General features: G+C 49.6%; 1 protein-coding gene across 1 annotated transcript; it reads right to left on the bottom strand.

The window, feature by feature from the left end:
* Nucleotides 1–15,847: 15,847 nt before the first annotated feature.
* Nucleotides 15,848–60,564, bottom strand: Pik3c2b (phosphatidylinositol-4-phosphate 3-kinase catalytic subunit type 2 beta). Its single transcript, XM_059280630.1, is given in 33 exon segments — nt 15,848–16,580; nt 18,312–18,440; nt 20,600–20,706; nt 21,058–21,139; nt 21,925–22,042; nt 22,979–23,103; nt 23,522–23,723; nt 24,812–24,830; nt 24,833–24,920; nt 25,274–25,430; nt 25,812–25,981; nt 29,907–30,043; nt 31,101–31,230; nt 32,490–32,582; nt 33,140–33,247; nt 34,020–34,200; nt 34,587–34,681; nt 34,816–34,909; nt 36,871–37,059; nt 38,259–38,401; nt 39,638–39,749; nt 40,603–40,770; nt 44,952–45,074; nt 46,173–46,368; nt 48,080–48,113; nt 48,939–49,085; nt 50,561–50,624; nt 51,238–51,317; nt 51,494–51,605; nt 54,699–54,819; nt 55,144–55,298; nt 56,269–56,369; nt 59,560–60,564. Coding segments are annotated over 33 exon segments (4,899 nt in total). The 5' UTR covers nt 60,490–60,564; the 3' UTR covers nt 15,848–16,391.
* Between the last annotated feature and the right edge of the window lie 1,554 nt (nt 60,565–62,118).

Below are 62,118 nucleotides of genomic sequence, written 5' to 3' on the forward strand. Positions count from 1 at the left end.
CAGATGGCTGCTGCCCCAGCTCCTTTTATTACCACAGCCTTACACATGAGCAAACCTCAAATTCCAGCTGCAGCTTTTTCTCTTAAATAAACCACATGGTCCTGAAATCAATTTTCTTAATTTTTTTTAAAATGAGGCTTGCAGATGTAGCTCAGTGGTAGAGCACTGGCCTAGAGCTTGACGCCCAGCATGGCAAAAGGAAATAATTAAAAACAAACACAGCTTCCTTGAGTGGGCTTGCTAGTCCTTGTGCAGGGTTTTTTGTGTATTTTTTGTTCTGTTTTTTTTTGGGGGGGGGAGGGGAGGCGCGCGTGCACGCACGCGCGCACGGGGAATGAGAGGAGTTTTGAGATAGGGTTTCTCTGTATAACAGCCCTGGGTGTCCTTGTTTTGTAGACCACACCGGCCTTGAACTTACAGAGATCTGCCTGCCTCTGCCTGCCTAGCACTGGGATTAAAGGCATGCACCACCATGCCCAGCTCCTTGTGTAGTTTTAATTGTGATTTATTATTATTATTATTCTTGTCTTCGAAGTTGTTATCTGAGAACATGCAACCAGGAAGCATTTAAAGCTATGAGACTCTGTGGTTTTGCCTTGCATCTCAACTGGAAGAGAACGGTGAGTCAACCTTTCAGCCAGAGGGCAGAGGGCGGGCGGTTCTGTACACAGAGATAAGAACCTGCTAGCTGCTGAAGACAAGAAGTCCTTGGACTGGCAGGCTGACTGGCATTTTTGGCAGAAGACAACAAAACTCTAGTTCATTATATTTACCTTTAAAGATGTTGCCAGGCCTCTCAGCTCAAAAGGTACACAGCTTTTGATTGTTTTTCCACTTGTTCTTATTCCTCGCGCCCCTCACTGTTCTGGCTTCACACCCTGCCTTCCCAACTCATGTGTCCCTGATTTAGCTCTTTTAGTTGTTTTGTTGATGTTTGTTTGTTTGTTTTGAGACAGTCTTGCTGGGTAGCCTAGGCTAGCTTTGGACTCATCAATCTCCCTGCTTCAGCCTCCCGAGTGCTGGGATTACAGATATATGCCCCCATGTCAGGTGCTATTCGCCTGCTTACCCTCTCAGAGACGGCAGCCACTGTCGTCATCCCTTATCCTATGGTGACCCATCACCCCCAGTCGTGAAGCCACCTTCTTCTAGTCAGACATGGCGCTCAGGCCTGTAATCCCAGCACTTGAAAGGCTAAACCTGGAGGATTGCCCTGAGTCTGAGGCCATCCTAGGCTACATAGAGAGTTTCAAGTTTCCCCAGAGTAAAAGAAACTCGGTCTCAACTGAACAGAACAAACAAGTCCTTTCCTTCCCTTGCCTCTCTCTCACACCAACATTCTCCTCTGGAAAAACCCCAACCTCATTACACCCAACTACCCGCTTATCCTGTGCCTGCGATCTGCAGTGCAGCCTAGCCCGGGAAGTCAGTCCAGCATGCTGACTGCTTCCATTCACACTTGACCACTAATCTCATCGAGGCTGGGTGCCCTACCCTCATCCCCTAGTAGTTCAGTTTTCCCCAGGCCTTGAGACTATTTCACAATGCTCCCCCTTCAAATTCCCAGCCTTCCCATAAATACACACTCTTAGCTTAAAATCCCACCTCATGCTGTGAGAGCCAAAGTTACATTTTAAGTTTTAATTACTATGCCTAAGATAAACAAAACCCACCTCTGATCTGCAAGCCCCTTGCCCAAGGACAGATGGTTCCTAAAATGCTGGAGGCTATTGTCTATGGGAGATAACAAACCACATGTTTTCACTCCCCCCAAACAAGTTTGTTTGACCCATCTGTACCAGATGTGCTTGATCACATGTGGGCGGGAAGTTCACAGGCAGGAAATACGTCAGGATGTGTGCTTGCCCCTGATTGGACCTGATGGGAAATACTTAAGCCTCTGCAAACAACACACAACACACAACTTGGGGCCATTTTCTGGAAACACATTGATGAGCCTGGCTGGAGTCCATCCACCTGGACAGTATTTAATTAAAGCTCGCTTCAAATTTGGCTTTGAATTGTGCTAGTGGTCTTATTTTCCACCAGTGGGCTTAACCATACTTCACTGAGAAAACAAAAACTCACTTCATTTTGTCTCCTGCCCAATCCACCTGTAGCTGGACTCATGTTCAGAACCTTTAATCTCATTACACAGCCAAGAAGCCTCCAAGACCCTAGCCCTTGGCTTCTCTTAAGGACCCTGGGCCTTGTTATCACTTCTCTGTAACACACAAGGTTGTCTTGAAAGACCCTAACCCTTCAGGCTTATACCCCCCCAAGCCCCAGGAGAATAAGAAACTAAAAAGAAAACTAGTTCCAAGGGCAACCTGACTCAATCATTACTCAACTACCCACCTGCAACAATGTAACAATGTAAAAAGATTTCTGTTAAGAGATGTGCTCAACAGTGACTGGGATAGTTGCAGGTGTTCCAGGAAGGACCACTGTGACCTTTGTGTAAACTCCATTCCCGCCCTGGTACCCCCCTTGAGGTTTCAGAAAGAATGTACATGCGGATGTGACTGTACCCACTCTGTGATCAGACCATGATCTTATGAAATTAGCCTCTAGACATAAATCAATCGAAACAAAATTGTATAGAAATTGTAATCTTATGGCTTTTATGGGTTTTTCCTTTAAAAGTACCTATGTGACTGTGGTGCGATGCGATTTTTGCTCTTTGGAGCAGAGTTTGCCCGACTGTACAGCTGCTTCTTCAATAAACACCTCTTGCTATTGCATCAACTGGACCGGAGTCTGGGTTCTTGGGGCGCCCACTCGAGACCCAAGATTTTGGGGTCCAACAGTCTCTCAGTAATAAATTATTTAGGCTATCGTACTTTAAAACGTAAAATACGTTTTAAAACTCTCCTAGATATATTCTCCTCCAACTTTATTCATTTTATTTTAGGAATATGAATGTTTTGCCCGTGTGTATACCTGTGTACCACATGCATGGAGTGCCTGAGGGGGGCAGAAGGGGGAGCCACATGCCCTGGTAATGAAGTTATAAATGGTAATGAGCTGTCAGGGAAGCTTAGGTGCTGGGATTGGAACCATGGTCCCCTGGAAGAATAGTGAGTGGTCTTAACCACTAAGCCATTTCTCCCCTTCCCTCCAAGTTTTTACCAAAGCCAGATATCCCAAGAGTTGATTATGTTCATTATCTCTGTCCTCTCTCCTCTCTCTCCTCTCTCTCTCTCTCTCTCTCTCTCTCTCTCTCTCTCTCTCTCTCTCTCTCTCTCTCTTCGAGGCAGGGTTTTTCTGTGTAGTTTTGGTGCCTGTCCTGGATCTTGCTCTGTAGACCAGGCTGGCCTCGAACTCACTGAGATCCACCCGGCTCTGCCTTCCAAGTGCTGGGATTAAAGGCATGTGCCATAGCAGCCCAGCTCCCACGCTCTCTTAAAGCTACTCCAAGATGGCCTTCACCCTGTCCCACCTACACTCAGCCTCCAAACTAGTCTCTGAATTCTTAGGGGTTGAATTGTGCCTTCTATAAATAAGATGCTGAACCTCTAACACCCAGTTCTTACAAGTTGATATTATTGGAAATTCCTTCTCTGCAGATGATCATATTAAAAATGAAGTCATAGGATGAGCCCTAATCTAATTAATAGAATACTTATGAAAAGTGGAAATTGGACAGAGACATGTGTGTGCACACAGAGAGAGCGCTGTGAGAGCATAAAGTCAGAGGTTAGAGAAATGTATCTCGCAGTAAATAACCGGACACTGAACAAGAAGCCTAAAACAGATTCCTCCCCACCTTCCTCAGGGGAAATAGATCCGCAGAGCCCTTGATCCTGGACCTGTAGCTGCCTCCTCTGAAGTAAATGGATGACAGTCCTGCCCCCCGGCCCGGCACTCCACAGCTTCTCCTTGTTTCCCATGCCAGCATTCACTTGGCTTTCCTAGAATTTCATTGCTGTTTCTTCCTCCTCCTCTTCCTCTTCCTCCTCCTCTTCCCCTTCCTCCTCCTCTTCCCCCTTCCTCCCCCTTCTTTTCTTCTTCCTCCTCTTCCCCTTCCTCCTCCTCCTCTTCTTCCTCCTCTTCCTTCTGTTACCCTTTGTCCTCCTCATACTGGTTTTTCTAGATTCTGTAACCTAGGTGATTTCATCCAGTGCCAGGAATTTAAATGCCATCCAAATGCTGCAGACCTGGGCCCACTCCAGACTGATTGCCCCTTTGAGCTGCAGATGTCAGTCCTCTGTTCCACTTGGACATCCATCAGACATGTCAAACCTAGTGTGTCTTCATCTGGTTCATACATACTAACCATAAGCATACACTACCTAACTGAGATAGGTCATTCTTGACGCCTCTTTCTCCTTGCGGGAACTGAACCTGGGAAGCAAGCACTCTTCCTCTACACTCATCTCCCCTGTCCCTGTCATTCTGTTGCTGGGTATTGGACTAGGTCGTCACACACACTAGGTAAGTGCTGTACCCCTGAGCTGCATTCCCAGGCCTGGAATGATTTTTTTTTTTTTTTTTTTTTTTTTGGTTTTTCGAGACAGGGTTTCTCTGTGTAGCTTTGTGCCTTTCCTGGAACTCACTTGGTAGCCCAGGCTGGCCTCGAACTCAGAGAGATCCACCTGGCTCTGCCTCCCCCGGAATGATATTTTAAAATGGAAGTCGGAGCACAGCGAGCACCACAAACCTGTAATCCTAATGCTCAGGAGGCCGTGACAGGGTGATAAGGAATTCAAGGATATTCTGGGATACATAGCAAGTTAAAGGTTAACCTGAGCTACATAGTGAGACCTTGTCTTGAGCTGGGGGATGGGGATATGAAGAAAGGAAAGGAAAAAGAGGGAGGAGGGAATGGGGGTCGGGGGAGCTGGCACACTTAAGGTGTCTCCTGTGAAGTCCACTCCACCCATTCTCCCTCCTGTCTTATCCATGCCACACTCTAGTGTTTAGTAACCCCTGGGTTTGGTGGGTATTGGTTCCTGTAACCCCAAAGACATTAAAATCCATGAATGTTCAAATGACTTAGATAAAATGGCATCCTGGAGCTACACGGAACTTGACTAAATACCCATTGCCCTCTTCAAGCCAACTGGGTAGAAAGTTGTTCAGTTTTTCTTACTAGAAGAAATTCCTAAAAATCCAGGCCCCTCTCACCACACGCATGGAGCAACATTCCCTGGATCCAGGCAAAGAGATCTCAGTTGAACCTGCAAGCCCTTGGAGCACAAGCCTCATTACAGGCAGAAATATAACACACCTGTGGAAGTGTAAGTGAGCGATGTCCCCATTGGCTCAGGTATGTAAACACTGGATCCCAGTTGGCAGTGCAGTTTGGGGAGGTAACGGAACCTTCAGGATGCCTGGCCTTCCTGGAGGAAGTGCATCACTGGGGTGGGCTTTGAGAGTGGATCGCCTTGTCCTACTTTCTCTTCTCTCTCTGCTTTGTGTTTGCTGTTGAAGGTGTCACCTCTCAGCTCCCTGCTCGGGCCATCTGCTGCCATGCCTCCACCGTCGTCATGGACTCTCGTTCTGGAGATGGAAGCCCAGACAACCTCCTTCTTCCTTAAGTTGTCTGTGGCGATGGTGTTTTGTCACAGCAGCAGAAGAGTAACTAATACACCACCCCAAGTGTGTACTGCCCACTGCTGCTTTGGCATTGCTGAGGACTCGGCAGCAATGCTTGCTTTTACATTTTCTTTCTGATTTTAGTTTTTTCCAGACAGGGTTTCTCTGTGTAGCCCTGGCTATTCTAGAACTTGCTCTGTAGACCAAGCTAACCTTGATCTCACTAATATCTGCCTGCCTCAACCTCTTGAGTGCTAGGATTAAAGGCGTATGCCACTAAGCCCGGCCTATATTTTTGTTTGTTTTTTTTTTTTTTTTTGAGACAGGGTTTCTCTGTGTATCTCTGGCTGTCCTGGATATTGCTCTGTAGACCAGGCTGGCCTCGAACTCACAGAGATCTGCCTGTGTGTGTCACCATGCCTGGCATAGCAGTTTTTAAATGGGTTTTAGAGCCCTAATGTAGATAAACTCCATACTAGACACAACTTAAACTTTGAGTTTCATTCACATTATTGGAGGAGGTGAAGCAGGATGATCAGAAGTTCAGTGTCATCCTCAGCCATATGGGAAGTTCTGAGGCCAGCCTGGGCTCCTAGAGATCCTGTCTCAAAAATAAGACACTTTTTGCATACATCTATACACAATCACATATATATGTTTGTGGGTTTGGTTTTTTGTTTGTTTGTTTATTTATTTATTTAGAGACTGGATTTTGCCATGTAGCTTACAAACTATTGAGTCTCCTGTGTACTGGTTAGTTTTGTGTGTCAACTTGACACAAGCTAGAGTCATCAGAGAGGAAGGAGCCTCAGTTGAGGAAATGCCACCATGAGATCCAGCTGTAAGACATTTTCTCAATCAACAGGGGAGAACCCAGCCCATGGTAGGCAGTGCCATCTCTGGGCTGTTAGTCTTGAGTTTTATAAGAAAGCAGGCTGAGCAAGCCATGGGAAGCAAGCCAGTAAGCCGCTCCCCTCCATGGCCTCTGCATCAGCTCCTGCCTCCTGGTTCCAGCCCAGCTTGAGTTCTTGTCCTGACTTCCTCCAATGATGGACTATGATGTGGAAGCCTAAGCCAAATAAACCGTCTCCTCTCCAACTTGTTTTTGTTCCTGGTATTTCATCACAGCAGTAGAAACCCTTACTAAGACATTCTGCCTCAGCCTCCTGAGTGCTAGGATTAGCAAGTTTGAATCACCGTGCCTGTCTCCTACATATTTAAACTCATCTCTGGATTACATCTAATGACTGATACAACGAGTCTGTGTAAACAGCTGTCCTGAGGTACTGTTTAGGAAGTGAATGATTATAAGAAAAAGTTTGTATATGTTCAGTACAAATACATTTTCTTAACAAATATTTTCCATCTGGCTGGCTAAATTCCAGAAGACAGAGTCTGAGAGATTCAGAGACAGCTCTGTTTGTTTCCATGGCTGCCTCCCTCTCAATACTGTGACCTCCTCGAAGTCATCTATGAAAGACTCTAGCCCTTCAGGCTTACACCCCCAAGCCTCAGGAAAAGAGAAACTTCAAGCACCAGGAAATGAGAAACTAAAAATCTAGTTCCAAGGGCCACCTGACTCAGCCACTACCCAATCACCCCTGTAACAATATAACAATGTAAAAAGATTTCTGTTAAGAGATGTGCTCAACTGTGACTGGGATAGTTGCAGGTGTTCCAGGAAGGACCACCGTGACCTGTATGCGAACTCCACTCCCACCCTGATACCCCCCTTGAGGTTGCAGGAAGAATGTGCACACTGACGTAACTGTATCCCCCTCTGTGATCACTCTGTAACCAGACAATGATTTTATGAAATTAGCTTCTAGACATACTTCAATTGAAATGAAATTGTATGGGAATTGTAATCTTGTGGGTTTTGTGGGTTTTTCCTTTAAAAGCCCTTATGGGGCTGCAGTAAGTTGTGACTCTTGCTCTTGGGAGCAGAGGAGCCCTTCTATATAGAAGCTTAATAAATCTCGTGCTGTTGCATCAACTGGACTGGAGTCTGGGTTCTTGGGGCGCCCACTTGAGACCCTAAACTTTGGGGTCCAACAATCTACACATTGGTCCTTTGAGTAGCCACAGTGTCTGACATCTCACCTGACCCTGAGAAGGTCACCAGTGTTGTTTGTGGAAGAGATCAATGCCAGAGGAGTCCCAGCCAGCAGGATTTCCTCACAGCTTAGAATGCTATCCAGATTTTCACTCCTCCCTCCCTCCCTCCCTCCCTCCCTCCCTTCCTTCCTTCCTTCCTTCCTTCCTTCCCTTCTTTTTCTTCTTCTTCTTCTTCTTCTTCTTCTTCTTCTTCTTCTTCTTCTTCTTCTTCTTCTTCTTCTTCTTCTTCTTTTCTCTCTCTCTCTCTCTCCTCTCTCTCTCTCTCTCTCTCTCTCTCTCTCTCTCTCTCTCTCTCTCTCTCTCTTTCTCTCTTTTGAGACAGGGTATCTCTGTGTAGCCTTGGTTGTCCTGGAACCAATCTGTAGACCAGGCTGGCCTCAAACTCACGGAGATCCCCCAGAGTGATAGGATTAAAGGTGTTCACCACCACTGTCGCCTGGCTACATTTCTACATTTTCACTTTTCAAATCCACACTAATCTTTGCCCTACCAACCTTGTGTTGGGTAACTTCATTGTTATTGCCTCTTTCAACTTCAAACCAGCCCTGTGGGCTTCTTGTGTTTCTCTTCTCTCTGGTGACCTCTCTTTCCCATCCCAGCTCTCTCGTTCTCACTCCCTCAGGGGGTTCAGACTTCTATCCTACTTGGCTAAGAAACATCCTTAACTAAGACTCACCAGATTCAAGTTCAAACTTTTAAAAGCTCCACAGGGACGTGTCCACAATGGCCACAATGCTGCAAAAGCACTCAGAAACACAGAGAGTAACACTTGTTACTGCTTACTGAAGACAGTTCCCTTGAGAGCTCCACAGAATCCCCTTCTATGAAATCGAAATATCCACTGGCATGATTTAAAGACTTCTGGGTAAAGTCCTTGAAAGGAGCCACAATATCTCCATCCTCCATCTGGGGGCTTACTTCTGGGCCACAATTATGCTCTAAGAGCTGAGAGCTGTCACGTGCCTCAAGAGGCTCCATCTCTGGTATTATAAATTGGGACAGTAAGCTTTCTAAGTGCAAAGAATTGTCTTGATCTATTTTTGGAAACCCACAGTCAGGTGCCTGATACAGAATCCAGGGCACATTTCCAGAAGCATCCCTTAAACTGTATTCTTTACCAATGATGGCAAGCCACTAGGGAGCATCAATATATCAGCATGTGCTTGCTGACAGAATTCATGAGGCATATCCACTTTCCAAGGTTGACATCAAGTATATTAAGACGCTCTGAAGCTATTAACCATCACACTAAAGAGACTGTTGCATGTTGCTTAGGAGAGCTAGCCCGAGATCAAGGGATAAACAAAGCCGTTGGAGTTGTTGTGGTCAGAGTCTGGACCCTGACAACCCTAACAAACTAGATTTGACCACCCTTCCTCAGTAGGCCAGTTGGACAGACAAAGCAGTAGCAAAAACCAGGCAAAGGGCATTTATTCAATGTGAACATATTAGGAAGAGAAACAAAGAGGTCCAGTGACCCCATCTTTAGGGTCTTAACGTGAAATTTGAGTGATTTTATTTTATTTTTTTAATGTGTGTTATTTATTTTAATAATTTTATGGGTATTTTGCCTGCATGTATGTCTTGATGCCCACAGAAGCTAGAGAGGATGTCTGATCCCCTGAAACTGGAGTTATAGAGATAATTGAATCTGCGTCCTTTGGAAGAGGAGCAAGTGTTCTTAACCACTGAGCCATCTCTCCAGCCCACAGGCTTTGGTTCAAATAGAAAGAAAAGGAAGGGCTGGAGATATGCCTAAGTAAATAAGAGCATGCACTGCACGTGCGTGTGTGCGTGTGCGTGTGTGTGTGCGCGTGTGTGTGTGCGTGTGTGTGCGTGCGTGCGTGTGCGCGTGTGTGTGCGTGTGTGCGCGTGTGTGCGTGTGTGCGTGTGCGTGCGTGCGTGTGCGTGCGTGCGTGTGTGTGTGTGTGTGTGTGTGTGTGTGTGCGCGTGCGTGCGTGCGCGCGCGCGCGCGCGCACACGAGACAGGATCTCATTTTGTGTCTCTGGATAACCTGGAGCTCTCTATGTAGACTGAGCTGGCCTTTAACACATAGAGATCCACCTTCCTCTTTGTGGGGGCCCGAATTACTCAAGGTCAGAGAATCTGAGCTTGCTTTACCCAGCAGGGCTGCATAACAAGATGATTTGGCCACAGGCATGTTTCCCAGGTGTTTGGGAGGGTCTACATTTGCCTGTACGTTGTACTTTGATCTTGAGAGGGGGCGGTCTTTTGCTTTGCCCCTTGGCATTCTATAAAAAGCCCTTTGGTGGCCGGGCGGTGGTGGCGCACGCCTTTAATCCCAGCACTCGGGAGGCAGAAGCAGGTGGATCTCTGTGAGTTCGAGGCCAGCCTGGTCTCCAAAGCGAGTTCCAGGAAAGGCGCAAAGCTACACAGAGAAACCCTGTCCCGAATAAACCAAAAAAAAAAAAAAAAAAAAAAAAAAGCCCTTTGGCATAAACCTCACCTCAGGGCAACTGGATATTGGCCCAGGGCCCTCCAGAAGTGATCCTGTGTCTCTGTTTTTCTTATCATCTCTGTCTATCATTCTATCTAATACTTCCTCATCCCCCCCCACCCCAAGAACCTTCCACAGGTTGGAGCTGGACTCTGACAGACTCCCACACCTCTTCCTCCCTAGTGCTGGGATTTAAAATGTGTGCCACCATACCTGGCTGTACTGCTCTTGTAGAAAACTGGATTTAGTTCCCAGCACCCATTGGGTGGCTCACAACTGTAACTCCAGCGCCAGAGGATCTGACAGCTTTCTATGGGTACCTGCACATATCTGCACACAGATATTTAGGCACACAAGTAACTTTTGTTGTTGTTTGTTTTTTGTTTTTTTTGAGACAGGATTTCTCTGTGTTGTTTCTGTTTTGGTACCTGTCCTGGATCTCACTCTGTAGACCAGGCTGGCCTCAAACTTACAGAGTGCTGGGATTAAAGGCGTGCGCCAACACCGCCTGGCACCTAGTTCTGAATCCTTCCTTTAAAAGGATTTTAAATAAAATTATTTTAATAAAAATTTCTTTTAAAAAAAGCCTTTAAAATAACTTTTAAAAATAAGTAGATCTTTAAAAAGAAAGGTATGTATTAGTTCCTGTAATTTTGATGATTTTCTAGTGTTTTCTTAGTTCTCATCACTTAGCAACCGTCTAATATTGTTTATTTTGTTTCCTATAGCTTTTAGAATGTGTTGCTGGGAATTGAACTCAGGACCTCTGCAAGAACAGCCAGTGCTCTTAACCTCTGAGTCATCTCTCCAGCCCTAATAACCTGTTTTATGTCCAAGCTATCTGTGTATTATTTCTCCTGCAGTTGTACATAAAATGTTTTCACATTTTAAAAAGACAAACACTATAGAATTGTATTACATGAAATATATAGAATATACAAATTAATAGAGACAGAAAGATTAGATGTTATTTCAAGATGGAGAAGAAAGGAATATAGAGCAATGATTTCCTAAGTACAAAATCTCTGTTTTGTGTGATGGAAAAGCCCCACAAATGGACAGTAGTATCAGGACATAATATCATGAATGCAATAAATCAATACAATTAATGTAACTAATGAATATCATAAATATTATTGAATGAATACTGCGAATGTAATCAGTGAATACCACAAATGTAGTTAATATCATGAGTGTGATTAATGAATATCATGAATGTAATTTAAAAAAAGATTTATTTATTATATAGAGTGTTCTGCCTACATGTATGCCTGCATGCCAGAAAAGGGAGCCAGATCTCATTATAGATAGTTGTGAGCCACAATGTGATTGCTGAGAATTGAACTCAGATCCTCTGCAGAAGCAGCCAGTGCTCTTAACCTCAGAGCCGTGTCTCCAGTCCCCAAAGAGAGTGTTATCTTTTTTTTCCAATTATTTGTTTATTTTTCCATTATCAGCTCGATACAGTATAAATTCTTATCCTAATAGTGAAATTTTTCATTGAGGCTTACCCAGTAATTGAGTAAAACCAAAACTTATTATGAGCCATAGTCATCCTAGGGTCCCCCCTGCTATATAGCCTTCCTGGTTCTATGGGTTGCAGTCTGATTTTTCTTTGCTTTATATCTAGAATCCACTTATGAGTGAGTACCTACCATGTTTGTCCTTCCGGGTTTGGGTTACCTCACTCAGGATGATATTTTCTAGTTCCATCCATTTGCCTGCAAATTTCACGCTGCCATTGTTTTTCTCTGCTGAGTAGTACTCCATTGTGTATATGTACCACATTTTCTTAATCCATTCTTCAGTTGATGGGCATCTAGGTTGTTTCCAGGTTCTGGCTATTACAAATAGTGCTGCTATGAACATAGTTGAACATGTATCTTTGTGGTATGATTGAGCATTCCTTGGGTATATGCCCAAGAGTGGTATGGCTGGGTTTTGAGATAGATCGATTCCCAATTTTCTGAGAAACCTCCATACTGATTTCCACAGTGGTTGTACAAGTTTGCACTCCCACCAACAGTGGAGGAGTGTTCCCCTTGCTCTGCATCCTCTCCAACATTGACTGTCATTAGTGGTTTTGATCTTAGCCATTCTGACAGGTGTAAGGTGGTATCTTAGAGTAGTTTTGATTTGCATTTCTCTGATGATTAAGGATGTTGAACATTTCTTTAAATGTCTTTCAGCCATTTGTGATTCTTCTTTTGGGAATTCTCTGTTTAGCTCTTTAGCCCATTTTTTTAATTGGATTGTTCAGTATTTTGATGTCTAGTTTCTTGAGTTCTTTATATACTTTGGAGATCAGTCCTCTGTCAGATGTGAGGTTGGTGAAGGTCTTTTCCCATTCTGTAGGCTGTCTTTTGGTCTTATTAACCATGTCTTTTGCCCTACAAAAGCTTCTCAGTTTCAAGAGGTCCCATTTATTAATTGTTGTGCTCAGTGTCTGTGCTGCTGGTGTTATATTTAGGAAGTGATCTCCTGTGCCAATGTGTTCAAGAGTACTTCCTACTTTCTCTTCTATTAAGTTTAGTGTAACTGGATTTATGTTGAGGTCTTTGATCCACTTGGACTTGAGTTTTGTGCATGGTGAAAAAAAAAAAGATTTATATCCCTAACATCAAGCTCTACTATAGAGCTATAGTAATAAAAACAGCTTGGTACTGGTATAAAAACCAACACACAGACCAATGGAATTGAATTGAAGACCCTGACATTAATCCATGCACATATGAACATCTGATTTTTTACAAAGAAGCCAAAACTATACAATGGAAAAAAGAAAGGTTCTTCAACAAATAGTGCTGGCAGAACTGGATGTCAATATGTAAAAGATTACAAATAGATCCATATCTGTCACCATGCAATATCTTTTTTTGTTTGTTTTGGTTTTTTGAGACAGGGTTTCTCTGTGTAGCCCAGGCTGTCCTGGAAATCAGAGATCTGCCTGCCTCTGCTGGGATTAAAGTCATATGACACCACTGCCCTGCCATGTTTTAAAACAAACAAAACATGTAAATAAATGTATTTTTTTAAATAAATGTATTCTTGAGAAGAAAGGACAGCTTGATGATCCTGACATGCTGTCAATCATAATCATTAACCTAAAATGTATATGCAATGGAAATTTACACTGCATGGTCAGATTTTCTGCCAACTTCTGTGGCTGTTCTAAGTCTTTTGTTATTTAGTTTTGATCCCTCTCTAACGAATTCACAAACTCATAGAGAATGACTCAAACAAGCAATTTCAAAGTAGTTTTTCTTTAACTATTTACTCTTGTTGAGTTTTTTTAATTTTCCTTTCAGAACTTGCAGTTAAGGCTAGCCTGGAACTCCCCAAGATGATGGAAATTGTCAATGATGATGTCCATTGTCAATGATGGAAACACTGTACCAGGAGCATCTTGGAGGAATCATGTCTGGACAGTAGGAGCAATATATAACAACGATTTATTGGAGTGCCTTAAAGACTCCAGCTGAGACCCTAAGAGGTGGGATCACACCTTGACTGGGACAGCCTAACTATGCCTACCTCCTGCACTGCCCCCCCCCCAGTTCCTCCTTTATTTTGACCTAGAGGTCATATCAGTACCCTGAAAATAAACTTTGTGGGGTGTATCACAGGACCCCTTTATACTCTTCCCAATGTGGCCACACTGAATATATCTCTCTGCTTTCCATCACTACTGTCTATCCCTTTAATTGGCATGCTGGAACAGTGGCTGAGCCTAACCCGTTAGGCCTGCTGAAGCAGGGCTTCTGCCCTCAAACTTTGATTGCAAGCAGCTGACAACTGTAAAGATGTCCATGTCGGGCACCAGGACATAAACACGCATCTGATGCTTATCCAAACACTCACATCAACCGATCTTTAATAATGGTAGCTTTGTTTTCTCAAATGTCATTTATTAGAAAATACAACTCCAGAGAAAGTAGAAGATACAAGGGACGTGGGAAGTGGGTACAGTACATAGGCCTCTTTAAGTCAGGGGCACAAAGGGTCGAAATAAAATGAGCTACAGTAGCTCATTTATGGTCCAAACATCTGGAAGGTTCCACTGCTTTCCCTCTCCAGTCTCTGGCCTTTAGCAGTCCGCTTTATCCTTGGCATTTTAAAATTATATTTATGTGTGTGTGTGTGTGTGTGTGTGTGTGTGTGTGCGCGCGCGCGCACATATGATGTGTAATGTATGTGGAAGCCAAAGAACAACGTGTGGAAGTTGGTTTGCTCCGGCCATCTTGAAGGTCTCAGTGATCAAACTCGAGCTGACAGGGCAAGTGCCCTTACCCACTCTGCCATCTCACTGGCCTGGCATTTTTAATAAAGAAAAAAGTGAATAGATGTGGCGGCTCATGCCTGTAATCTTAGCACCTGGGTGGTTGAAGGCAAGTAGATCAAGGTTATCCTCGTCTACATAGGAGTATGAGGCCAACCTGGGCAATATGATATCCTCACCCATAAACAAAAACACAAGCAAAATGAAACCTTCCTTGCTTCCATTTGGCTTCAATGAACAGAGCTTTTCTCTCTCCAGTAGTGGGGTCACAGAGAAACTGTTTATGGTGTCCTTGCTAACCCTTTTCCCTCATCAGCTAACTCCTGCTTTAAAAAGTTAATTGCCTGCCGGTGGCGGCACACGCCTTTAATCCCAGCACTCGGGAGGCAGAGGCAGGTGGATCTCTGTGAGTTCTAGGCCAGCCTGGTCTACAGAGCGAGTTCCAGAATAGGTTCCAAAGCTACACAAAGAAACCGCCTGTCTCGAAAAAAACAAAAGTTAATTGCCTTTAATTCCAGCCCTACAGAGGCAGAGGTAGGCAGATCTCTATGAGTTCGAGGCCAGCATAGTCTACATAGCGAGACCCTGTCTCAAGAAACAACAAAGTTAAATGGAGTCCCTATCCCTCACTTTTTAAATAAGACAGCTCTTTGGAGAGAAACTCGAGTGGATTTTAAATTCATCTGGTGAGGAACAGGGAGTATGAGGTGGGCTGGGTGGTAGAGTGCTTGCCTAGCACTCAGAGGACCCTGGGTTGACCCCTAGCACCACAGAAGAAAGACATGTGTTGAAAGAATCTTTTGTTTGTTTTCTAAAGAGTATGTGCTGCAGTGCAGCCTCCTTCTGGCCAGGAAGATAACCGGAAGAAACAATTGCCTTGACCGATCTTCACTCTCTCCAGCCTCCTTGGCTACGGCCTGGGCACCCTTTGTCTACACACTAAACAGCTTTGTGGCCCTACAGAATGAAATTCCTTTGGAAGTGTGACAGAAGCAGGGTTTGGGAGAGAAAGTAGTAGAGGGTCTCAGGGAACGTATTCCAGAAACTGTGCAGCAAGTGGCCCAGAGCTAAGGGTTGGCAGCATTTTGTCCCATCAAACAAGATGGGGCATAGAAGCACCCCAGTGTATTCACCAGGACCCACAGAGGGCTGAGAGATCGGAGCGGGGAGGGGGAGAAGAAAGCGTTAAGAGTCAAATCCGACCAGCAGGGGGAGAAGAGAGGAAAAACTTGGCCCTAAAAGAGCGTGGGTCCCTGAATATAGGTCCTTGGTGGACCCCTGACATGGAAGGCCTTTCCTTACACACATAGGTATCACGTTGCTCTCCTTTGGAGGCAGAATCGGACGGCCCCGTAGAGGGCCTCAGCCCAGCAGCCAGTGAGTCCTCCCCACCCTTCCCCAGTGCGCCTGAGAGGGGGAGGGCTTCACTGAGGACCTACGGGGGGGGGGGGGCCTTCCCCAACATTTCCTATAGCTAGAAAACAAAACCCAAAAAATCCTGGGGAAAAGTCCAATAAGAACTTTCATCATACAAAAAACCCCAAATAGTCCTCATTTGCCCTCTGAGGCACAGTATGCCTCTCTCTCACCAAGCTTCCTGTCCCAGTTAGGACAACGTTACTATTTCATTTTTTAAAAATAAAAATAAAAATGTCCACCCACCCTCCCCCAAGTGCTACTTCAAACGGCCTGCACTCCACACACCCCGAAGCAGGCATTGCTCCCTTGACACAAGGTAAACTTAAAACTCTGCTGCAACCCCACAGCTTCCAAGGGGGCTGCTCCCCACGATCAACCCGAGCGCAGTCTGCTGAGGAAGGGGCAGCGGAGAGCGCTGGACTCCTCCAGCCCCTCCCCGAGGTCAGGTCCACCTGGACCGTGGGAAAGGCCGCCGCCGCCGAGGGCTCCGCCTCTTCCTAGCAAAGGAGTCAGGCAGGGGAGAGACTTCTCCTCCAGCTCTGGGCAGCAGCTGCAGGTCTGGGCCGTGACTGGGCTCATGAGGTTCCGGGCCCTCGAGATCCCAGTGCAAACCAGCCGGTCTTCTCCTGGGCCAGGTCCAGCTCCCGAAGGCGGATGTGTACCTCCCCAAGGAGCACGTTCTCCCAAAATCCTTGTTCACTCAGCACACTCAGCTGGAGCTCCCGCTGCTGCAGGTCTCCCTTGGGGATCCCGTCATACACCAACTGCAAACGTGGGCATTGGGAAGAGAGAGGAGCTGTGAGACAGGGCAGGGCCAAGTCCACGGGGAGCTCAGAAGAGATGACCAGCCCCTGGGGTGGTTTCTTTAAGATAGGGTAGCCCAGGCTGGCCTGGTGCTCACAGCAATCCTGCCTCTGCCTCTGCCTCCCGAAGGCTGGGATTATGTTTATGGGAGCCTCTGGTCATCCTCCACACAGGGCCAGCAGGCTCCTCCCCTCAAGGGGGCCCAAGTCCCATCTTGAGAATCACAGCCCTCAGGGTTTGAAAGCTTTCACTCCGGGGGTGGGGGGTGGCGGGTGGGGGGGGGCAGGTGGCACAGTGTGTTAAGCTTTATAAGAAGGTGGGGGCTCAAAAAACAGCTCGCTGGTTGAGGGTGCTTGCTGTCAGGCTGGAGAGAGAGACGGCTCAGCGGTTAAGAGCAGTGGTTGTTGCCCGACATGGTGGCGCACACCTTTAACTCTAGCACTTGGGAGGCAGAGGCAGGCGGATCTCTGTGAGTTTGAGGCCAGCTTGGTCTATGAAGCAAGTTTCAGGACAGCCGGAGCTGTTATGTAGAGAAACTCTGTCTCAACAAAAAACAACCCAGCACCATGGGCTGGAGAGATGGCTAAGAGGTTAAGAGCACTGGCTGTTCTTCGAGAGCTCCTGAGTTCATTTCCCAGCAACCACATCATGGCTCACAACCATCTGTAATGAGATCTGGTGCCCTCTTCTGGCAGGCAAGGGTACATGCAGATAAAACACAGTATACATAATAAATATATCTTTAAAAAAAAAAAAAAAAATCCAGCACCCACTTGGCAGCTCACAACTGTCTAGAACTCAAGTTCCAGAGGATCCAATACCAATACCCTCATGCAGACATACATGCAGGCCAAACACCAATGCACACTTTAAAAAAAGAAAAAAAAGTGTTTGCTGTCTGGAAGCTCAAAACTACCTGTAACTCTAGCTCTACCTGTAACTGGATCTTCTGTCAGCCATTGGCACATTTCCACATAAATAAAACCAATATTAAAAAAGTATAGTCCATACCAAAATGCTCAAGGCCACCACTGAACAGAAAAGCAGTCATGGCACCTAAATCAGCAAGTGTGACTTGCTCCAATACAAATAACTTATAAGAAAAGACAGCTGGAGAGATGACTCAGAGGTTAAGAGCACCGACTGCTCTTCCAGAGGTCCTGAGTTCAATTTCCAGCACCCACATGGTGGCTCACAACCATCTGTAATGAGATCTGGTGCCCTCTTCTGGCGTGCAGGCAGAACACTGTATACATAATAAATAAATCTTTTTTTTTTTTTTTTTAAAGAACGGACAGTTTGTTGCCAGGTGTTGTGTGGCTCATGCCTAGAATCCCAGCCCTCAGGAGGCAGTGGCAGAAGAATCAGGAATTTAAGGCCAGCCTCAGTTACATATGGAATTTGAGTCCCAAAAAAACCAAAATAAATAATTAAAGAAGTAGTTTGCCACCCAGTAGTGGTGGCGCACGCCTTTAATCCCAGCATTCGGGAGGTAGAGCCAGGTGGATCTCTGTGAGTTTGAGGCCAGCCTGGCCTACAGAGTGAGATCCAGGACAGGCTCCAAAACTACACAGAGAAACCCTGTCTCGAAAAAACAAAAAAAAACCCAAACAAACAAGCAAGAAGTGGTTTGCCAACCCCTGCACTGCCCTGCACCCCCACCCCCCACCCCCCACCCCGTTTCCACACACCATCTCATTGTAGGTAGGATTGCAGGTTTTCCGGGCCACTTTGGTTTTCCTCTTTGTGGTCTTCTGAGGGTCAGGAAGGAGGTAAATCTTTACATAGGGGTCAGGGTCGTTCCCATCCTGGAGCGGCTGCTATAATGGAATGAAACAGAAGATGAAGATCCCACAGTCTCTTCCACTTTCTAGTCATCCCTGAAGCCACACTCTGATCTAGAGTCTCTCTCATTCACCCGCTGGCTTTTTGTAGTGCATACTTAATCTTTTTGTCTGCTTTCCAGCTCATTACATGCTGATAAAAAGATCTACCATGATTACATTAAAAATATATACATATATGCATACATATATATGCTCATAAAAAGATCTACCATGATTATGTTAAAATATATATAAATGAGCTGGGCAGTAGTGGCGCACACCTTTAATCCCAGCACTCGGGAGACAGAGGCAGGTGGATCTCTGTGAGTTCGAGGCCAGCCTGGTCTACAGAATGATTTCCAGAACAGACTTAAAAGCTACACAGAGAAACCCTGTCTCAAAAAGCAAAAAAACAAACAAACAAAAATGCGTGCACGCGTGTGTGTGTGTGTGTGTGTGTGTGTGTGTGTGTGTGTAATTTTTCAGTTTTAGTTTTCTGAGACAGGATCTCTCTACATAGCCCTGGCTGTCCTGGAGCTCACTATATAGACCAGGCTGAACTCACAGAGATCCATCTACCTGTCTCTGCCTCCTGAGTGCTGAGATCAAAGGAATGCATCACTAGGCCTGGCTTGTAATAGAGTTTAAGTGAACCATCAACTCTCCCCGGGCATCTCCTCTCCATGCTATTTTGTCATTTGGTCCCTTTTAAGCCCTAACAGGTAGAGGTGTGTATGAGTCAGTGAGAAGAGGTTGCTTGCTCAAGGTCCGCGGACTACTGATTCACTCAGGTTGACTCTGTTCTAGTTTTTGTTTGTTTTTAGAGCCTGGGTCCAACCCACAGTCTCCAGACTCATCCTTAAGTCAAAGCTGAGAGTAACATTTCATGACTGAAACCCTAGTACTTGGAAGGCTGAGTCAGGAGGACTGCCTTGTGGTCAAGGCCAGATGGGCTACATGGAGTTCCAGTTCCAGGCTAGTCTGGACTAGATTGAAAGCCTGTCTCACAAAAATTAATAAGTAAATTAAAAAACCTGACACTTAAGTCAGAACACAGCACATTTACCCAAAGACCTGTAAGGATTTCTATCAGGAGTGAAGCCAGAGCCTTACTATGCGCCCACTGGTTTCTTTGCCGTTCACCCTGGGCTGTAGCCAATGGGAACTAGCACACACACAGGTTTTCTCCTGAGTCTGGGCTTTTAGACCTAACTGCGCCACAGGTCTGAAGCAATCAATCCTCTCTCAGATTTACACAGGGGGCTTCCTCCCTCCCTTCCTTAGGTCTTTGTATAGATCTTATCACTGAGGCCTCCTCTTCCCCCCGGGACTCCTGGTCTGCTTTATTTCTTGTACAGTTCTCAACCCACTGACACACCATTTATTCTCCATATCTATTCTATAGTCTGCCCTTTCTAAGTGGACTGTAAGTACCCTGTGGCACAGCGGTGTTCTGACTTCTCCTGCATCAAGGGCTAATGTATTAGTAGGCACCAGATAACATTTGTTGAACGAATGAGTGAGTGATAGCCCAATGTGAACACAAAACCAACATTTCTTTGACTCCAAAGTACACTCTTCTGCTATGACTTGGTGTTCCAGTCTTCAAAAAAAGCAACATTGGATGCTGGGCATTGTAAATGTTCAACAAAAGTTCCTTCCCCATTCATGATGTCCTTAGAACCTGTGCCAAAATTAATTATATACTGCCTTGAATATGCCTGAAGGAAGTCCAGTGGCTGCCCTGTCTAGACTCACCTATCTATATTTATCTATTACTATAACCAGGTAGCAAGCCCCCTGGGCCTCTCTTTTATAAAAACCATAATTACCATAACAACAGTACTACTCAGAAAGGCAAGTGCATCCCATGGATTATCTCACTTCATCCCCACAGCAAGCCCTGAAGAGAGGCACCAACATCACTTTATAAAGAGGCTCACAGTGCTCAGGATACAGCCGCATAGACCACAGCAAGCAAGCAGCTGTGTCTTGAATCGCCTGGTCAACCGCAGGCCTGGCATGGGCAGCCTGTGGCGGAGGCTCAGTAAACATCTGTGGTTACTCTCATTATCCGGGAGCAGAGAACTGACTCACCCAAAAACTACCAGCAGAAAGATGAAGGACCCGGTGAGGGCTGTGCCTGCACTTACCAAGCCCCGAATATGCATCACCATGATGAAGAGCTTGTTGTTCTTGTAGGAAATCGACAGTTTCACCTCCCCACCGACCTTCCCAACAGGCCGGGCCCACGTCCCATCTGTAGGGAAAAAGGAAGCTGAGAAAGATCCGTAGGCCAGAAGTGCCCCTGACTGGTGCCAGGCAGACATTTCTACTTTCTTCCTGAAGTTCTGCCCCAGCCTGTCTGGTTTCTGATACTCACATGGGTCTGGAATGCGATGCAGAGTTGGGTTGGGATGAGTGTACCCAATCTGAGAGGGGTTATCACTGAATAAATATCCATCCCTAGGGAACTGAGCCATAGAGCTGTGGACACCACAGCCCTAAACGTAAACCAGAGTCCCCAGAAAGTAAGCAACTGAACAGAAAAGAAAGTTGACAAAGAGTGGGGATGTGTTTTGTGGGGACTGCCACCAGGAAGGTACCGTACCTGAGGACTTCGGAGCTGGGCTCGTGCCTGAAGCCTTCTCATCCCGGGGAAGGGGGTGGAAGAAGGTATATACCAGATCACACTGGAACAGACCAGAAAACAGGGCCACTCCAGTAAGACATGACCCAGGAAGGGCTATTTTTATTTAGACATAGACACAGACAGACAGACAGACAGATAGACATACACACACACTTTGTTTGTTTTTTAAGAAAAAAAAGTCAATAGTTGGGTGGGTTGGGAAACAAATTCCTGTAATCTCAGCAATCAAGAAACAAAAGGAAGAAGACTGTTACAAGTTCAAGGCTAACCTGGTCTGCAAAGTGAGTTCTATGTGAGAGTGAGACCACATCTCAAAAATCAAAATGGACAAAAATAAGTAAAAAACAAAACAACAAAACAAGCCACTTCAGGTCGAAAGCAGTCTATGCTACTCCTGTCCTCTTTTCTTTCTTTTGTTTTTCGAGACAGGGTTTCTCTGTGTATCTCTGGCTGTCCTGGATCTCGCTCTGTAGACCAGGCTGGCCTCGAACTCACAGAGATCCGCCTGCCTCTGTCTCCCTGAGTGCTGGGATTAAAGGCGGGCACCACCACCTGTCTACCCCGTCTTCTCTATTCCCCTATCAACACACCAGCTTGGGGAGATCTGACGGAGTTAGCCTGGGGCTGAAACAGAAGCCTTTGTCTGGAGAGTGTTTCTAATAAACACAGGAAATGAAAAGACCTGGGCCGGAGGCTCGATCCACCACGGACCTGTGCTCTCTAATCCTCAGCAGAGCCGGCACTGGTCATTCACCAGGTAGACAGACCAGATGACCTCCCCATGACTCAGGCCCCTCCTCTCACACCCGACACCCACGCACTCACCTCGGCCACCTCCGGAGCTGCGTGGATCAAGTGCCAGGCGTAACCGTTTAGGTCCTCCCTCCGCCGCTCAGCCACCGCCTCCCCCCGGGAGCGGCCAATCACAAATCGGCTGGGGAAGCTGGACGGACAGGAAGACGAGGGACACGGGGATGGGGAGTGAGTATGAAGATTTTAGATATTTCCTTTGCATTTCTATTTACCTGATCCTCAATTCCAAGCTGCTTCTCTTCTGGGGGACCCTTGCCTCCCTGACTCCTACCGGACTCCCCAGTCTGTGCTCACGTCTGTGGGTTAGTCTGTTTCTATCTCTCTCTTACTCTCTGTCTCTCTTACTCTCTGTCTCTGTCTCTGTCTCTCTTCCCGGGACCCCAGACAATTCCAGCATTTTAATCATCAAGCATTATTAAAGACTTGTGGGTTCGGTTCTGTGGCACTGAGGACATTCACAATGCTGCATGAATGTCCCCAGAAGCCAGGTCCAGAACCTCCTTTCATCTTGCCGAACTAAAGCATCACACCTGTTAGATCTCAACCACCGATTCTGCATTCAGTCCCCAGGGCTCTGACTGCTCTAGGGGGCTCCGATGAGTAGGGCCACATGGCTTTTTATCTTCTCCTGACTGGCCCGTTTCGTTTAGGCTCATCTGTGACGTAGGTGTCAAAGGTCCCTTTCAAGGCTGAATGTGTGTGTGTCACACTTTATCCATTAGGAAAAACGGGGTAATTCTTTGATAAGTTATAAACTTTGAGTCATGTTCAGATTCACCCAGTGCCCCTGCTTTCAGCTCAGCTGGCTTGCTTTCTGGCTGGTGCGTCTGTGTTTTGTTTTGTTTTGTTTTTCCGCAAAGCTGTTGGGCTGGCTGGCACTAACAGCCAGCAGGGGGCGCACTTGTCACCAACCCCACTACCTGGCAGTGTAAAGCAGGTAGAGATCCTCCGTTTCAAGGAGTCCTTTCTGAAACAGTCTGCCTGCTAGCTCCATCCTTCCTCCCTCCCCCGTATCTTTGAGCTCAAGAGGATGGGGGCATGCGCAGGGGGGTGGGGTGGGGGCTACCTGGGCAGGAAGGAAGAAGGGAAGAGCAGGCGCAGCTTATTGTGCAGTTCCTGGAACTCCTCGAACGTCCTCTGGATGTAAGATGCCTCATGAGCGTTCTCTCTCATCACCTTCACCACATATATCTGCAAAGGCCAGAACTCAGAGTCCACCTGCCTGACCACCTGCCTCCTAGAGGGGACAGGGGACAGACGTGCACATGTGCCTGTGTGAGTGTGTGTGCGTGGTGCTTTCCAGAAGGAAAAGGGTCTCAGAAGAGCCTCCAGGGGAGAAAAGAGGGTGGGCCGCATACAGGCAGGAACTTGAAAGCAGAGACCTCCTGCCTGTGTCTCACAGGACACGTGTCTCACAGAATTACAAACCAGTTCAGCTGCCTGAACCTATGCAGATCACTTAATGGAGGGAACTGGTCTGTCTGGGATCATTCCCAGTGCAAGAGCCTTGGTAAACTCCAGGGCCCACTGCGCAGGTGTGAAGAAAGAGTTAACCCCAAGAAGATGAGTGGACAAGAAGCAACAGAGCGTCAGAGGGGCGAACACTCACATAGCCCTTGCTGGGGTGGAAGACCTTCTCATGCCGGCAGAGAAAAACATCACTGATGCGGCCAGAGCTCTTGAGCGTGTGTGTTCGGGGCGCAAAGGAAAGGGTCAGCCGGTCATCTGAGCCCGTGAACTTCATCTGAGCCAGGTTATGGATGAAAAAGTTGAGTTTCGTGGCTACGCTGCCCAGGCTGGACTCTATCAACCTGTTTGTGCAGGATGGGAAACAAAGGATGTAACCATGGACCCAACCTCCCTCTGCCTTGATAGCTATCCAAACAGATATTCCTGAGATTTGGGGGTGAAGGGGTGGGGGGTGGGGGTAGACAGGATCTCACTATGTAGCCCAGGCTGCCCTCAAATTCATGGTGATCCTCCTGTCTCAGCTTCCCAAGTACTAGGATTACAGGTGTGGGCTACCATGCCCAGCCCTGAGTCCTGAAATTAACCACCAGATCAAATTATGTTCCCAATGTAATAGTCTCATGGAGCACATGATTGACACAATTATGTCATGCAGTTTGCGTTTGTGAATCCTGAGTTCTTATTCCTCCTGCCAAAGACACTCAAAACAAGGTAGGAGGGAACTTGGGACAGCAACTGTCTAAATAGTAACTATCAAATGGAATCCCAGTGCCACACTAGACCCTGCTCAAAAAGACTAACTTCTAAGTGAGGTCTCCTGAAAGGGGAAGGGTCTGACCGAAAGAGCTAAAAAATATCATAAACTGGGTGCGATTCCAGCAGAGGCAGGTGGATCTTTGAGCTCCTTCAAGGCTAGCCTGATCTACAAAAGAAATTCTAAGACAGCCAGGGCTACACAGAAAGACGCTGTCTTGAAAAACAATAAATGAATAAATAAAACCTATTATGAAATCCAGCTTCTACACTGCCTCCTAGACAAAAGTCTCTGATTGGGATCTGTAGGAACCCAGATAAGAGCCAGGCAGTGGTGGCGCACACCTTTAATATCAGCAGTTGGGAGGCAGAAGTAGGCAGAAGGAAGAGAAGGAGGAGGAGGAAGGAGGAGGAGGGGGAGGAGGGGAAGGAGGAGGAAAGGAAGGAGGGAAGGAGGAGGAGGAAGAGGAGGAAGAGGAGGAGAGAGATGCTAATAGCCCTACTTATACATATTAGCCCCAGAATGTAAACAGGAACAAAATGATTACCAAGGCAAAACCAGGACAGGAGAACCAAGTCCTGGCCCTGCCATTTGGACTAAGCCTTTCCCACTGCCCAGCCTGCTCCTGCCAACTCAGCAGCCTGCGAACCACTTGGGTGGGCAGCACTGTGTTACCTTGTGAAGTAGGTGGTGCATTGGCCTCTGTGTCCTGAGGCCTCAGGGCATCATACACATACTTGAGGTCCTCCAGGTCAGAGAGCTCAGGGATGCCACAGGACAACATCTAGAAGAAGAAAGGAGGGCTTGCTCTCTACCCTGAGGCAAGGTTTCCTGTACTAGGCTCCATGATCGTCTGGGGTTATAGGCAGATGCTGTGGGCAGGGGTTAGAGGGCCACAGGAACTGAGAGGCTAAGTGCGGGGGGGGGGGGGGGGGGGGGTGTGTGTGTGTGTGTGTGTGTGTGTGTGTGTGTGTGTCAGGCATCACTGTTCCTAGTAGTTTGGGTCCCTGCCTTTAGGGAAGACGGGGGAGCACAACTGAGAGACGTGGGTCTCCAGGAACCCTCTGGAAAAATCCCGGGCAGTGTTAAAGATGGAGCCAGGTAATAAGGAGGGTCATAAAGAGACGAGCTCCTCACCAGGCCCAGAAGGTTGAGGAAGAGGTGGGTGTGCTTGCGAATGAGGTTGTAGGCCTGGCAGCAAAGGTCAACAAAATCATGGAAGCGGCTGGAAGGCTTGTCACCCCCGTTGATGACATACGCCATGTCCGAGGTGAAGACAAAGGGGGCGCGGTCCCTGAGCCAAGGGAACATACAGGGAGAAGGTCAATATGGAGAAGGGGGGGGGTCACCTTGTAAGCATCACCAGGGTCTGCTTTCCTTCACCCCTCATCGTGTGTTCTAACCAGGGAACTAGTGATGCTTTCTCCCAGCTACCCAACTGGGGTCCTTGCTGAAGCTCAAGTACCTGTCCCTTTGCTCAGTCCTCAGCCCCTCATCATGGATCAGCTGATCCTCACCTTCCACAAGGCTCTGCATGAACTTGAGCTCCTTATCAGTCTTCTCTTCTTCAGAGCGGCTTGCCCAGGGTCAGTGCTCTGAGGCCCAGTTGCTTTCGATCACAGTATTTCGCCCCAGCTCTGAACCACTCTAGCCTTTCACACAGGGGGCCACTTACCTCTTGATATTGCCAAACATCTGCGCATGGCCCAGGAAGCGGCCGAAATCTATATGGAACATGTGCCCGGTGGTCTTCAGCATGATGTTGTCATTGTGTCTGTCACAGATGCCCAAGATGTAGGTAGCCACACAGCAGCCAGCACAGGAGTAGATGAAGTTCTCCACAGCCTGTGCAGAGTGGAGGCAGGAGGTGGGACCACGGCCAGCTCTGACCTTTCTCATGTGAACTCCAGCAGCACCCAGCACCTGCCTGCTCATCCTCATCCTATACCAAAGCACAGGCTTATGTAAAAAGAAACACCTTCCATCGTCCACGTATTTGAAGTAGGACATGGAAGGTTTATATGTCTATATATACCCTTCATCTGAATTTGGTTTTTGGGGCTGGAAAGACAGTGGACATGTGCAGTTCAGACTGGAGACCTTAGTAGACAGAAAGGCTGATGCTTAAAACTTTTCCAGCAGGTCGTGATAACCCCGACTCAAGAGTGGATGCTGAGTATCAGAACTCAGGGCACCTGACCCTGTTGTAGAATCTTGTTTTAACTAGGCAAAGATGTGTTACATTTGTTTAACGATGTAAGGATGTGTGTTCAGTGATGTAAAGATGTGTTGCATGTCTTTCACCTTGCCTGCTTAAGGCACCTGATTGGTCTATTAAAGAGCTGAACAACCAATAGCTAGGCAGGGCTGCCAGGCAGAGAGAATACATAGGAGGAGAAATCTAGGCTCAAGGAGAAAGAGAAGGAAATGACATGCCCAGGGCAAGATGCCAGGCAGATGCCAGCTGGACACAGAAAAGCAGTGAAATAAGATATACAGAAGGAAGAAAGGTAATGAGCCCTGAGGCAAAAGGTAGATAACGAGAAACAGGTTACTTTAAGTTAAAAGAGCTAGCCAGAAACATGCTTAAGCTAGGCTAGGCATTCAAAACTAAGTCTCTGTGTCATGATTTGGGAGCTGGCTGGTGGCCCAAAAGAAAAAGCCTGGTACATGACCCTTCTTCCTGCCCCAAATAACACTCCATTCCCTTAGTGTTTGGGACCAGCTAGATGCTTCCCTAATTAAAACCCTGCGCTCCAAAGAAGAGCTGAGACAGCTTCACACTTCCTGCACTGTTTTGCACTTGAAAATCAGACATCTCTATTTGGTAAAATGTGTTGGAGATATTTTGGGGCTCAAGGGGTGGGAGGGGCTCAGGTAGGAGCACTTGTGCTGTAAGCATGAGGACCTGAGTTGGAATCCCCAGGACCAATGTAAAGAGCTAGGTATGGCAGTGCGTGCCTGTAACCCCAATGTGATGGGACACAGACAGGCTGAGCACTCACTAGCCAACCTCCCCAAAACAGCAAGCTTCCAGTTCCTTCCTCAACAGACCCTACCTAAAGACAGTAAAGTACGGAGTGACAGAGAAAGACACTTGGTGTCTTGCTTTGGCCTTAGCATGCACACCCATGGGTGTGTGCACTTACCCCACTCATGTTCACGCACAAAAAAAAAAAAAAAGGAGGAGGGGCCCAGGTGTGATGGCACTTGGGAGGCAGAGGTAGGTCTCTGTGAGTTTTAGGCTGACTTGGTCTACATAATGAGTTCCAGGCCAGCCAGAGCTACATGGTGACTCTCAAAACAGATATCACAGAATTCAGCTTCTGTAATGGAAAGACCATTTCTTAGAAAGCAAAAATCTATGAATGAAAAGAAACCACTTGGTAAGGAGCATAGCCTATCCAATCCCAGTTTGGGCTTAACATCTCCATTAACCTGCCCCTCCCTGTCATAGGTATTCTTTCTATCTTCGATGAGGCCTCTGGAGGATCACAAAAAGCTGTACTGGTGCCCACCAGTAATGACTACACTCCCCTACCTCCTCCCTGAGTTGGGCAGGTATGAACCTCAATTTATATGGGGTCCCCCTCCTAACTTGAGGGTCTCACTGATGAAATATGGGTGTCGTTTCCTGAGTATAGTCACGTTCTTTTCCAGGCATTACCATAAGAAACTACTAGCACCGTGCCTCATCCCTACAATCCTAGCACTCAGGAAGCTGAGGCAGGAGGATTGTGAGTTTCAGGCCAGCCTGAGCTATGCTACAGAGTGAGGTCCTGCTGAAAAACCAAAAAAAAGAAAAAAAAAAAAAAAAGAGAGTCAGCTTCTAGGTATGCGCCTGCTTGTAGACACTTCCACATTTATTATGATTTGCTAGCACATTGGCATGGAGTGATTACAATCTAGCACCTAGCCCAGCACTTGTTATGCGGGCCTTCGACACCTGAAAAACCACATTAGCATAGATAGCACATGGGTCTGGAGGAGGGAGAGAAGAAGCAACGGTCCTCCCCAAGGTGGAGTCGCATGATGTAGAAGGAGCAGCGTTCGAGGCTGAGGAAGAGGGAATGAGTTTCTAGGCCAAAGGTATCATCGTCTAAAGGCGCTAAACACGAGCACGTATCCCCTACACTGGAGCCTAAGTGATCGGGGCAGGAGACTGGGGTGGGCCACGCTGGATGACAAAGGCAGGGATGGAGATGTGGGATCTCCATCCACATCTGGGAGGAGCCTCTGAAAAACCCGGAGCACAGCAGTGACATGAATGGTTCTGGACTTAAATCCCTGAAACCAGGCAGAGGGACCATGAAGAAGCTGGTGGCTCTGGTGTGGGTGACTACAGCATCCTACATTTTCTGACGGGAAACACAAAACATGCAGGCCTCAAGATGGGAGTAGGGATGGGGCAGTGGGGGGGGGGGTTCTAAGCTTTGCCTCCACGGAGTTTGATGACATCAGAGATGCAGCAGAGGACTCCAGCAGGCCAGGCTGCATGGAAAAGAGGGCTACAAGAAGGGCTTTGGAGTCATCAGTACATGAGTAGGGATAGAGGGCGTAACAGAGGGCATGTCAGTAAAGAGTGTGTTAGAGAGCACAGGGGGGCTAAGGGATTAAACCCTGGGAACTGCTGGGCGGTGGTGGCACACGCCTTTAATCCCAGCACTTGGGAGGCAGGGCCAGGTGGATCTCTGTGAGTTCGAGGCCAGCCTGGTCTACACAGCGAGATCCAGGACAGGTACCAAAACTACACAGAGAAACCCTGTCTCAAAAAACCAACCAACCAACCAACCAACCAACCACACAAACAAACAAAGAAACAAACCCTGGGGAACCACACACTTACTAGGGCCATTTAAGACCACCTGATCGCAGCCGGGCGGTGGTGGCGCACGCCTTTAATCCCAGCACTCGGGAGGCAGAGCCAGGCGGATCTCTGTGAGTTCGAGGCCAGCCTGGGCTACCAAGTGAGTTCTAGGAAAGGCACAAAGCTACACAGAGAAACCCTGTCTCGAAAAACCAAAAAAAAAAAAAAAAAAAAAAAAAAAAGACCACCTGATCGCACACCCATCAGACGTATTCTGGTTATAATTTGGATGCCTGCACGTCTTCCTTCCGAATAAAAACTCATTGATCAACATAAATTACTATTTATATTCCCTAGAAGCAAGCCTTATAGGAATTAACATTCTGGCATTTTTGTTTGTTTTTGAGACAGAGTCTTACTATGTAGCCCTGGCTGGCTTGGAACTTGGAGGTATCGACCTGCCTCTGCCTCCTGAGTGCTGGGATTAAAAGAATGTGCCACAGTCTGGTATTTTTATTGTAACCTGCCCCTTTCCACTCTCACCCCAAACTTCATTTACCCAAAGACTACAGTCATGAAGCTGTGGACTGGCCGTGGGTAACAGCAGACCACCAAGGCTCTGCGTTCCCTGGAAGCTCACCTTCTTCCCTGTAGTCAGGGGCCAGCCAGGCCTCTTTGCTCACATCACTAACTTCAATCTTGGCTTCAAGTTACAGTCTTGCATACCAGCCCCACTGCTTGGAGCAAGGGGGGCACCTGACTCATGCCCACAAAAAAAGGGGCTTGGGTTAGTTAAAACGATATCTGACCAATACTAAAAGATGCTGTTAATTTACAACCGTCATCTGACCCATCTCTAGCTACATCGGTCCACAAAGAGCATATCCTTCAGCAAAGCTGAGCTGGCTAATCTGTGTGCGTGCGGGTCTGGTGGTAGCGGAGCCATAAGCCACAGTCACCTACCTTTTCGTACTCATCCTCCCCAGGGTTGTGTTTCTGTAGCCAGTCGGCCAGGGGACGGTCCTTGAAGGAGCCAGTCACCCCATGCTCCACCTGGATCTTGCGCAGGGTCTCAGCGTTGGGTATCATCTCCACCATCCCTGAGAGAGAAGGGATCAGACTCAGGCTTCAGAACAGAGTGAGGACGTCTATCTTCGCTGGACTAGACGCAAAGCCCACGAGCAAAGCCCCGGAGCCTTTGGACAAAGTCTGCCAGTAGGAGGATTCCATGATGGAGGATGGTAAGAAGACCACGCCCACACCACATAGTCTAGACTGGCTCTAGGCTTCCCCAGGTCGTGAGGTTGCTTCTTGTTGTTCTTTTCAGATTTTACTATGAAACTCTTAAAATATATACAGGGCTTTTAATCAGTTCTCATGTAGCCATCACCCAGCTTCAGTAATCATCAACACTTTGGCTAATTTCATTTCATCTTCCATTACCCAGTTAGCTTCCTACTTCCTGCTGTTCCAGCTGGAGGGTCTCCCTCTGTAGCCCAAGCTGGCCTGGGACTTCTGATCCTCCTGCCTCATCTGAGAGCTGGGATTATAGATGTGTTGTTACCACACTCTGCTTTAGACACGCCACTTCATGTAATAGATACTTCTTTTATTTATTTACTTATTTATTTATTTTTGGGGACAGGGTTTCTCTGTGTAACAGTCCTAGCTGTTCTGGAACTTGCTTTGTAGACCAAGCTGGCCTCGAACTCAACAGAGATCCACCTGTCTCTGCTTCCCAAGTGCTGGGATTATAGGCGTGCGCCGCCGCCGCCGCCGCCGCCGCCGCCGCCGCCGCCGCCACCACCACCACCACCCAGCACAATAGTCTCTTTTAAATATAATGAACAAGGACATAATAACCACGTACCTGTCACATCCAAAAAAACTTAACTGTGGCCCTTGAAGCCAGCCTATTTTCAAATTTTCCTACAGCCATCTCAAAACTACAATTGGCTTGCTCGATCAAGATCCAAAGTCCACAGAGGTTGCTATGCCTCCAGGTCTGTTTTATTTCCCAACAATCTCTCCCTTGCTTTCTTTTTCAAGTCACCCCACATCTTCTCATAGAACAGTCCTGCCCTTCTGTTCTCCATTGTTCATGCTGGGAAAGCAGGCAGTGAGGGAAGGGGGTGCCCTGCCCGACTCCCCACTGACCTCTCCCTCGGCCAGTGGAGAAGCATCGGAAAATGACCATGCGCATATCCAGCCCCTCCTGCACCCAGATCTTGCTCATGATTCGAATCATCTGCAGGGTGAGCATGTCCTGGCGAAGGTCATCCCCACACTGCAGAGGGAAGAGGGGTGATTAAAATCCATTTCCACTCCCTCCTCCAGGCTCCCAGACCCCACAGCATTCCAAACTGCAGCAGCAGGGAGAGAGGGCAGTTCCCCGGTTCTCTGTCACTCACCTGTTGATCTGGCCCTCAGGAGGTTGAGGAACAGGAGCGGTGAGGCTGACCTCTGCAGTCTGCCCCCTGCTGTACCCCCCCCCCCCCATGGCTGCATCCCCATCTGAACTGAATTATGGTTTCTTTTCTGCAAGAAACCCTCCTGATCACTAGACCTGTTTGTTTGAGACAAGTTCTCTCTGGGCAGCCCAGGTTGGTTTTGACCAGCAATCTTCCTGCCTCTGCCTGTGAGTACTGGATTACAGATACACACCACCGTGTCTGGTTCACCAGGCCTTTTAAAACCTTGAACATTTCTACCAGATCAGAAACTAACTACAAACTTGTGCTATAAGGTTCTAGAATGCTGAGCACACATTCTATTCCTGAGCCCCGGGTAGGTACGTGCTGCCTGCCCCTCTGCAGAACATCCTCTGAGACTCTCATTTGTTTCCTTGTCAGCACCACGGAGGAGCCAGTCAGAGGGAAAACAGGAGATTCATCTAGTGTCACCAGCACCTCATAGAAACTCTCCAGCAGCCAGCCACATCCTCTGCCAGAATCCGAGCATCGCCTTGCCCATGGCATGTTGTGGGAGTAGCCCTGCCTCCCAGAAAGGGTTCCCATATTCTGAGCTATCCAGTGCCTCTGTTTCTCCCAACACTGCTCTTAGCCTTCTGGGGCCATGCAGCATTTATCAGAATCCCTTTTTACCCCATGGTCTTTCCAATAATAAAAGGCGGCATGAGAACTAGAGATATGGGTCAGTGGTTAGAGTCATTGCCTGGGATGCTCACGGCCCTGAGTTCAATCCCCAGCAACGGGGAGGGAGGGAGGATGGAGGAGGAGGCAGCGGAGGAGAGGACAGGAGAATGGAACAGTGCAGACCTTTCCTGCCAGTCTGGAACATTCTCTTCTTCTCCTCATGGCTTTCACCCCTACTAGGCATGACTAAAGTACTGGTTTTGCCGCCTTTTTTTTTTTTTTTTTTGATTGATTTTGGTTTTTCGAGACAGGGTTTTTGCCTTGTTATGTTTTTTGAAACAGTGTCTCGATATCTAGCCCAGACTGGCCTGGAAGTCACTACATAGCCCAGGCTTGCCCCAGGGTCATCCCCTCCTGTGCCCTCACACCCTGCTGGGCGAAGCATCCTCACCTTGAAGATGACCCGGATGTTCTCACCTAGGGGATCCACATTTTGGAAGGCGAGCTTCAGGGGGACCGCATTGGAATTGAAGTAGGAACAGTCCTATACAGTGGAGAGGGCGGTGACTCATGTCAGAGTGGTCCACACCCAGGACATGTGCATGACATCTTCCATATTTCCCAGGAACCCAAAGTCCACATCCCTCTCCTTGCTTCCCTCTTCCTGGCTTCAGTTGCTAGAACCCTGGCTCTAACATCTGATTGCCCACCCTCCTCCCTTCGCTCTGTACACAGCTTACTAGTTTGTGACTTCTGGTAAATCCCACGTCCTACACTTCCACAAGAGCACCACATGCCTAAGAGTTGTGAGGATGGATCGAAACAACCAACCAACAGACCCGTGCTGAACAGTGAGGATAAGAGCGGCCATCCTCCCCACCTTCCCCAGCTCCACCCTCAGCATCACCAGGGAGACCCAGCCTCTGACCCAGTTCTTCTGCCCTGCACAGTTACAGTAGTCGGCCGAGTCCACACACAGTCAAGCTGGGAAGAGGCCACATGTTTGCCTTCCACCCTCCTCTCCTAAGACAGAGTAAGGAGGCCCTCACCTCCCCCAAGTGGTCCCCATTCTTTGAAGTTCTTCATCTAGCAGAGACTCACCCTGGGCACAATGCCCTTCACCAGCAGGCTGGGGCTAAGCGGCAGACGGCATGAACCGTTGAGGGCAAAGAACTGCTTCACCTCCTCCAAGCCCGTGCGAAGGATGCCCTTCAGAGGGAGTGGGGGAGAGCGGGGATGAGGTGAGAGGCCCAGAGGCCCCACTGAGGGCCAAGCATCTATCCCCCAGAGGAAGGAGCCTAGTCCTGTGCCTAAGTAACAGGGACAACTTCTGAGAAACTCTTGGGAAGAAGGACCACCCCTGCTTGGGTCCCAGACTTGCTCAGTGCTCAGGAAGCACAGCTGAGTTTCTACAGAGGCAAGGCAGCCAGGAGAAGGGAAGAAGCAGGCATCGAACGAGGGCAAGTGGTATCACAAGGGCTAAGTCCTTCCGGGCTTTGCTAAGAGAAGCCTAAGATCCAGACTTACAGACAATGATCTCATAAGTTTTAAATGTCAGAAACCGGAGGCACCACTGGTGTGGCATAGTGCCTTCACACAAACAGATAAAGGTGCCCCTTTCTGTCACCCGTCTCAGCCCCGAGCCATGGCTCCCCACGGCAAAAGGTGAGCGGACCTTAGCCCTCACCTACTGACTGAGCTTGTGCAGAGGACAACATACGCAAGCATGCCTTGCCTTTAAGGCAGACAGCTAAGTCAAAATCCTAATGATATTTTGCAAGCCAAGCAAAACACATTCATGAGCTGTGTGGCCAGCTTGGGGACTATCTGCTTACGGCCTGCAGGTAACAGCCACCTCCTTCTAATTTCTAAATCGGAGACAGTCCCTTTCCATCCTGCCTCTCAGGATGCCTGGGAAGTAAAGTCCTAGTCACACAAGCCTCGGCTAGAAACAGGGACAGGGAGAGGCAGCCTTACTTACCTGGCGTGCAGATGGGGTGGCCTCTCGGACCTGCTGGGCCAGTTTGGCCAGGGTATTGACAAGCCAGCACTGGCGATTAAACTCCTCCCTCAGCCCCTTGCCACAGCAGCACAGCAAGGCCGCCAGCAGGTACTGGTAGCGGATGCTGAACTGAGAGTCCTTGAGACTATCCTTCAGTAACCTGCAAGGCAGGGCCAGCGGGGAGTCAGGCCACTCAGGAGCCACAGCATCGAGCCAGGGAGGCCAGGGTCACACTCGGCCTCAACTCACAAAGCCCACCCCACACCTCGGAGGGAAAGAGACTTCGAATGTCTTCCCTGTCTTTGAGCTACAGCCCTTCTACAGCTCATCTTGACTTTATACTTCTGTCATGGGTGGGTAGGAAAGGGGGATATAAACTCCCTGAGTTACATGGAGGTGAATGAAGACCTCCTTGAGGAAGATGCATGCTCTAGACCAAAGCCACCGGGTCCATCAGCAAACATGCCTCAGGCCCACCTGCCACAGGGGAACTGGGCTTGCACTAAAGACCCTGCCTACCTCCCTTCTTTCTGCACGTGAGTTTACCAGAAGAAGTAGTGGGTCACTCTCAGGTCAGAGATGGCTCGCTTCAGGAGAAAGCGCACCAAGGGGCTATCCAGGTAGCACTCATACTTCAGGGCCTGTTCAGAAGAAAGCAAACAGGAGACTTCATTAACCACCCGAGATCTACCCTGACTCCCGGCCCTGGGCCGGTGGCTTCCGAGGGCAGACGTAGAAAGACGAGTCGGGGCATGGGAACTCCGAGTCCCCGCACCTGTACGAGCTGGGGCAGGTAGTCCAGCAGCTCTGCGTCCGAGAGAGAGCCGATCCACTGCACGGCCATCCGACGCACCTCCTGGTCAGGGAAGCTGTAAAAGAGTTGAGAGACGGGGGGCTGGAGAGATGGCTCAGTGGTTAGGAGCACTGGCTGCTCTTCCAGGGGTCCTGAGTTCAATTCCCAGCAACCACATGGTGGCTCACAACCATCTGCAATGAGATCTGGCATGCAGGCAGAACATTGTATATATAATAAATAAATAAATCTTAAAAAAAAAAAAAAAGAAAGAGTTCAGAGACTTGACAATCCCCATCGCGGGCTGCAACTGAGAGACTTGAGCCTGTGTATCAGAGGCACAGAGAAGGAAAAGTTCTATCCCCTTCCCCCTCAAGATCGGCATCTCTTCTGGGGGGCAGCCCTTAGGGATGGGCCCGCCCACCTCATGGACAGTCTCCCTTGGGAAGAGCAGGAAAATAGCCTTTCTTATTGCTTGAACACTTTAAAGGAAATAGAACAAAGTCCTCCACACCGCTCCCAGAGCTCTTCCTTAACTCCCACTGTGTTAAAAATTCCTACCGTCAAGGAGCCCTCGAGTGGGTGAAGCAGGTTTTTTGGTAACATCCTACAATACAAAGCCTGCCAGGCAAGCAATAGAGAACTGTGGGGGTTTATATAAGCCAAGAGACAGCCCGGGAAATGAGTTTTGCAGGGATTAGCAAAGATGTAGCCTCAAAAAGTCTCCAAGGCGGATACATTTTGATTGCTGAGATGGCAAGAAAATAAGCCGGAAGGCCTGGGTACAATCTAGAAAAGGCAGCTCAGACTGGCAGCCCCGTGACCCCAAGAACTCATTGTGAAAGACCCTAGCCCTTCAGGCTTACACCCCCAAGCCTCAGAAAAAGAGAAACTTCAAGCACCAGGAAATAAGGAACTAAAAAGAAAACTAGTTCCAAGGGCCACCTGACTCAGCCACTACTCAATCACCCCTGTAACAATGTAACAATGTAAAAAGATTTCTGTTAAGAGATGTGCTCAACTGTGACTGGGATAGTTGCAAGTGTTCCAGGAAGAACCACTGTGACCTTTGTGTAAACTCCACCCCCTCCCTGATACCCCCCTTGAGGTTTCAGGAAGAATGTACATGCTGATGTGACTGTACCCACTCTGTGATCAGGCCATGAAATTGTATGGGAATTGTAATCTTGTGGGTTTTGTGGGTTTTTCCTTTAAAAGCCCTTATGGGGCTGCAGTAAGATGTGACTCTTGCTCTTTGGAGCAGAGTTTGCCCATCTGTACAGATGTTTCTTTAATAAAATCCTCGTGCTGTTGCATCAACTGGACTGAGTCTGGGTTCTTGGGGCGCCCACCTGAGACCCTAAATTTTGGGGTCCAGCAATTGGAGAAAGAGAAGAGAGGATTGTTAAAATCAGAACTCAGAAAGAAAAGTTTGGGCTGTACAAGGGAAAGCATTTGTTGGAACTATGGATGATTATGTGAGGTTTGGACATCTTCTTATATGTAAATTTTGCCTCAAAAGAAAAAAAAATGGAACCCTGAGCTCTGCTAATAATGTGCGTGCACCTGGAGCACTGAGGCCCACGCCTTTAATCCCATCACTCGGGAGGCAGAGACAGGCAGATCTCTGAAGCTCTGTGAGTTCAAGGCCAGCCTGGTCTGCAAAGCGAATTCCAGGGCAGGTAGGGCTACATGAGAGCCTGTCCCAAACAAAACAAAAACAAAAAACAAAAACAAAAAAAAACCCAAAAACCCAAAATTGTTTGTTTAACAAAAAGTTCATGCTGAAACATTTACAATTTAATGCTATGTGATGGGTGAATAGGAGAGCGCTCAGACACCTAATGAAGCATGTGTGGGAAATGACAGTGGTGGACTCCAGGGGACAGCACCATCTTAAGAGACTGGGGAGACACAAGACAAAGCAAAAAGAAAACTAGAAAAGCCCTGAAGACTCATGTCTGTGCCACCTGTCCCCCAACTGGCCCATCGGTGACGGCAGGGCTGAGGCCAGGACAAGGAGGAGCTTCCACTCACGTGGCATGCAGGAGCCCCAGGGCATCCTGGTGGTTCATGTGTGTCCACTGCTTCAGGAGAGCATAGATGTCCGGCAGGCAAGCCCACTCCCAGCTGGGGGCGCTGGCCAGCACCAGGGGGAGGGAGCTCACCTCCGCGTGGCAGTAATAGCGCTTTTCCCACAGGTGCTTCCTGTCAGCATCGGAGAGCCTGCGAGGAGAGCAGGAGAGCGGTGGAGTGAGCCTGAGGGCAGAGAACTTACATTCCAAGGGAATGGCTGCCCATACTACCTACCATTCAGTGGCTTCCCAACTTCACTGTGCATTCTAATCACCTGAGGGGCTTGGTGACTTCTGGCGCCTAGGTCCCACCCCAACGCCCACTGAGTCGGAATGTCTCCAGAAACTAGGCATCGGGTATTTTAAAATGATCACAGGTGACTGCAATGTGAAGCTCAGCTTGGAAAGCAGGGTCCAGATCTCAGCTCTGATCCCATCTCAGGGGCATGCGTCAGACCGAGGCTGAAAGCATGGGCCAGTAAAACCCGACCAGGGGATGCCCTGAGGGTACGACTCCCGAGTAGGGCCACTAGAGGGCAGTGGGCAACACTTGTCAGGGTTTGGACAGCTGAGAAGCCTCTTGGGACTTCCCTTAGCTTTACAGGGTCTGTAGCTAATTGGGACTTGCCTGAGATCAGGTGTCTAATGGGAGACAGGAGCTGAGGGGCTAATGAAGTGAGGGGTCAGGAGTGGGGTGGGGGCGGGGAGGTCTGCATCTCCTGTTCCCCCGCCCAGCATACCCACAGGGCTATGCAGGGCCTGGAGAAGTGGCTCGGATGAGCGAGGGCCCCACCTGCCCTCATTCTCACCCCTCCCTCTCCAACACTGGTGGACACAGCAGCCCCAAGGATGAGATCAGCATGGACTCCTTCACTCCTGAGAGCTGCCAGCTTGCCAAGACACCTGATCCTTTTTGGAATGTGACAAGGCCAGAAAAATGCAAAGGCTGTTGGTGTGGAAGGGGTAGGTAGGAGGCGGTGGGGGCAGGGAGGTGAGGTCAGCAACCAGCTGCCTCACCAGACCAGTGTATCTAGGGTAGCAGCAAAGCTCTGATCCTCCTGGTAGGTGGGTCTGGGACAGGTCACTAGTGTGGGGCTGGACATTCATTTCCTGACCTGCCCTATCCATTTCCCCTAGCATCCGCTAGGGAAAGGTCTGGGAGCTGCCACCACCTTCTGCCTGCCTGGGTGGTAGCAATGACTATCTCACCGACTGCCTCCAGTCCTCCAGCACCAGGGCCGGGACTAGATGCTGGGAGGGAAAAGGTCAGGCTGATGTGGACAGACGGTGGGAAGCCTGGGTCACACACGGAAGGGTCTGGGTCACACACGGAAGGGTCCAGGGCCTTACCAGTACAGGGACTCCTTCTGCGTGATGTCTTTGAGTTTGTGTTGGTCCTCCTCCCGGAGGCTGCCAAACTCATAGCGGGGGCTGAACTTGTCTCCGGGAGGGCTGGTGAACTTGATGTCAAAGGCCGAGGTGGGGAAGTCAATCTTGGGACAGGATCGGAGGAGAAGCAGAAGCAGCAAGGAGAAGACAGTGTCAGTGGAGGCGGCGGCGGCGGCGGCCACTTCCCTGGGTCCCCGGCTGTTCTGTCACACTCAGGTGCCTCAATCCTTCCCTCCCCTTCCCTGAGGCTCTTTGTAAAATAACCCAGATGTCCATGGGGATCCCCAAAGTCCCAGCTGTAACTTTTAGCAAAAACTGAAAGGAAACCATAGGAAGCCTATCGTGGTGGTGGGTTACACCAGGAATCCTAACACTGGAAAAAGGCTGAGGCAGGAGTATGTATGTTTGTGGGCAGCCTCATCTACACAGTAAGTTCCAGGACAGTCAAGAATCATGGAGAGGCCCTGTTTCATCCAAGCCTTTCCCTCAAAAAAAAGAAAAAAGGAACATAGGCAAAATGGACATGGGTGGGAAAGGCTGGCTTGAGCTGCTTAAAGACAGGAAAAGCCCCACCTCAAACCCCTCAACAGGTATTACTCGGGCAAGCCACGGAGAGTGCCCAGGCTGAAGCTGGGGACGCCCTAGTGTGGTTCCGGAGGCGCTGTAGCCTGAGGGGATCTGGGACCACACCTTGGGTGAAGGATCTACTAACTCTAGGACCTGTGATCACTTGCTCTGAGCCACCGAATACCTTTCCCTCCAAAAATGGGCACCAGAGCGGGAAGATACAGTTCTCCAAGGAGTTCTACTCACTCATTCAGCAAGTGCCCACTGCACCCTGGCCTGAATTGGGTGTTTTTCTAGGCACAGAGTCAAGACAAAAACACCTGCCTCCCGAAGCATGCACTCTGTATATTTCTATTTCATATTCTGTCAGTTTTACCATTCCCTACTCCATACCACAGCATCTCACGGGCTTGAGAAAGGGCAATCAGAACTAGGGTTGAGGCAACTTCTCTCCTTTCCTCCAAGGAGAACAGGTTCCCTGAGTGACTAACGGGATTGCTTTCTCTTGGGCCCCGAGAGAAGCACCTTTTTAGATCAGGACTAGAAGGATGAGGACTCAAAACAGGGTGCGCTCTGGGTGGAGACGGTCTCAGACCTCACCTTCAGAGACTGATGTGAAATGGGGGGCGGATACTTTCTACTCATGCCCTCACATGCACGGGAGTGCTCGGTCACATCTCATCCCATGCCCGCCGCTCCTGCCCAGAGCTCACTGAGGGCCTTGGAGGCGACTTTGGTGCTGTGTGACAGCTGGATGGGAGAGAGTGTCTCACCTGCAGGATGACACTGTCTGGCTGGTGGAAATTAGGTGCACTCCAGCGGGCACCGGAGTTTTCTTGTGTTGCTGGCCACAAGCCCAGAAGCTTCCGGCCACAGGTCAAGACTCTGAGGTAGAAGGAGAGGGAGATGAGTTACCAACCACTGTGAGTGGTGGGGTTCTCTCCAGCCCTCTTGTCTCCAAACCTTTTCTAGTTAAGTGTCTCCCCACCTGTCTCTTTGATTCTTCCCACAGACCACGGCTCTTATTTCTGGATTTTTCGAAACAGGGTTTCTCTGTGTAGCTTTGCTCCTTTTCCCGAAACTCACTTTGGAGACCAAGCTGGCCGGGAACTCACAGAGATCCACCTGCTTCTGCCTCCCGAGTGCTGGGATTAAAGGCCACCATCGCCCAGCTGTTATTTCTAATCTCTAGGAAGGCTCCCATGGAAGAAAGCCTCTCCAAGCTCACCACTCCCTGACCAGGATGACTGCTTGGCTGGGATATCTCCATGAGGCAGAGAGGCCTGGATAGATGACCTCTAAAGTCCTGAGGACAGGACCAGATGACTTGTTACAGGAACCCTGCTGTCCCATGCCCCCTCCCCCACCCACCAGCTTCCATCAATAGTCCTGGTCACTAGACCTGTGCATTGGCTTCTCTACTGGGGCTCAGGCCCTCTGGACTTCACAGTGAGCTCCATGCGGCCAACCCTTCCCAGGGGACACTGAGTGTAGCAACCAGCTTTTTTTTTTTTTTTGGTTTTTCGAGACAGGGTTTCTCTGTGTAGCTTTGTGCCTCTCCTGGAACTCACTTGGTAGCCCAGGCTGGCCTCGAACTCACAGAGATCCGCCTGCCTCTGCCTCCCGAGTGCTGGGGTTAAAGGTGTGCGCCACCACCGCCCGGCCGCAACCAGGTTTTTAATCTCCTTCCCCTGGTTCCCTTCCAAGGCCAGAAGCTGCTCCCCTGGGGCTCACGTACTGTCTGAAGTTGAAGAGAGGGGTAGTGACCCAGCCCAGGGCTTCAGGCACCCGCCTCTGCTTATTGGCTTCAGAGGAACTCCCAGGAGGGGGAATGGGCAGCGCATAGAGTGTGGCACACAGCAGGGTCTCCCGAGGCAGCCTGTTCACCTGCACTGGAAAGCAGAGCCTAGGAAACAAGGGAACCAAAAATCAAGAGCCTTCCGGGGCTGGGGGGCTGGAGAAGTCAGGTATCAGCAGAGAATCAGCCTTCGGCTCAGGTGTCACATAGGTTCCTAGGTAAGCCTCCCACAGAACCAGGACAGGTCCCAAAGTAAGCAGGACCTCTTCTGGGTGTTCCTACTAGGCACTCCCAGGAACCCACAAAGACGTCTCTGAAACTCCTGAGTCAAAAAGGTCCCCCAATTTCCAGGCAGGGTCCAGGCCAAACTTGCTTAGCTGAAAGTCATCTCACTGTCCAGGTGACCACCCATGCTGTCCTGTGCCAGCTCCTTTTCTCACACTCAGATGTCCATGGAGGGTCAGTAAAGCTTCCTTTGGGCCTCCTTTCCACTCAGCAGTCCCTTTCCCCTCTCCCCCAGCGCCACCCAACCAAGTCACCAGGAAGAAGTACCAAGTTCTCTGCACCCAGCTTGCCCCTCCCCCCACAGCCTTCTCATCTGTCTGTGTCCCCTCTCTAGCCCCAGGGGCGTACACCAACACAGGCTCAGAGTCCAAGAAGAAAGAGAAGGGGGTTTTCAGAGTCCCCTAGGAGTGAGAAAGGGGACAGGCAAAACCCATGCAAGCAAGGACACATGCAAGCAGCAAGTGCTCCCCAAGGCCTGCTGTTCCTCCTGGTCAGCCCTGACAGGGCTATACCCAGCCACACCCTCTGAATTCAAGCTAAGGAGATGTGGGTGTGGGGAAGTGGAGAGATCTTGGGGGCTGGGGAAAAAGAAAGCCAGGACCCACCCGGTTACCTTTCCGGGAAGCTGTCCCTGGGCCAAAGTCCACACTGACACACCCTCCTGGCTGGCCCAAGGCCCAGCTGCTTCTACACCTAAAGGGCACAGGGTCAGGGCACCCACTCCCAAGGTCAGAGGTTTCAGATAAGGCCAGTTCACTCCTCACTGCCCCTCACTCCTGGGGGAAGTCCACTCAAAGGAGGCCCGCAGCAGCCACAGACTGGCACAATCCTGCTCAGCCCCAGCTGCTTCTACCCTGGGGGCCCCACAGCTAAAATTAGGGCCCCTTTAGCAGCCAACGGACATGCCAGGCTGGCTTTGGCTGGAGGGGACAGAGTAGGGCTGCTGGGCCTATTTTGAGAGTGAGCTGATCTCCTACCCCGCTACAGTGGGAAGAAGCAGCTGACCCCACAGCCAAGGAGAGGAGCTGGTCTAGTCACACAACAGGACAGAGCAGAGCATGGCTGACACATGGCATGGCCATAATCCCAGCCCTTGGGAGGCTGAGACAGGAGGACTGCTGGAATTTCAAGGCCGACATCTGAGTCTGCATGAGACCCTGTCTTGGAAGGAAGGAAGGAAGGAAGGAAGGAAGGAAGGAAAGAGGGAAGGAGGGAAGGAAGGAAGAGAGGGAGGGACATTTTGACTAAAACCATAATACAGAGAAGCAAACAAGGCCTCCCATTTCTCAGGTCTTTCTGGATACCTGGGATTCCAAAATGGCCTCCCTAACCCTTTGCATGGGGTTGGTCAAGGGAACCACTACTTCTGCTGGAGAGCTGACTTCTCTTTGCCTGAGAACTTCTCCTTCCTGTAAGCTCTTCTTCAGCACTGTTAACCCTGGGGCTGCCTCCTCCAGGGACTGTGCTGGGGCTCCTGCTTGGCCACACAATCTTGGGCAGCTGAACTGCCAGCTGGGCCCTTGGCACGCTCGCTCACTCGGGGAAGCGGGGGCTATCGCTGGGATCCTTTCTGCTGTGTGGCATCAGTCATTATACTTGGACTGGGTGCTGTGACATAGACAGATAGCTTTTTCACACAAATCTCCCTCAGGCATTAGTCACTGTCAGCCACCTGGAACAGAGAAACAGGAACTGAGAAGGCCAGAGCTGAGGTACTCAGGCGCGGACACTGAAGGAGTGAGCGTTTAGCAAGCCCTAGATGCTCAGCCAAGTTGTCGTTCTCACTCTCTCTCTCCCTTTCTCGTCTTTCTTAGTGTCCTTAAGGACTCTTCAAGATCTTGTTGAGCCGTCCTCCAATCGCGTCCATTCTAGGCTGTCTACAGTATCATCTACCAAAGATGGCTGGCCCAAAGCTGAGCTCTGACCACTGGGTGCCGCCTTCTCCCTCATGCATGCCATGTTCTTCATTAAGAAGGGCTAAGGGGTCTCACTTGGGACATAGGGAGGGTAGGGCTGAGGCAATGCCCTACACACAGCACTGGGCCTTAGAGACCTGGCCCTGTGGATCAAGATAGAGCTCTCACACTTAGCATGGAAGGCTGGGCTGCATCCATACCTGACTCTGTCAGGCCCTAGGTCCTCAGCAACCCCCTCTAGACAGCGGTAGTTAGGATGGAGAAGCTCAGTAGACTACTGAAATGCAATGGCTCTTTACTTGGGCAGTGTTGCATTGAACCCAGGGTCCCACAGAGACAGGTTGCTCACTATGTAGTCCAGGCTGGCCTCGGATGCACAGAAGTTCTGTCTCAGCTTCCTGAATGCTTGTATCACTGAGCACCATGCTCTGCTTCTCAGAGACCACTGAATGCAGCTACCTTGTCTCTGGGGAGTTTCTCCTATCCTTAGAAGTGTTTGTTAGTGGTAATTGTACATTGTTACTGCTCTAGGATGACCTAAATGTGACGAACAGGACCTGTTTCCCCTCTGGTCCATCTGTTGAACACCCAGCCCCTTTATCTACCTATTTAAGCATCCTTGACCTCCCCAGGGACACTCTTCTGTCTCTGTAGTCTGCATTCCATGCTTTTAAGTTGCATTTGCCGCTTTGCCAGTGGGGACACAGATATGGTTGGCCTGGGGAAGTGACGCTGGGGTGGTGGAGCAGCAAGGGGGTACAGCATGGGCAAGGCACTGGGGACAAACACCAGCAATGCCACCCTCAAGGTCCCCTCACTGTGCTGATACAGTGTGTACTTGCCTGATGATCAGAGGACAGAGCCAGTCACTAGATTAGACACAGAGGTCAGGCAGAGATGGCACACACCTTTAATCCCAGCACTTGAGATCTCATGCCTTTGCTTGGGAAGCACACACGCCTTTCATCCAGGAAGTAATATGGCAGGGCAGAGAAAGGTATATAAGGCCTGAGGAAACAGGAACTCACTCTCTAAAGGATTTTGTAGAGGTAAGAACTAGTGGCTGGCTGTTCTGCTTCTCTGATCTTTCAGCTTTCCTCCTGATACTGGCTCTGGGTTTTTCTTTTTTTAAAAGACTGTCTAAGATTCAAATAACACCTCACCCCTCATTTCTTTCCTGTTTTGTATGGCTGAAGCGTTCCTTCCTGAAATCAAATCATTGCTAATAAATGGTAATTGATGCCATCTTGTGCTCGTGGTTATTGTATTTATAACCCGCCTATCTCTCTTTGGTGCCACACCCGCCTCCAGGTTAAAAAGGTGTCCTCATTTCTCAGTTTGAGAAGCTGAGGCAGACAGGCTAGAGAGATCACAGGATCAGAGAGAGAGCTCAAAACAGAGCCTTACTCCTTGTTCCATGCCCATTCTTCCTCCCCGCTCTATCCATAATGGACAAGCCATGCCCCTCTGTCTGGTTCTTCCTGTGTATTGAGATGGGAATCTCTTGGTTGGCCTAGGACTTGACTATGTAGGCCAGGTTGGCCTCCATACTATAGCAATTCTCTTGTCTCTGCCTCCCAAGTGTTGAGATTCTAGGTGTGGTTCTGTTGGTTAGTTTAGTGCTGTCTAGGGCCGAAACCCAGGGCCTCATATGTCCTAGTCAAACACTCTGCTTGGAGCTATACCTTAGCCTTTCTGCCTATTCCAGGGAATACTGGGAGGAAGGGGGAGAACAGAAATCCTGCAGACCAGTTAAACTCTTTAAAAGAGGCCAGAGCAAAACAATAAAGTATTTTTAAAATCAGCAAGTAATAGTTATATGATCCTTTATAGCTTATAAAGAGCCTTTATGGGTACTTTCCATTGGATGTTCCTGACAACTTGAGAGGTAGAAATTATACGCCTGTCCCCATTTAAGAGTCAGGGAAACGGAGACCCGAGAAGCAGCATGACCTATGTGGATAGGGATAGTTACGGAACCAGATTTAACCCAGGCTGTGCTCTGCTCCAGGTCTGACTATTGCTCCAGGATCTTCCTGAAGTGAGCAGGTTGGTCTGAGGCCATCCTGGAGCTTAGGGAGGGCTTACTGCTGGTCCCAGATGATGAGGTGGAACAGGTACTTGGAGAAGTGAGTCCGTCGGGTCTGCAGGGGGCTGCATAGTTCCTTGCCGCCATGGCTGAGGGAACAGGAGAGGTAGAAATCTTCATAGCTACAAAAAGAACAGGGGCAGGTCAGGATACCTTGCCCTTAAAACCAGTCTTAACCACTCTATTGCCAGCCTCCATTTTCCTCTGGTAGATTTCTCTTGATCTCTCTGGAGAATGCAACGTGGAGTCAGGGAGGGTTAGGACAACCAAGCTGGGCTTTTAGGAAGTATGCTTAGGAGCAGCAACTTGATCTGGACCCCTAGACCCCCAGAGTTTCAGGCCCATGCTGAGTATAGGAGTTTTCCTTCGTTTCGTGGGAATGGCCATCTAGCCTGGTCCTTATAATCAGTTCCAGCGCATCAAGTGAAGCACACAGGCACACAGATGTGTGTGTGTGTGTGTGTGTGTGTGTGTGTGTGTGTGTGTGTGTGTGTATGCATACATACATATGTATATACATGCAGGCAAGGAGTGTGGGGGAGGCAAACGACATATGCTGCCATGAATGCCAGCACATGGGGGTCCCCGTGGCTCACGACAGGTGCCTGACAGAAGAGGTCAGAGAAGGCCCCTGTTTCCCAGGCTGCCTCCTTTGTTCTACGCCAATCGCCCAGAGGAATACATTAAGTGAGAAACAAAGAAAGAAGGGAAGGGAAGGGAGGGGAGGAGGGTGGGCTGGGTAAGGGTGGGATGGGGCCAAATGCCTATTCCCCCAGGCCTCCGGACTCTGGGGATCCAGCAGAAGAGCCCGGGACGACCAAAAGAACATCCTCCTCCACCCACCCCTGCAAGGGAACCCCAGACAAAGGGTCACCCCCTCCCCACCACCCTCATCGTGCATCTGCAGGGGAGTGCAGCCATTGGCGTGGGCCACACTCTATCTGGGAACTGGCCATCTGTCGCCTGTCTCCCTCAGCTGGCTGCGGATCTGGAGGGGGCAGAGATGTCGAGGCAGCCAGCACTGGGGGACTGGCAGGTGCTTATCTATCTCCTAGGGGACTTTCTCTCTCTGCAGTGGGTACAGGCTGGGCTCCCCTCAGGCACTGGGCTCACCCTCTTAGCCCTGTGGCCCCAGAACGCCACACATCCTAAGATGGAGGACAGTAGGGTCACATGCAGAAGGGGAGAGGCTCATCTGTCTCCCCAGAGCTCTGACTCACCTGGTAGCCCAGATGATGGGAATGCGGTGAGTGGCGTAGACAGTGAAGGCCAGGGCCCCAGAGAAATGGCAGGCCTCTTGAACCAAATCATGCTTTCGGCTCCCAGGCACCGCGGTCTGGAAGTCGGCATTGAATGTGTTGCAGTACAGTTCCACCAAATCCAAGATGGCTGCTGTCAGGGCTTCGACCACCTTCTCTGTGAAGGGGAGAAGGTCAGAAAGGCAGCTCAATTAGGACTCAACAAGGGCCATTTTGTTGCCATGACACTAGCGGTAGGGGACAGCTTGGGACAGTGATCCCCAAATGCCAACCAGTTTTCAATAGCTGTGACAAAGCTTACTCGTCTGTGGAGAAATAGGAAAGATGCAGGAATGTGCCCTGAGCCTTTCATCAAGAGATGTCCAGCTTTAGGTGTGATCCTATCTTATACAGATACTTAACATTATTTAGTACTAAAATGTTATTTTTTTAATTTTTTTTTTTTTTTTTTTTTTTGAGACAGGGTTTCTCTGTGTAGTTTTGCGCCTTTCCTGGGACTCACTTGGTAGTCCAGGCTGGCCTCGAACTCACAGAGATCCGCCTGGCTCTGCCTCCCGAGTGCTGGGATTAAAGGCGTGCACCACCACCGCCCGGCCCAAAATGTTATTTTTAAAAAGTCTTTTACTAGGACTAGAAAGATGGCTCAAAGGTTAAGCGAGCTGACTGCTCTTCTAGAGGACTTGGGTTTGATTCCCAGCACCCACATGGCAGCTAACAACTGTAACTCCAGTTCCAGAGAGGGGTCCAACACCCTCTTCTGTGGGTATCAAGCACGTAGGTGGCACACGCACTTACATGCAGGCAAAATACTCATATACATAAAATAAAAACACATCTCTTTTTTTAAAAGTATTTTCTTGACAAAAAAAGTCTTAACAAGCTTGTACACCTCCAGTACCATCAGCACCATGCACATGCAGAAGCACACACACACACACACACACACACACACACACACACACACACACACAAACAAAAACAAACAAACAAACAAACAAACAAAACAAAAAAAAAACCCTGGAGGTGCTATGTTAGCTCCTAGAAGATTTTAGGGGACAATTTTTGGTCTGCAAAGTACAAAGATGGATTCACTTTTAAGAAAGCCAGTGACTGGGGTGGAGAGATGGTTAGTGGTTACGAGTACTGGCTGTTCTTCCAAAGGACCCAAGTTCAATTCCCAGCACCATAGGTGCTCACAACTGTAACTCCAGTTCCAGGATCTGACATGCTCACACAGGCATATATGCAGGCAAAACATCAATGCACATAATAATAAAATGAAAAAATTAAAAGAAAAAAAATTAGAATAAAATTTGAAAAAGGAGAAGGAAGGAAAGAAAGAGAGAGAAAGGAAGGAAGAGAGAGAGAGGAGAGAGAGAGAGAAAGCCAGTGACACTGGTTTTGAGGATGAGGATCTGCTCAAAGACTGTAGCAAGGAAAGAATTCTGGGGAAAAATCCTTCCTCCCATCTCCCAAGTCCCATTCTAAATTGGAAGTGTAAAGGGTTGTGGCTGCCAGGGGAAGAATCACAACCCAGCAGGGCGAGCTTTTCCATCTGGATTGAAGGATAAACTCATCCTTGCCAATGCCTCTACCCCACCTCATCGCCCTCTCCCAGTAACACCATAAGGGCTGATTAGCAAAAATAATGAGAAAAAGATCTGTGGAAAGAAATGTGGGCTCCAGCTGTGTCCACACCTCACAGGGAAACACACACACACACACACACACACACACACACACACACACACACACACACACACACACACACACACACACGGGGCTGAGCAGGAAGAAGAATGTGGGCTGAACCAGCAGTTGGCAGTTTCCAGCCTCTATGGGACAAAGAGGGAGAGCGTTGTCCTTACCTCGGTTTTCCCTCACAGCCAACACGCTGGGATCCTGTTGGGGAAAGGAAGAGGCAGAGAGAGTCAGACAGGCCCATTTTTATCGTAGTTGGAAGAGCTTTTCACAGCTGTGCTCATCTGGGCCAGGCAGGGCTGAAATGTGGGGAGCAGAGATTCCCCAGGGAGAGGGAGGGAGTGATGGTCTGTACCAGAGCCATGGGATGGACAGAGTAAGCAGATTAAAAAAACCAAAACAGACCTGCTCACCTTAAGGAAAGAGCCCCACCCTCAGGCCCCAAGGCTGGGGATACAGGGTCTGTGGTGCTAACATGCCTTTACAGTACAACATCCCACTGTGGAATCACTGAATTCCTGGCTCTTGGGATTTCCCCCTGGCTTGGGTTTGCACCCTCAAGGATAAGCAAACTGTCAGACAAGGCCTTGGTGACTAAATAAAGCCTTTCTTGGCTCATGTGGTCATTCCCAGGAGACTGAAGCTATCCCATCCCTATGCTTAAGAGAGGGGACATGCTTGGCACCCATTTCCCAGGAATTCTTGTGTCTGAACTGCTTACACATAAACGGTGGTAGAGAAGAACCTTTTGTGTTTGTTTGTTTATTTGTTTGTTTTTTTTGAGACAGGGTCCCACTCTGTAGCCCAAGCTGTCCTGGAACTCAACTGTATAGACCAGACAGACCTCAAACTCACAGAGATCCACCTGTCTCTCGGCCTCCCAGATGCTAGAATTAAAGGCGTGGGCCACCACACACTGCTAGAAGAGCAATTTAGTAAGTGGACGCCAAGTTTCTCAGCATCAGCAACCCAGCTACCTGTGAACATCCCTGTCGCTTCCTCATGCTAACACCTGGGCCCGTTTACCTTCTGGATTTTTGGCTGCATGCGTGAGGGGCAGGGAGGCAGCTGGTTGAGAGCACTGGTGATCTCAGGAGTCTCCACGGCAGCTAGAGCGTTGCAGATGGCCTTGACAGACTGGACCACCCTGTCGGCCTTCAGTGGGAAATCCCCCTGCGGGAGGCCATACAGTGAAGCAAGTGATTCAGCTCTGTGCCTCCCCCCAGCCCAGCCTTAAAGGGTGTGCAGGGGCTAATGACTCTAAGGAGGAATTCCAGGAGCCATACTCTATATTCGGATATTCAGCCTCAGCAAACAGTCTCTTGCTTTGAGTGGGCCACAGCCACACTTCTTAGCCTGTCAGCCCCTTCCCTAAACCTTTTATTCCCAGTCTGTTGTGACGGTCTATTTCTGCTATACAAGCACACACAGGTCTCCGCTAGAGGCCTAACGTGTTAAGAAATCAATTGGCAGAGGCTAGCAAGGAGGTGAGAGAAACATACTAAGGCCCCACTTACTCTCTTAGACTTCTCATAACCCACCACAGAATGCCCTGGCTAATCGCTTGCTGCCGTAGACACACCACACTCTTCCCTCCTCTCTACACTTTGGCCCCCAGGATTTTCTCATCTGAAATCTCCTCTGTCTGACTGTGACTACTTACGTCAATTCAGATTAGGGACCAGGACACCTACTCCCTCACAAAGCTTCCCCATCCCAACACTCACAGTCACCCTCCTGTATCTAACAGCATTAGATGAACTTTCTATTTCCCTAACCACATAAACTCCCTGAGGCTAAAACAATTCTTACGCTATGCACCTTGGCTCTGCCCACCCCCTAAACTAACACAGAACACTGCAAAGTGGTCTAAGAACTCAGTGCTGGTGTTATTGTAGAGGCTATTACAAAATGGATTCCAATAGTGGGTGGAGGGTGAACTAGACCTATTACCCCAGAGGGAAGAATCCATGACTGAAAAATGGACTGAGAACATGGGGTTGTTATTTTGCTTTGTTTTTTGAGACAGATTCTCACTATATAGCTCTGGCTGGCATAGAGCTCACTGTGTAGACCAGGCTGACCTTGAACTCAGAGAGGTCCGCCTGCTCCTGCCTCCTGGGATTAAAGCCATGTGCTACCATGCCTGGCAAGGGATTTGATTTTTGAAACTCACTTCCAAAGAACTTTGCTTTAGCTTCATGATATTTGTGTAAATGGTTCCAAGGTTTGCAGCCCATGCAGGTCCACAAGGGAAAGGATCTAGCCTTGGGACTTGCCACTTCCCTGAGGGTGTGGTATCTGTGACACAGGCTCAAGAGAGCCTCTTCAGATGGTGTTCCCGGGGCATTTTCCCCCCACACACACACACACACACACACACACACAAGCCTGGGGCTGCACCCTTAGTTTGGAGATGTCTACTCCAGAGACAGCCGTCACAGTGCACCTCTTGACTTTCACAGAGGGACTGAACACCTTTTCTACACACTTGCCAGCTGTTGCCCAGACAGGAGGTGTTTCGCTTGCCCAGAACTAGGGGGATGAAAAGAAGGTGTCACTGACAGACTGTCATCTGACTGCAGGAAGCCTGGGGAAGAAGGGAACTTCCAGTGGCTCCTCTCTTCAGTCCCAGGATGTGTACTCACATCAGCCAGCAGGAAGGCATCCACCTCATTGTGGTAAGTGTCAAACAGAAGACTCAAGGCCTGCCTGGAGGTATGGGGTGAGAAAAATCACAGGAGAGATCACAAAAGATTCACTGTCCTGGGAGGCCCACCCTTTCCCTTCCCTCTTCTCCACTCAAGGATCAAACTCCGATGTGAAGGATTTCCCACTCTTTCTGTGCCCCAAGATGTGAAGGATTTCCTACTCTTTCTGTGCCCCAAGAAGATGGAAAACGAGTCTTTTCCACTATGCTACCTCTCACCTAGAAAAGGACAGAAGAAGCACCAGAGCAGTGTTTCTCAACCTGTGGGGTCGCATATCAGACAGGCATGCTGCACATCAGATACTTACAGTACGATTCACAACAGTAACAAAATTACAGTTAGGAAGTGGCAATGAAAATAATGTTATGGTTGGGGGTCACCACAACACGAGGAACTGTATTAAAGGGTCGCAGCATTAGGAAGGTTGAGAAACTCTGCTCTGAGAGAAGAGAGGAAGGATGCCCTGGGATACAATCACTCCTGACAAGTTTCTTGGGCCAAAGTCCCAGACATTGACGAGAATCTCTCATGCTCGTAGGAAGCCAGGCAAGCGTATCCATGCCATCCCCTCATAGTTCCTACTCGGACTACACCACGGTGGTACCCACTCTCACCTGCTGATGGTCTGCTTGACTGGCCTCTCCTGGAGATGGATGAGGTAGTTCAAGGTAGAAGGGCTCTGGTCATCATTCACCTGAGTGAGTGAGCAGCATCCTTGTCAGGCAGGAGCGACGTCCTTTTCTCAGCCTAGCGTACCTACCCCACCCCAATCCCAACATGTTCTACATCCCCCTCCGTCCACTCTACATGCCCCTCCATCCACTCCACCTCCCCAGGCATGTGCAGTTGTCAGCCATTTCCAACACTTACCGTGCGGGCCAGGTCGCTTCGTATGGCCTTCTGCTCCATCAGCTGGAGTCGGATGTTGATGTCAAACTTGCGGCAATATTGGATATACTCATGGCTGCCCAAGGCATGCTTACTGGTGGGGTAGGGGACAAGACCATTAGTGCCTGGGGACCTCAGTGGGAGGAGAGATGCATACTTTAGGCTGAGGAGAGACAACCAGGAAGGAAGGGAAGGCAGAAGAGAAAGGAAGGGGAACGGGCCTGTGTTGTAGGCCTTATCCTTTACTCCTGTAAATCTCATAGTGAAGCATGGAGGGACGGCATGGAGTTTACCTGAATAAAAGTCACCCGCAACACTTAACCCTTGAGCTACACAAATGACTCGCTGGCTCATTCTCAGGACAGGAATCCCTATAAAGAGCTGGGTTATAGGGGGAGTTCTTGGGGGGGGGCAGCTGTTTAAATCCCACTTTCTTGGCTTTGACAACCAAGGGAGTCCAGTCTTCTTTTTGTGTTACCTACTAAGGTGCTGAGGACAAATGAAGCAATCCCACCAGAATTCCAGAACTATTATCCCGAAACGGGATCCATTTCTCCCCTTCCTCCACAGCCCTATAAGTCTCCACACTTTCTAAAAAGTATCCGCAGTTCTCACGGCTCAGCACCCACAAGTAGAGCCTTAGTTCAGAAGAGGCAGCTTGCTGAGTCCCTCTACCACCCAACCTCTTCCTCTCCCCCAAATCACACCTTAATCTGAAAGGAAACCCACAAGAAAGGGCTGAGCAAGCCCCACTGGAGGCCAGCACTGCGGGCTGGGCCAAGCGGCAGCATCTGGGGAACAGAAGCCGGAAACGGCCTTCCTTCCTCAGCAGAGGTGGGAATCTATGCTAGAATGGAGGGGAACGGAGGGGAGCAAAAGGGAAGGAGGGGTGCAGAAACTTCTGGAAGAACAGGGCCTCGGGCCAAACAAAACCAGCCTAGACTTTGAGGCTTTCCAAAACCTGAGGGGACCAGATCTGCAATATGAGCTCTGACCTGCTCAGACGAAAGCAAACCTGAAGTAGTTTTGGAGAGGCTAGACTGCCGGGCAGGCCTGCGGGAGGGTCTGTCAGGAAGGAAAAGTGAGTGCCGTGGTAGAGAGGGGGAGGTAGCAGGAAACCTCCCCTCCCCTAGGACTGTCTCAAGGTTCTTATCACAGAGCGGCCAGCATCCTGGAGCCACACTCCCCTTCAGTATCAGCCCCTCCAGCTAGGCAAGGGAAACAATCCTGAGAGCTTCCTTGGGAGCTAGCAATTTTCTGAACCTTTCCACCCAGGAAAGGAACCAGCACTATGCCTTTATGCAGGGTGGGCGCCTAGAACCAGGGAGTCATGGCCCCAATGACTTCCTTCAGCTTGTTTGTGAAAGGGCTTGGGCTGTGCACAGCAGTTGTGGGGGGTGGGGGGCATGACCCAAGGACCTCTACCTGGTCTCATCTCATTGGGAACATTCCACTTGACATCTCCCACTGCCTCTAGACTTGGGGCTCCAGGATTGGGAGTCTGCAGGGACAATGTGGCATCTGTATGCTTTGGAGCCCCGGGAATCCTGTTCTGGGGCTGGTCCTTTGCTGCTGGTATCCACTGACTACTCATCAGGTCCTTCTCACACTAACCCTCATCCTGCCTGCCTGCCTGCCTGCCTGCCTGTCTGTCTGTCTGTCTCTCTCTCTGTGCGTGTGTCCTTTCTCTGACTCTGTGTGTCTCTTTGTCTCTTTGTGTGTGTCCTCTCTGTGTCTCTGTCTGTCTCTCTCTTTCTGTCTCTGTGTCCTCTGTCTCTCTCTCTGTCTATCTTCTCTCTGTGTCTCTCTCTGACTGTCTCTGTCTGTGTGTGTGTGTGTGTGTGTGTGTGTGTGTGTGTGTGTGTGTGTGCAGTGCAGTGCACAGATGGAACCCAGAGCTTCACCCATGCTGGGCTTCACCTCCACCCTACTGAGCTACATCTCCCATCTAAAACTTCACCACTCTTTGCAGAGGACACCAAGAAGCAGGCTTTACAACTGGTCAGTGGAAAGCCAGAATTTATTATAAATAGTGTTTCCTGGGGTCTGATTTACCCACCATAGCCCTGTTCCCTCCTAACAATGGCAAGCTGCTCAGGGCTAGTGCTTCCAGGAGACCCTGGATCCTCCCTGACCCTGTAGGGGCAGCAGGGATACAGTGAACACAACAAGGAACACAGCTGAGGGTACCCTGGAATTATATCACGATGGGCCTGCTTCTTTTCCCGCAGTTTCTAGATGAGGATGCAGAGGCCAGAGAATACCTACTATCCCCAGTGCTGAAGAAATCGGCCAAGCAATGAATCTCTAGTTCAGACTATTGGTCTTGGCTCTAGCCATAGAAAACTATTCTTCCTTGTAGATCTGCTGGAGGGAAGATGCACAGCTCCACAGACGTGCCACAGTTCACGGAAACTGCTAACGAGGGAGACACAGGCCTTGTCTTTCTCTAGTCCCAAGGTCTGTTTCCTCTAAGGAGGCCACAGATGGTACAACAGCCACACAGAAACTCGGATGGATCCTGAGGTTTGCTGCCACATGCTACCCCTGGGGGTGGGAGCCCTGCCTTCCCCACCCCAGTTTTCCACAGTCCAGAGCAGTGGTGAGAGCTTCCCTTAGCCGGTCCCACATCACACTTTCCAGGGAAGCTGCCTTCTGTAGAGGGCATTTGGCTGGAGGGAGCTGGAAGCCAGCCTAGGAGGAGGTGAACCAGCTGCACAGGCCCGTGGAAACAAAGGTATGTTGGCAAGGGAAAGCCAGCCAGGGCCACCGTAATTTCTCCCGTTGGTTCTGTGAGGGCACTTCTGCCCAGCGGTTGGTTGCACGTGCTCTAGACCAGGAGAAGCAACCTGCCGCTGCCCCTCAGCTGCCTCCGCAAACAGTGCACATCTCTCAGCAACCAGAAGCCTGCACACAGATACGACCTCATCTTTGCCTAATCCCAGCTCCAAGCTTTTCCACAGCAGATTTGGCTCAGGATCCAGCCAACCCAGCTGGAAGATGGAGCTCCTAGGGAAAATGCGACGTGGCCGGGAATGTGCCCAGAAAGCAGGAGTCCTGACCACAGGGTTAGGGAAGAGCAGTGAATGCTGAGCCCAGTTGCAGGTCTCTAAGCGCCTCCCTCGTTCTCCCAGCCAGAAGGCAGGTGCCACCTCCATCCCACACGTCCCTTACTCCACTCACTCACTTTTGGAGGAATTCCTCCAGTCCGCAGGGCTTGAGCACAAAGTCACCCACGTCCACCTCCCTCAGCTCATCATGGGTGTAGCAGAGGGTCTGATAGATGAGCAAGTCCACAGTGGAGGAACCTGCAAGCAAGGAGGCAGAAGAGACGAGGACAGTGACATTGGGCAGGTGGAACAGGACCTCCCAACTTTGACCCTTTATCACCAGCTAAGCGGTCTCTGGTACCATCACCAACAGCTAGATAAAGCAGGTGAACACACAGCTTGGGGGTGGGGAGAGTTACTGTGTACCTAGAAAGCTAGTGCCCCAGAAAAAGCGTCCCATCCGTCCCTCATTCTGGCTACAGAGGAGGAGAGAATCAAAACTAAAAGACTTCACAGTCCAAACCACAGTCCTCCCTCCCTGCCTCACCTCCAAGGACACTCACACAATCCCAACTAACTTACAGTTGCAGGTAAAAGTGAGTGGTTCCCGAAGACTGTCACACAACACAGTCACCTTCAGGTTGACCTCATCCCCAAGATGCTCTGGGCTCGGGGTGACAGTGCTCCAGACATATCCAGTTAGGGAATAGTCCTGGACATCAGAGCCTGTCCGAAGGCTGTACAGGAGGAAAAGGAGGACTCTTCTGTGTCTTCAAAAAATCCTGATGCGGGCCCCTCCCACCCTAAGGCCCACAGGCTTTCCTGTCCCTACTCAGCTCAGCCACCTGATCTGCGGGCCAGGCTGGGGCAGTGGGGATGTAGCCTTGGGGATCTGTATTCCTGCCATCTCTGCTAGCAAAACAATCCCCACAGTGGGATGGTAGCAAGAACTCTGAAAGCAGTTTTCCATACTAAGTTTAACAGAATTTAACCAATATGTAGTTAGAAATCCACTTCCTTTCTCTTCGGTACAAGAGGTTTTTTTTTCCCTGAGAGGTGTGTGTACTCCTAAGCGCAGCAGAGGGTCAGAGCCTGAAGTGAGGGGATAATTAGGCTGATCAAGGTTTGTGAACTTTACTAAAAATGTGCAAACCTAAATTTTTTTTTCTTTTTGTTTGGTTTTTCGAGACAGGGTTTCTGTGCAGTTTTGGTGCCTGTCCTGGATCTCGCTCTGTAGACCAGGTTGGCCTCGAACTCACAGAGATCCACCTGGCTCTGCCTCCAGAGTACTGGGATTAAAGGCGTGGGCCACCACCGGGCTTTTTTTTTTTTTTTTTTTTTTTCTTTTGAGAAGGAGTTTCACTCTGTAGCCTTGGCTAGCCTGGAACTTGCTATGTAGACCAGGCTGGCCTGAAACTCATAGAGATCCACCTGCCTCTGCTTCCCCAGTGCCAGGACTAAAGGCGTGCGCCATCACACCTGGCAAACTTCTAAGATTTCACTAAAACCTGCAGGTACCTGCTGGAGGAAGGGTCGATCCCACTCTGTGGGCGTTGATTTATTATAGCTCTTCCTCCTTCCTAAAGGAACAGTTAGCCTCCTCCAGAGACTCCGAATCCTCCCAACCACACACACACACACACACACACACACACACACACACACACACACCTCCCCCTCCGCCCCATCCCATCCTTCAGTTCTTACATATCCAGCATGTGGCAAAACGCAGCAACTTCCTCATCTCTCTCCTCTGAGACCTCAAACAATTCGTGGCCACTGGCGATGGTGTGGGGCCGGGAGCCCACCTTTAAGGGAAGAGTAGCTGACTCAGTCCTTTTTGCCTCATGGCATCCCGGATGGAAAGACACAGTCTGTGTATAAGGACTTTCGACTTAACATTAAAAGGAACATAAACGATTTAAAAAAAAAAAGGAATCTAGAAATACATTGTCAGCCAACCTAGGACTCCAAAGACCAAACAGAAAAGGGGGTTGAAGCCCAGGCTGAGCGTGGGTACTGGGGCAGTGGACAAGAGCGGCCATACCTGCTTTGTGAGGGGGACATGTCTGACCAGTCCAGTGTGGCCAGCCAAGCAGTATGTAACACAGTGCTGATGGCCACTGGTGGGCAAAGCCTTCTGGGGAAGGCTCCCAGAGACACACAGGTGAGCTGAGCCAGGCCAGGCAGGTGGTCAGTCCCAACGGTTCCCAAGGAGGCCTGGCCTTGGACAAAAGCCTCAACATCCAAGGCCCCAGAAACCAGACTCAGAGGCTGAGCTCTTCAGTAGTGGGTATGATTCAGACACATGTGCCTTCTCAGTAAGAAGACCCATGTGTCAAAGCAGGATTTGTGCTGGAGACGACCTGGCTGGGCTCCTGCAGGCTCCTGAGAGGCTTTGCTAGTTCTAAGCGGCTAGGGCCACAGGCAGCCTGCCCAGACTGGCCACATTTCCTCTCCCAGAACATACATGTGGTTCTGGGGTCCTTAGACAAGGCCCCAAGCCGTCTCCCATCCTGGGCTGCTCTCAAACACCCAGGAAACCCTCAAATGAGCCCCAGGGAGGAACGGACAAGGAAGCAGCTGTTACAGACAGCCCTCATAGGCCTGCCCAAGGCCGCCACCCAGGAATGAGGCTTTGGCTCCATGGAGTCCCAGGCTGCATCTGGTAAAGGCAGCAGGTTCTAACAGCTGCACTGGGGAGGAAAGGGGGTGTCTGAGACTGCAGTTTGTGTGTGCCCCCTCACCCCGCCTCACCCCACAGCTGCTCTCATGCCCTCCCTGTCCCTCAGGGCAGAAGGTAGCGACCGAGGTCCTCACTGAATATTCCGACTGCTTCCTCAAGTGTCCCTCCCTCTGGTCAGCCTTCTCCCCTGGGTGTGTGTAGAGTAGGGGTGCCAGCACATGAAGGGGAAGGCAGCAGTGGGGGCAGTTGGCATGTGAGGCCCTGGCTTTGCCAAGCGTATGCCTGTGTCCCAGTCCAAACAATAGTACCACTGTCAGCAATTAACCTACGAGAGGGAGTCAGAGAGAGAGAGAGAAGAGGCAAGAGAGGCGGAGAGGGAGAAAACAGAATGGCCACTGAAGGCCATTTCATGCCCTTTCTGTACCATTCCCTGGCACTGTAAGAAAACAAAAGCCACTTACGTTTGCCCGGCTGGCAGGCCCTGGTGGCATCGTCCGATGCTGGCCGGGGGAGTCTGCCAGGCAGAGGCTGGCAGCGGGGGTACCAGGCTGGCATTTGGAGCCAGCCATTTGCAGAGATGGCTCAGTGGGCCCGGGATAAGAAGGATCCTTCCGGCTGGAAGTTCGGTGAAAGCGGGGTGGGGGTATAGGCGCAGAGCTCAAAGGGTTTCCCCGGCCAGCAGGCTGAGCCCCCGCCCCAACCTGAGGTGGGGAGGGCCACTGCCGCATTGCCTCCCCGACCCCAGAACTGGCAAGAGCTTTTTGCTTTGCCCTTGCTTCTTCAAGGAGACTCCGAACCAGATCAGGCTCCGTTTCGGTACTCTGATGATGCATGAGGTGGGGGAGGGAAGACAGAGGTGACCACCTACCCCAGGCCGCCTGAGTCTGTGAGCAGGCCCGGCTCTGTGTGAGGAACTCAGCTAAGGACATGACTCTCCCCATCCCTATAAATAGCAGGAGCAGCCCCACCTCTGAGTTGAGCCTTTAAAAAGCCTGAGCTCTGGGGCTGCAGCTCACCCTGACTAGGCTTTGAGGGGCTCGCTCTGAAAAAGCAGAGGAAGGACGGACTGTGCATCTATGCCATGTTGGAAGTGATCCCTAAGGCTGGACATGAGGTGGGGAAGCCCCAGTGCACGAAGACAATGGGCAAGAAGGAAAGAGGATGGATGAGGGGGCATAAGGAGCTACAGAAGTCCGCAGCTAGGAAGGCAGCCTCCAGACTCACGGGGACCAGGGTGTCCAGAAGTCAGGGGTATAAGCAAGGTGGCCTTCAGGTCCCACCTTTGGAGATACTCCATGGACCAAAAACATGTCAAGGCTGCTGTGGAAGCCACCTGGGATGAAATGTAGACTTTGTACTTTTTGTTTTGTTTTTTGTTTTGTTTTGGAGACAGGGTTTCTCTGTGTAGCTTTGCACCTTTCCTGGAACTCACTTGGTAGCCCAGGCTGGCCTCAAACTCACAGAGATCCGCCTGGCTCTGCCTCCCGAGTGCTGGGATTAAAGGCGTGCGCCACCACCGCCCGGCTTGACTTTGTACTTTTCAATGTAAACTCATATAAGGCAAAGCATTACTATCACGCTGCCAGGCCTTTTTCTAAATATTTTCAGTGGGGAAAGATGGCTAAAAGTAAACACCCCCACAGTATGACTGTGCTTAATGCCACTGAACTACATACCTTTAAGTGGCTGATGGTAAATGTTATGTCACATATATTTTATCACAATAAAGAGCAGTGAGGACGGGAAGGTGAGAGGAAGAGGGAGAAAGACTTGGGAACAAGACCAGGGTCTACTCTGCCATTTCCTGCTGGGTGGCTTTGGAGCATCAGACAGGGTTGTCGTGGAGATCTGGATAGGGGCCTGGAATTCTGCGGGCACTGAACAAGCAGCTAACACTACGGACGATCATCGGGGTCGTGAGTAGCCGTGCAGCAGTTGGCAAGACAGAGCCTCAGGAATAAGAAGCAGCTCCAAGTCCCACCTCCACCACTCAACCACAGAGTCAATGGTAAGTCTGATGACTCCTAACTCAGTCCTTGCATCATGAAGGAAGTACCTATTAGCAGCCATGATTCCCAAACATGTGCCCCCAGAAGGGCTGTTTGGGTCAAGACACTGAAACTTAGCCTAGGAAAGAAGCCAGCCCCTTCCTGATGTTGGATCCCTCCCAAGCCCCACCACAATCGCCCAAGGGTCCCCAAGGCAGAAGCAGAAGAGGACTAAAGGGCCTGTGAGTGCTTGGGAGATCTGAATTTGGAAGGGTAAAGAGAACGTAGCCCACGTTCTGAATGGACACACAGAAAGGTCCTCACCGGAGCAGCAGAAATCCGGCGGTTCTGGCCAGGTGTCGCATTTTTTCGGTTGGCATATCGGGAAGTATAGGTTCGGGGGGGAACCTGAGGGGGCATCGTCTTGCTCCGGGCCACAGGCTTTCCAGAGGTGTCCTTGTTGAAGTCCAGGGGCCCTCGGCCTTCCTTCCAGCCCCTGGTAGCATCAGACAAGATCTCCGAATCGTAAGTTGACTTCAAGTTGAGCCTTGTAATTGCGTCATTGATGCCGTCATAGTCCACCGATCCCAGCATGTGTCGCTGGCCCCCACCATCAGGCAGCTCTTCCTCTTCTGGGTCCTGGGGCCCCAACAGTTTGTCAGGTGGCTGTTCCACCAAGGAAAAACTGTTGATGTCATTAGGCTGAGAGATCTTGGAGGGTGAGGGGGACCCCTTTCTGGGAGGCAAGGGAGGGGCATCCCAGATAGAGACCCGAGGAGGCAGAGGAGGCGGGGATAGTTTCTTGCTAGAACCATCTGGGTCACCTGATCCTGGAGACAAAGAGAGCCTCCCATCTGAGCCATCAAAAATATAGAGATAGTCTCCAGGCAGGGAGCCCTTGGGCCAGGGATCTGGGCCAGGCTGCGGATCTTGGGAGGTAGAGTTGGGGAGCTCTCCTGGTGGGGAGATGGAGTTGTAATTCAGGGTAGGATCAGAGCCAGAAAGACCACGCAAGAGTTTGAGGTCTGCCCTCCTGCCGGCTGGCTTGCTGTAGAAGTCCAAGGCTGGCTCGTCCCAGCTGATGAGAGAGGGCTCTGTGTTCTGCTTGGCCCTGTTCTCCTCCTTGTGATGTCGGAGCCGGGAAAGGGCATCGTACTCCATCTGCAGGGCTTCAGCCATGGCCAGTTCTTTGCGGCTGATGCCCACGGACTCCAGGGACTTCCAGTGCTCCCCATTGCCCTGAGTCGAAGACATGATGAGGGTGTGGCCGCAGGAGACAAGGACGCCTTCTACTTCCTGCCAGTGTCAAGACTGGATGGCTGGTACATGTCGCCGTGGGACCTGTAGGCAAAGGGTAAAAATGTCATTTAGTTACCAAGCAAGACTTATCAGTCATCTGATACTGTGACAATAAGGTGACACAATCCAGGCCAGTGCCCATTTCCTCAAGGCCCAAAACAGAAGGACAGAGGTACTTTTTTTTTTTTTTTTTTGGTTTTTCGAGACAGGGTTTCTCTGTGTAGCTTTGCGCCTCTCCTGGAACTCGCTCTGTAGACCAGGCTGGCCTCGAACTCACAGAGATCCGCCTGGCTCTGCCTCCCGAGTGCTGGGATTAAAGGCGTGCGCCACCAACGTCTGACGTTCAAAAGAGGTACTTTTTATTAACCAACAGTAAAAGTGGGAAGCAGGGTCTCTTTGGGGAAAGAGGACAGCGACCTAGGGGTGGAACTCAGTGGTAGAGTGTCTGTCCAGCAGGCATGAGGTCCTGGCTTCCATTCCCAGCACTGCCTAAATGGTTTTCAAAAAACAAAGGGGAGTGGGGGGCGGTGAGATGGTTTAGGGGTCAAAGCCCTTGCTGCACAAGCCTGCTGACCTGGGTTCGATCACCAGAACTCAGCGTGGAAAGAGAGAGCCGAGTACTGAAAGCTGCCTTCTGATGTCCACGCACACACTGTGGCATAGCACGCCCACCCACACTCATGTACTCCTACTACATGTGCACTTAATAATAATAAAGTTAAATGTCTTTTAATTAGAAGGGGAGGGGTACTCTCCACAAGGCTTAGTGGCAGAACATTTACCTAGTAGGCACAAGGCCCTAGGTTTGATCCCCAGTGACAGATGAAAAAGAATTAAACCAAGCGTGGTGGCACACGCTATGATCTAAGCATTCAGGAGGGAAAGGCAGAAACCTGGAGCTCGTAACCAGCCTGGGGGACATGGGAGATTTTTAAAATGAAAGTTGACAAAAAAAGAGCTGGAGAAATGACTCAGTGGAAGAGAACTGGCTGCTATTGCAGAGGACCCAGGTTCAGTCCTCAGCACTCTTTTTTTTTTTAAGATTTATTTATGTATTATGTTATACAATGTTCTGCCTGCATGTATCCCTGCCCAGCAGAAGAGGGCGCCAGACCTCACTATAGATGGTTGTGAGCCACCATGTGGTTGCTGGGAATTGAAGTCAGGACCTCTGGAAGAGCAGTCAGCGCTCTTAACCACTGAGCCATCTCTCCAGCCCCTTCTCAGGGCTCATTTGGTGGTCCACAAGCATTGGTAACTCCAGCTCCAGGCAATCTGATGCCTTCTTCTGACCACAGCAGACAGACCTGTGGTGCCTATATACGCATGCAGGCAAAGCAGTCATACACATACAATAAAAGTATGTCTGTGTATCCTGCATAATGGGCGTTAGCAGCTTAGATGCAAGATTGTAAAACATCGGTAGCGAACTTCTGCCCTCCGGGGTTCTCCCATTGTGCTGTAAGCCTGTATTTAAGACCTCCTCCCTCCTTCAATAAACAGCATTCGGCATTAAAAAAAAAAATAAATAAAATAAATCTAAAAAAGAAAAAAAAAAACAATAAAAGTACATAGCCAGGCGGT

This window comes from Peromyscus eremicus, chromosome 15 (assembly GCF_949786415.1).
Source record: "Peromyscus eremicus chromosome 15, PerEre_H2_v1, whole genome shotgun sequence".
Classification (NCBI taxonomy): Eukaryota; Metazoa; Chordata; class Mammalia; order Rodentia; family Cricetidae; genus Peromyscus; species Peromyscus eremicus.